The sequence below is a fragment of the Phocoena sinus genome, chromosome 19 (assembly GCF_008692025.1).
Source record: "Phocoena sinus isolate mPhoSin1 chromosome 19, mPhoSin1.pri, whole genome shotgun sequence".
Taxonomy (NCBI): domain Eukaryota; kingdom Metazoa; phylum Chordata; class Mammalia; order Artiodactyla; family Phocoenidae; genus Phocoena; species Phocoena sinus.
The window spans coordinates 29,530,773-29,602,413 of NC_045781.1; the positions used below are offsets into that span (position 1 = coordinate 29,530,773).

Consider the following 71,641-nt stretch of genomic DNA (forward strand, 5'->3'; position numbering starts at 1 on the left):
CCTTGAACACTTGAAAAGAATGCACAGAAATGCCTGTATTTTCTTAGGGTGCCCAAAATAGTTTCTTAGTAAAGCCATCAGCTCTATGTACCACCTTACAAATGTATTCTTTATGTAACTTGTATCTATATGCGATCTTGCAGTTTTAATTTTGGAGCTCTTCTAAAAGAACTTTAAGTTCTTTTACTTTAAGCCTAAAATAAAACATTTTAAAGTATTATAGTCTTACAGGTTATGCATTTAAGACATCAGAAAGGTACAAAACATCTTATTCCTTATCAAACACAAATGGAGGAAAGTAAGGTTGTTTTTCACATTCACGCACACATACTGAGCCTCATAGTCTAAAAGCTACTTCCAAGTCCTAGTTTTAAGAAGAAGAGTATCCATTTGTTTTTTCACTCAAATATACATATTTAAACTCAAATGTTACTCTTAAAGCATGCCACATTTCTGGTGAGTTCCTAAAACATAGGAAGCTGTTAAGTATACTTTGGGGCAGTCACCTACTATTTTGATGACCAGACCAGATTGCACCTCACTTCCAACAACCACACTGCAGCTCATTTCCCTCTGCTCCTGATGTCCTCCTTCTCTGTGTCACATACATGCTCCTTCCCAATTCAAGCCCACCATTTTCTGTGAGGCCTGCTCCAGCAGTTCCAGCTTTCCTAGTCTCTCTCCTAAATTCCGAAGGTTCTGGATTTCTAGTAACACATAATCACGTTGGACTCTATCTCAGTTTCTTTTTACTTCTCCCCTGTCCCCACCCCCTAATCTAAGAGCCGCGAGAACCCCGCAAAGGGATCAGGGCCTGTACTGCTCTTCTTTACTGTTAGGGTCCCAGTTCCTAGAAGTGCTAGACAGGAGATGCTTCCCTAGCTGCTTCTTGATGAGTGACTACTGGTATTCAAAGATTCTATATGTCCATACTATCTTTTGTCCAGGTCATTTTTAAGGGCAAGGACTATTTTATTATCTTATGTCATTTATATCACTGTGGTCATGACCATATGGGCTAAAGATGAACTATATTTAGAAGAATTGCATGATTGGGGTTCCTCTGGGCCTAGGGCCTCACTCAAAAAGGTTAAAGATTTAAAATATTGACTTTTGTTAGAAGGATTATTGTAACCAGTTAAAGGCATCCAATGTTTCTAAAAAAGAAATGGAGCTACATCTTCAGTAAGAGTTCCAAAGTCAATATATACTGTGGAAAATTAGAATAAAAATTATCCTTGAAAAGCCTTTCAGTAAGTCTCTCCCAAAATATAGCATAGACGGTTTCATACATGCCTCTCAGGAAGTATAACAGTATAATTTTCACCAGGGTTGGGAACAGAGCTGTTTCTTCCATTAAGCATCATGTAAAGTGTCAATAGTTGCCTTTTAGGGGCCATGTACTAGAAAAGATACTTATTGTTTTTTTATTTCCTTCTTTTCTTCCTAAGTGCATATAGTTGAATTAAATGGACATTAAATGCAATACCGCTGAACACAAATTGTAAAGATAATGAATTCATTCTACAAATAAAAACTACAGGCAACATGGGGGTGACAAAAGCTAGAGTCTACCAATTGAAAAACTATTATAATATATCCTCGAACGTCAAGTCTCTCTATCAACACGTGGAAAATATCCCCAAGTAACCTGTCAGCTTTGCAGCATCTTTTCTATAGTGTATGTCTACCTTTATTCCTTTACATAGAAATTGTTTACCCCCCCAAAAAGTAATTTTTTCTCAAAAATATTTCTCTAAAAATAAGAACAAAATCTACGTTGTGGAAAAAATGTTTTTTGATATCTAGCTACAAGTTATTTAAGATAGTCTGCATGTTTTGAAATCATAAACAAATCCTGTTAAAGCAAAAATACCACAAAAATGTAGATGTTCTCTTTGTCTCCCCTTCCATATACACAAAATCAATTCTAGTCTTAAAAAGAAATGCTCTCTGTAATTATCATATGACCCACAATCACACCCCTGGGCATTTATCCCAGGAAAATGAAAACTTACGTTCACACAAAAATCTATACATGAATGTTTACAGCAGTTTTATTCGTAATAGTGAAAAACCAGAAACAACCCTGAAGTCTCAACCAGTAAATGGTTAAACAAACTGTGGGACAACCATACCGTGGGATATTACCCAAACATAAAAAGAACAGACTTGAAATATTCAAGTTCAATCTCCAGAAAATTGTGCTGAGTGAGAAAAGTCAATTCCAAAAGGTTATATACTATATGATTCCATTTATATAACATCCTTGAAAAGAAAAAGTTGTAGAAATGGAGAACAGCCTAGTGGTTGCTATGGTTAAGGAAGGGGAGCAGGACAGAAGCAGCTATGGATACACAAGGGCAACATGAGGAATCCTTGTGCTGAAGGAACTGTTCTGTATTTTGGCTGTACTGATGCCAATGTCCAGGTTGTGATATGGCACTATACACCATACTATTTGGGGAAACTAGGTAAAGGGTACAAAGGACCTCTCCATTATTTAGTACAACTGCATGTGAAATCTATAATGATCTCAAAATACTAAGTTTAATTAAAAATAAAAAAGAAACTCTAGCCTAATAAATTTACTTTGCCATATGGAGACCTGAGCTTAAGAATTTATCATAGCACTTTCTTTGTAAAAACTACAGAAGTGGATGAAGTACGAACTGGGTCATTTACAAAACAGTTACTCACAACTGCTTCTTCGAGTGTCATCAGCATCTGTGAATCTCCCCAGTTCCCTCGCTAAGGGCCACCTCTAGTGACACATACCCCTTGACAGTGTTCACACCACAGAAGCCAGAGGCCTGCCTACCACAGAGGAATCCTTCCATTTTCCTACAGCCACCACAAAGGCCACAACAAGGAATTTCCCGATGGCAAGGCAAACGGTCATTATTCAGTCTCCCCAAATGTAAGAACTCTGTGAAAGACTGGATGTCAACCTTCTTTACATAACAAATGCTCAAACACGTAACAAATGCTCTGCCAGTTATGATTTTTATCTTGTATCTGAGTTGAGCTAATAGATTTTTTGAGAAGAAAATGTTCTATTCCAGAGGGACTAATATAGAGAATTAAAATATATATAAGGATACATTTCAAGTCTTTTTTCTCCCATAAATATAATACAGTTACATTAGAAAGTGATTTTAAACCTATTCTAATGATATCAGATTGCCAGAAGAATTGCTATGCTGGAGAATGTGATTTTTTTTTTTTTTTTTGCAACGCTCTTTTTCAGGTATAAACATTCATTCAATCCAATAAAGTCGTTTTAGAAAAAAAGTCAACATATAAAATTGATTTTATTTTTTCTATACTTTGATTAAAACAGATAGCATTTGGTAATACATTACAACGCTAAGCATGTCAAATAAAATTGGTGATCTAGAAGGGCATAACCTTCTTCTGCATGACAACTGTGGATTTTAAGTGGAAAAATACTGTAATCTATAAATAAGAACATCCAAAACATATTTAAACCACTTGAGCACTTGATTTTTTCCATGGCCTTTGCATCTAGACTGAACAGACCACAGGAAATTTCAGACTGATAGCTGAATCTAAAAGAAAAAAGAAATCCATTTAGTTGTCATGATCATTGTCACCATCAGTCCCTTATATCTTCTTATACTTCACCAACCTCACTTAACTTTGCCCTGTTGCTTTATGCTTGGGAGAAAGACAAATCACTAATCAATTATGCACACTAGTTTAAAATGCTACCTTTAGGAGGCATTTTGATACCTTAGGAATAGGGGTATTTCCTCTAACTGCTTACTTTTAAACATTTTCGATAACACCTTAGGCAGGATGCACTGAACATCTGCAAACACTTAAAAATGCTACAGTCTACATAGACTATCAAACTGCGCCCCAAAAGTGGCGGTACAATTCTGCAACTGGTTGAGGTCACATGGAAAATAGAATTATATGCTAATTTGTTCCTATATTAAGTTATCATAGAAGGTCATACCAAGCACAGTAAAATGAATTCTGGAAAAAAAATTAACTAAGTAGATTGGTATGTACCGTATCAAAGTAAACTGTTTATCTTAATAGATACAAATACAAGGAAGATTTTTAAAACAGGGGCATTTTCTCCTTTTCAAAAAAGTAAATGTTTTAACCAACCCCAGGCAATGACTTGCATGATTTAAAAACACTTTATCTAAATAGTTTTTCCTTAAAGGAGAACAAGGGCAAGATTTTTTTTTTCCAAGGGGAGAAAAGAAATGGAAAAGGGCAGAGTATCCAAAAGAGAATAATTTCCCCAGAAAAAACTTTACTTTATCTACATATTTATTGAATTTTATTCACGTAAATAGTTCTGCACATGTACTATAAAATGAACAGATAGGTTTAAACTAAATGATGGGGTCAGGAGGTACCTACCATATACATTTATTATTTTACTCCAAAATAAACTAAACAACAATATAGATGTTTTCCTTAACGTAGATTTGTATGAAGAAAATACGCTTCATTTAAAAAAACTATTGAGGAAGAAAATCTATATTCATTTTTTTCTGGAGGGCACATCCATAGATAGGCCTTAACCATAGATAAGTTCTAAGGATAAAGTATCAACTTAGAAAACTATAAACCAAATTAATGGTTGAAGAATTCGGGCTAACAGTTTCATATGTGATGATAGTGCAACCTTTATATTTCTATTTTCAAAGGTCCTTTATAGAAAAAAGGAAAAAATTGGGGGGAGGGGGTGATGGAGAACTAAAATCTTACAGCATTTGAAACCAAGGGACCAGTATTTTATAAAGCATCCAGCTTACTGCAGGACACAACTAAGAAGAGTAACAGAGATCATCTGTGTCACACCCTCAGGCAAATTCCTGGGAAAAAATAAAACGATAATTTTCTGTTCTAGAGTCTATCCTATTTTCCATTAAAAGATATGTTTATATTTTTCATTTTATTGCAACATTTCCAATGCAATGCTACAAAAGAACTAGCACTGACAAAGAGCCATCTGAATAACTCATTTTTAATTTCTAAAGGGACTTTACCTATTGCTTTCAATAAAATTTTATTACTATTAGTTATCATAAAATATGTTAGGTTCCCATGGAATACAAGTTAGACATCTTCAAATACTGACTTTTCTACTATATATTATGGGCATTGTTTACCCTATTTTCTCCTTACCAAGTTAGATACGGAGATACTTAGTCAGACATAAGATCTTTGGCTTCTTGATGAACTATAAAATAAAGCAATATACTACTTTATTATCATTCTTGTTTGAAGGACCTTACGTATTGGGATCTTAATCCATTAAAAAGTTGAGAATTACATTTGAAAAGGGTGGGCGGAAGTCTGACAAAAATGAAAACATGCAATGATGCCTAAAATATCAGGGCTTAAGTAAATTAATCTTCATTCCCACTGAAAGCAGTCTGATGTCCAGGGACTAGGAATTATTCTACCATAACACACAGCACATTAAATACTACAATAGACCCATTTGAAATGTCTTAAGATAATTATTATGTCATCTACAAATGATTGTATATAGACTTATATTTTAATATTCAATACCAGAGGTTCTAACGCAAAATATGCTGAAATGGTAAATACATTAATTTGGTTCAAGATAAGAGCAAGCAAATCAGTAGCTATTCTATGACTGAAAGTAAGACTCCAAATAAGATCTGAAAAAGAATCGATAAAAGCAAGGGCAAAATATTTGGACCCTGGTTATCACAAACAACACTATCATTCCTGATGGTTTGCATATGAAACTCCTTATCTCCACTAGCTAGTTGAAAAGAATGAAAAGCTTCTTACAACCAGCTAAAAAGAAAGTCTTTACCATGCTCCTTGAAAAAGCTCATTTTCACATTACTCAGGCTTCATTATGCTAAATCAATATTCGTTTAGTCACTGGGGTTATTGACATATTTTAAAATAAAAGTATACCCTTCAGCTACTGCACTCATTACAGGTAATTTGTCTTGTCAGAGAGCAGGGAATATTATCCTAGTCTTTCAGGGGCTGACAGCCCGTGGAAATACCTCCCCATGGTTACAACTGTAAATAATTTTAAGGTAAAATATTGAAAAATCAATGACTGTTTCCTGCAATCTGTCACAAACAAATCAATCATAATCTGTACTGCCAGAGAGTATGATATGAAGGAGATGGGAGCAGATGTAATTCTTGGCTGGAATCTCTCATTTCAAAATCACTTCACATAATGGTGTCATCATTTAAACACTTAACAGTCAGCGCAACTGCCACTGTAACATCTAGTTGGACAAAACCACAAGGAGGAGGAGGAGAAAATGCCATCACCATTACGTTAACAAACATTTAATTTAAATGGTTACTGCATTAGTAAATTTCAGCCGAAAACAGTTTTACCTGCCCCCTTTCACAGTTTTAAATTAATCAAGGCTGCTTTTCTGTGTACTAATGCTTAATAAATTAGTCCATGTCTAAAGCACGTATTCTTTTTATTTTAAAAGTCCATTATAGAGAACAGAATTTGGAATTAATAAATAAGTCATTTGGATTGTAGAATATCCATAATTCTATCTATAAACAAAGACAAAAAATAGTGTCACAGATGTCAAGATTATACTTTTAAAGTAGGTTTAAAGGTCACATTTGCCCAGATATTAAATTTTATATTTTCCTTCTATTAATAAATATTACATTTCAACTTTGTAATACTGTAGCACATTTTAGAATGACCTGCAAGACCTAGTCAATTCAAAAATACCCTTGCATTCCATACACAAGCTACATCATAGACTGATATTTTAAAAGCTAGAGTAATAACCCAAGTATATGAAGTGTAAAAGTTGGTCAAGGACATAATATTGAATTGTTCTGCAAATGTAAACTGCCTTCCAAGTAATCACTTTTATATCATTTTTTTTCTGGGCTACATGTTAATAGCTCCTCAGCTGCTTCCAACCTCTACCTAGGCAAGAATAAAAGAATCTGAGACTAGTATATTTCATCTTCCTGTTGTATTAACCAAAAACATCATATGATTTAAAGATTAAAGAGTCCCCTTCTTGAAGGTTTTTGTTTTTAAATGTATATTAGCTCTTTAATAGAAGAAATTGATTTTATCTACTACTGTTGCTTACCAATTTCCCAATTATATAATTAGACATCATAAAGCCCTTTATTATTACATTAATATCCCTCCATAGATATAGTTCAGGGAGTGTTTCTGATGACTAGAAAAAGTATATCATTTTTCTTAAAAAGGAAAAAAAATGATATAAATACCATTACACAATTCAAGCCTTTATAAACATTCTTAGACATAGCGATTGATAATTTATAAAAGGGTCTGACTCTGTTTTTAATTTAACTTGCATGGGCAATGTAGCAACATAGCATGAAAAGATGGAAGATTTTCTTATTGACACAGATTTTTCATTTTTCATTTTTGTTGTTCAAGAATCTTAGATTCATTCTGTAACACCAGCATTAGGTTTCTGAAACTGGAAAAGCATGTGGGGAAATGATCAAAGATCTCATCCAGAATAAAACAGAGTCCTCCATTCCATGTGAATCCCTGCAACAGCTGCAAAGAAAGCAACAAGCCAACCTAGTGAGAGGAAACGGAAAGTATTACCCATAGCCTAGGATTACACAAAAAATGGAAAGGGACCTAAAGCTGACAACTAGGGAAGGAACCCGTGTGTGGGAGCTCCTGGCCTCCAGTGCGCTAGAGCAGCCCAGGCTGGGCCTGGTGAGCTCTTTGGCAGAGCCCTGGAACCAGTTGTCAACCAGCAAGTCTCCCACTCAGAGCTGGGTGGTGGCTGGCAGTGAACCACCCTGCCGAGAGCACGTTCCCCCAGAGAAGGCAACAAAGCCAGAGAGGTAAATGAGGACAGCTAAGCAACGCGCTCAATGCCTGCACATCAACCACATGCTAAAATGACATCTACTAGAACGGGGTAGGCCACCATCACAGATCTAATTCTCAGAAAGAAGCTATTTTAAGGGTGCTGAGTATGCCTAGATGAGATTTCTCAGCTCTCCCAACATAGCCTATTACCCCAGGAGGAGGAACTCGAAAACTCAGCACAGGAAAATCAGATTGTTTCCATACCCCAAATTTAAAGAAATTGCTCTCTACTAGATAAAGTTCTTATATGTAATAAAGGCACAGGATTACAGAGGAAAGTATTCTTTTAAAAGAGATAATATTACCTCCCTATCTTCAGAATCTCCTTCTTCCAATAGCCGGTACAGTAGCTCCATTATGGACTGTAGATTCTTAAAGAGAAAAACAGCAAGAGTTAGCTTCATCTTTCCTACCAGTTAGTTCCTTCATTGAATTACAATTTAATTACCAATACTTCAATTGATTTTATTCCTGAATGATATAGTTCTCAAAAAGCATACTCTAGCCATTTCCACTAGAGAACATTTAGTATAACCTTCTCAATTAATCAACCATAACCTATTACTGTTGAAAGGACATGATTTCTTTATATTTTCAAGAGTGGGGAACCCCCCTCACACCACCTATTTTATATAAAAGAAGTATCGGTTTTAATACATTTGAATACCATTAATATATAAGAAATGAACATGAATCTTCATAATAAATTTTGGCTAATAACAGATATAAAACTCAACCAATTTGCATATATGTTTAGATTTTTCCTATATTCATCCTTAGGAGGGAAGAAAAATCTAATCCTCCTGTCTTATAAATTCAACAAGTTTACATGTGGTTAAAAAAACAAAACCAAAACCAAAAACTAAGCTTAAAGGCAAACAAAGAGGAATCAGATTGCTCACTGTTTAACGTTTTCTTCATATTTGTGTGTTTCCTAAGTCACTGTAATGCTTCAGCTCTTGGTCATACATGAAGCCCCATAACGCCCAATCAGTGATAGAAGAACACAAGTGTGTTATTTAAAAACAATTATATAACATTAAAAATCACTTTAATACCTTTGAAAGTATCCACAGAGAAGCACTTATTCTACTGCAGGCTGTACTAGAGTTGCCTTCTGTAGAATTAGCTTTTTTTTTTGGTCATTCAACCATCTTTTTTACTTAAGAAAATATTCTCTATCACTAAATCCAGTACTTGCTCTCCCCACTAGGCAACACAAATATTCTGCACAGTGTTTTTTTTTTCTCATAGCTTTTCTCATCTGCTTGTATTCAGCAGCCCCTATTTTGATGAGAAGTGACAAGTTTTGTGCACACCTGTATATCCTTTGTCTTTTTAAAAGAGTTTAGTACCCATGACTAGAGCTGATACTCCCTCTAAGTTTATTCTTAAAAGAAATGGGGTAATGAAAATAATCAAAAACTGTAATTTGATATAAACATTATTTCCTTTAAATAATAATCCTATTTCTATATCATATCGTAACTTTAGTCTTGATTTTTACAAAAAGCACTGAGCTCAAAAGTTTCACTATCCGATGACAACATTAAAAAATAAATGCATTTTAAGTGCATTTCCATGAATCAAAAATTTTCCTACTTACCAATGCATTGGTAAAATTTTAATAATCAAAGGCCTCAAATGACATTCTCTACATTCTGTGCTTAGACCATCCCTATTTCCAATACAAATACTTTGGTAAAACAAACGCTGACGCTATTTTGGGTTTACTCCACACACAAGCACAACTGTGCAGACACTCACTTGCAGATGAGCCTGGGGATGCGCAAGGACAAATTTCAGTCAACATTTGGAGGAACCCCATGGTTCAGAAGTGAGCTTAGCTGAAAACATCCAAATGTATTACGGAAACATCATACTTAAAACCTGCACAGAAAATGGAATCGGTTCTGTTTAAGGAAACACAGAAGTCTGGTTAAATACTTTAGGGATATTAGCTATGAATATCTAATCTAATTTTCTCCAAGGTATCACTCTATATTATCACAAATAAACAACTAAAGACTGTATCAAGGTGTGGAATATCATTAGCCTGAGAAAAGGCTAGAAAAATGGATTACATAAATGACAACTGCAGGAGAAAATTACATTCTATGCTCTTGAACAAATGTTAAGTGCATCCTTACTAATAAAGATTTAAACTTTAACTACATTTGAATATACTGGTTTTCAATTTTGAAGCATCTAAGTTAATTTGCCAAGCTAAATTGGTGCTCAGGTATACTCTAGCTATAAAATACTGCAGATTTATGCAGAAATAAGTCATGAGTATCACACTCCAGAGTAGTGCTAAACCAGAAAGCAAACCAGAGTCATTACTGAACAAGAAAAAAATAATTCCAAGATTTTACATCTTCTTAGAGTGGTATCAGCTGCTATTCTATTAAGGACAATTATTCTCTATAAAACAGCTAACATTTATACCGAAAGGATGTTAAACTACAGGAGCCAACACAATGTAGACACTGAAGGGAAATACACAAAGATATTGAGATATTACCACACGAAATAGGCTGTGCTATCTCAGAGGTAAAACACTGTTCCAAAATACGATCCTGTTTTCATAATCTGTTTTAAAGAACATGTTGAATTCACTCAGGATTACACGATCTCATTTACCTGCACATTATCAACTGAAGAACACTGACATTTTCCACAAGATTTCTATACTGTAAAAATATATTATATTATTATATATTAATATAGTAATAATTACTTGGTGTTACTTATTAAAACAGATGACAGGTAATTAGCTCATATTCCTATTTCATTGCTTTTAACACAGCATATCAAATTTGAAAATAATGTATGGATAATAGCATTGGGATGCTGATCTTAGCTGCCAGAAAAGAAATTTTTGAAGGGGAGTTGGGGGATAAGTAAAGCAATTATGTCAAAATTAATGCTCTTGTTTTAGTTTCAGCAAACAAATCTAAATAAGTCATTCTTTGATTTTAGTTTACCATGTAATGCTCGGCAGCTCATTATCCTTGGAGTCACGAATGGGCTGTGATTCTACACCTGGCCTCTCCGATCATAACGCCTATGGCCTCGTCCACTTTCATTTCCTCTTTCTACAATGAGTTTTAATATTAAAGAAAAACACTCACACATCTTACAGACACACTGATGGACAGCCAGCTTCCAGGAAATCATGAGCTACAAAGAGAGGGGGGAAATCTTAATGCAATACTTATGTTGAAGGGTATTAGGTGCTGGGTAAGCCAAGGGGTAATATAATCAACAGCATCTGTCCTGCTATTGTTTTGGCATTTGGTATTCAGAGATTTGAAGTAAAGGACAGTAATACTATTCTAGTGGTCATCCAGGTTATGATTCAGATCCTTAAACTAATAAGAGTCCAAATGCACTATCTTCACTTGCTCATCAATTCAAGTTTACAGAACCACATTTTGGAAGAACTAAAATAGTTTTCTTCTACGTCTGGAAATAAAAACAAGGCATTCCATAAAAAATGTAGTTAAGTACCTGACAATAAGAAAAAAGAAATTGTTTTAGATCATTAAAACATTCTAGGAGACTGTCTTCTAAAAAAAGTGAAGGGACATAAATTTCTTATATATTTACCTTTTCATTACAATCCTGTTTCTGCACATTAAGCACGCCTTCCTCTACATATTTTTACTGAACACTAATAAACGTCTGCTTAATAATATACTACGCTATTTATGCTTTTCTTTCTAAATCAGGAACCATTACTCCACAAAGATGGAAGCACAAAAAAAGTCGACAAAGTCATTGCCAAAAAGCCACAAGTAGTATTAATACATGCCAGAACACTTAACATTGAACTATCATTTCTCTCTAAAACTTCTGCTGCCAGAGTGCTGGAAGCTCAAAGACAGGTTTCTATGCAATTAAATTCTCCAAAATCAAAACTGTACAGAAATATGCCGCCCTTCTTATGTCACCATTTTATAGACAACATTTTCTCAAGATCTTAATTAAGATAACGATGCACACCTGTGTCAACATTCTCTGGCAAGACAGCCTTATCAATCATAATCCTTTAAGTACACTCCAAAACTGCAAAGCGATATGACAGAAGCAATCTGTTGCCTTTCCTAGCGTCAGTGTTGTGTCTCTCCCACAAGAATGATGAGATCTTTAAAATACAGCAGATCTCCTTTTATGAGTCTTTAAAGTTTTAACTGTAAACAGTTATTACACTAAATAAACAGGAATAACCTCTTTTGCACTTGATTTAAACAATGACAACTGTACAGCCAAAACTCGAAGAGCAAGCTCCACGACCATGTCTTAACAATACAATTGTGGATCTTATTTTAAAGCTCTAAATTTTAAGAGTTATTATGCCTAACAGGATCCGTGCAGACATGACAAACCAATAAACTCTTAGGAAGTTTTAAAATTAGATTTTTTTAAAAGTCCTTCATTAAGAACAATCAGGGAATACCTATCCCTAGTGTAAGTTAAAATGTTCGGAAAGATACAAATGCAACAGTAAGCCAAAAAGAAAAGGAGTCGTCTTGGTAACCTGGAACCAGAGGGAGTTAGCTCCCACCTCTGCTGGGGGAGAAAGCTTCAGTGACAAGAGACGAGTTAAACTACTGCTAAAAGCACACAGGCTCCCAAACGGCAAAGCTGATGAATAAAGGAGGAAAAGGGGCGGGGGCGGGGTGGAGAGAAGGGAACGTATCCTTATCGTCACTGCCACCAAGACTAAAAGTTAAAACCTCCGGTTTACCAGCAAAAACGTGAAAGCTTTCACATGAAAACGGAGAAAACCCGCCAGATGTTATCTGAATCCCGTCTGCACGCTAATGATCAGCTCTTCCCTTTCACATATTAACACGAGTCTATCTCAGACGCCGGGCGGCCGTGGCCAGCCGAGCATCAGAGCCATCAATGTGCAAATAAACCAGAAAATAGAGACATCCTTAAGAAATGAGTCTCAAATTTGACGTAGAGCGGAGGTGACAACCACAGCAACAGAACCATAAACTCCATAAATTCTAAATGCCTCAATATCTTGCAGGATTCTCTACAGTCCGTGCACCAAAAAGACAGTAGAAAGAAACGAAGTGGGGGGGAGGGGGGTTTTGTAAGTATAGTGTGTGTGTGCGGGGGGGTGCTTAGCTGCCCAGAGTTACATGATGATGTAATGAGAATGTCTGTGTTGACAGACTCAGAGTTTCGGTGGCACAAACCTCCACGGCTCCATTTCAGAAATCAGCATTTCAGAAATCTCGGACGAGAGCCGAGAGGGTGAAGCCGCCGCGCGTGGATGGAGGGGACACGCCCACGCCCGCCCGCCCGGGGACCGTCACACCAGGAGAAGCCCGCCCAACTTTCACGCGGCCCATGCCCACGGAGGCGCGCGGGGCACCGTCGCGTCCGTCCGGTCCACGAGGGGACGCGGACGCGGCTCGAGAGGCAGGAAGCCCGGCCGCAACGGGGCGGGTGCGCGGTGGCATGGAGGACCCGGGGCTCACCTCTCCTCCACGGCGCGGGCGCGCGAGCCGCGGACGCTCCCTCGTGGCTGGCGCGAGCCCCCGGCGGGCGGCGCGCGCGGGCCGCTACAGACCTTTAGCGCGAAGGGCTGCGGCGGCGGCGGCGGCGGCGGCGGCGGCGGAGGGCGGAGCCGGCGGCGGGCGGAGCCGGGGGGCGGGCGCTGGGGAGCTGAGGGGCAGCGAGAGGCGGGAGCGATGCGAGCAGGGCGGGGACGCTTCGGGGCACTCCCCGCGACCACCCGGGCGTTGTCCGAGCCCCAGAAGACATTGCCCCTTGGCTGCCTGAGAGGCCACCACTGGCCGGCTCCGCACGTCAGGCCGCTCAGACTCGCCTCAGTCTCGGCCGGCTTGCTGCCACCTCAGCCTGGCTGTTCCCGCCACCGCCGCCGCCGGCTTCCCGTCTCCATGACAATAGCGCGCCGTCGCCCCGCCCAGCCCCGCCCTCTCGGCGCCGTTACTCGGAGGAAAGCGGGCTCACGTCGCCGAAGGGCGGAGCCAATAGAGGCCAGCGTCCAATTAGAGGTGAAAGCAGGGAGGGATGGGGCTAGAGCGGTTGTAGGAGGACGTCCGCCTGAGGGGCGGAGCCTGGAGGGAACTGACGGAGGGGAGGAGTCAGCGCGCGTGCGTGAAGTCGCGCTGCGGAGAGTGTGCCGTTGTGGAGAGTGGGTTTGTGTGCAGGGGTTGGAGCTCAGGAAGTAAAAGTGTATCTCTCCCGTCAGAGTCATTGAGGGAAACTCTGTGTATAGGCATACTTCGGCTTCCGTGTGACCTCATTATAAAAGGCCACAAAGTCCCCGATCTACTGGGCCCCAGCGGAGTGCCCAATACTGTGCCAGCCCCTGTCCTGGTTCACCAGCGCCCCTGTCTGTCCCACAGTTCGAGTGCTTCTGTGTCTTGTGGCGGCGCGGTGTGGAGAGACAGGCAAAGGGTCTGTTTTGTATTCTAAATGTGTGGCCTTCGTGGGCAAGGGCTCGGCCGGTGACTCGGTTGTGTGTGTTTGCCTTGCCAGCGCCTCGCTGAACAAATGGTTGGGTTGGTTACTGCTCCGCAATGTTAGCAGTGGAGCGTGGGCGGATGCGAGAGTGGGTGCGAAGGGGAAGAGGACCCGCACTCTCCACCACCACCGGCCTGGCGGGGCGAGCTGCGGATAATGCAGAGCCCCGAGAAAGAGGCAGCCAGGCATTGCGGGAGGAGGTGTAGTGGAGTCCGACGACCTACTCCGGTGTAGCTGCTTCTCCGTCTGGCAGCTCTTGCCCACTACCTCTCTAGAGAAAGGCTAACCCCGTAGTACTGGGTCCCCAGTGCCTCCTCCCTCGCCGTCTGGCGGGGAGTTGGTGGAAGGGAGGCCGGGCCGGAGACGTGCAGATGTCCAAGGCCTGTCTCTCGCCCACCTGCTGCTGCTGGCGGAGAGGGACAGTCACCCCAGACTCCCTGCGCCCTGGACGCTGGCATCCATCCGGCTCTCTCGGGGGCCTTCATTCCGGGTATCCAACTCGCTCTCGGGTCCCCTAGCTTGGGGGAGAAGCCAGGGGCGGGTGGGCGGCGATCTGCCTTGGAGCTCAGCCTTCTGGCCAACGAGAAATCCGCTAACGCCGCGATTTACTGCGGCGTACAGAAAGCAGAGCTTTCGCTGGCGCGCGGTCCGCGGCCTCGTTCCCTTTGTGCGTCGAAGCGGCGGGACCGGCCATCAGGGCCCGCCTTGTGTCGGAACCGCCGCTCCACCCCGACTTAGCAGGGGAGGAAAGTTGGAAGAGATCGGCGCGCCTGGGATGTGTTTGTCATCCTGGGGCCGGCGCTCAAGAGTCTGAGAGAGAGAGAGAGAGAGGGAGAGACCTAGGAGGGGAGGGGGGGGGAAATAAGAGGAGGGGGGAGAGGAGTGCCGCGGAGGAGAGGCGGGCGCTAGGGAGGGGCGAGGGGAGCGCCAGCGAGCGGGAGAGGGAGCCGGGGAGGAAGAGGGAGAGGGCGAGGCGCGCCTGGCGGCCGGGTTGGCTGCGGCCGCCCAGAGGCTCCTGCCAGTCCTCCCACCGACTACACCCCGCGAAGGAGGAGCTTCAGGCGCGCACAAGGCGTCAGAATCCTCAATTTCCAACTTAGCATCTTGGCAGGACCTTTGCGAAGCCAAAAGCAGAGCCCCCCAGTGCAAAGAGCGAGGGGGAAAAAGAGAAAGCAGCAAGGGAGGGGGGGAAAAACCCTGCCGGGGCGAGCGAGGCGCGCAGAGGAGCGGGCTCGGCGGCCGCAGCCGGAGGCGCGCGGGAAGCCAGCGAGGAGGCGCCGCGGGCCGGAGCCCGGGAGCCGGGGCCCGAGGAGCGGCGGACCGGGGCAGCCGGAGGCCAGGTGCCCGCCCGCACGCCCTCGCAGGGCGCCGCCCGGCTCGTTGGCGGCCGCGGCGCGGAGCGCCCCATGCCCGTGCGTGGCCATGTCCTACCCGCAGGGCTACTTGTACCAGCCGTCCGCCTCGCTGGCGCTCTACTCGTGCCCGGCGTACAGCACCAGCGTCATCTCGGGGCCCCGCACGGATGAGCTCGGGCGCTCGTCGTCGGGCTCCGCGTTCTCGCCCTACGCCGGCTCCACCGCCTTCACGGCGCCCTCGCCGGGCTACAACTCGCACCTCCAGTACGGCGCCGACCCCGCGGCGGCGGCAGCCGCCGCTTTCTCTTCGTACGTGGTGAGTGAGCTGGAGCCGGGGCGGGCGAGGGCAGCTGCGGCAGCTTGGGGCGGTCGGGGGCTGCGGGGGACACGGGCCTCGGCTCCACCGCGGGCCGCCCCTGCCAAGCCTTGCGGACCCTGCAAACTTGGGCGATTGTCTCCCTCGGCTTCGCCCGGGCCTCGGGCTCAGGAGTTGCTCGGAGAGAAGAGCCGCGTCTTGCTCGGATCGCTGAGTTGGCGAAAGGGTTTTATGGGGAGAGGTCGCTGCGATTAAAGAGCAGCATTTGGTTCAAACGTGAGCTCCAGGCCGCCCTGCACATTGTACTTTATTTCTTTTCCTTTTTTTTTTTTTTGGTTTTGCCATTTGGAGAAAGTAGTTCAAAAGAAATAGACCCGAAATCTGAACAGAAGCGTGCTAAGTCTGTGTAAATGTGTTTGGCCTCGCCTTTAATTAGTCCTCCAAAATGTTGCAAATCCGTAATCCTATCTTTGCAATCCGATTTGGAGGTATTAAATTTCTGAAAAGTCGGGCGAGCTGCGGTGCATCCGGGATTTTTCGGCCGGGTGCACTTTCTGGAAAAGCGCCTTGGCTTCGGTTTGGGGTAACACTTTTGGAGGGGTGGGAGTGCCGAGGCAAGGCTTAGCTTTTCGTTTGCCTTTCTCTGTGGGGAGAAAAAGTCCTTGATTTCCTTTGCTCACCACCCTTGCTCCCAACGCGCAACCACTCGGGTGCGGAGCGCAGAGTCGCCGCCGCTGCCCAGGCCTCTCCTTGGGTAGAGGGCCCGGCCGCCGTGGCCGGATCTGCGCACGGAGGGAGGACGTTCCCGGGCCTCCCAGGGGCCAGGGAAGCCAGGACGGCTCCAAGCGCCCCCAAGGACTCAGGAGTTGGCGCCCCCGCTTCCTTATGAGGAGGAGGAGGCGTTGCCCCAGGGTCTGAGCTCTCCAGCCCTACCCCAGGGGAAGCCTGAGTGCGGGCCTCGCAGCCCGAAGACCCCTGGACGCAGGGAAAGTGTCTTTCAGTCGCCCAGGTGGCACTGGGGACCACGGCCCACTCTCACTTTCTCTCTGCCCCTTCCCTGCAGGGCTCTCCCTACGACCATACACCCGGCATGGCAGGCTCCTTGGGGTACCACCCGTACGCAGCACCCCTGGGCTCGTACCCCTACGGGGACCCCGCGTACCGGAAGAACGCCACGCGAGATGCCACCGCTACACTGAAGGCCTGGCTCAACGAGCACCGCAAGAACCCCTACCCCACCAAGGGCGAGAAGATCATGCTGGCCATCATCACCAAGATGACCCTCACCCAGGTGTCCACCTGGTTCGCCAATGCGCGCCGGCGCCTCAAGAAGGAGAACAAGATGACGTGGACGCCGCGGAACCGCAGCGAGGACGAGGAGGAGGAAGAGAACATTGATCTGGAGAAGAACGACGAGGATGAGCCCCAGAAGCCCGAGGACAAGGGCGACCCCGAGGGCCCCGATGCAGGTTGGTGGACGCGGGAAAGGGTGCGTTAAGCAAAAGGGGGACTGGAGAGGGGGCGCACAGGGCCTGGAGGTTGAGGGCAGGGGTCTTTGCCTTTGCGGGCGGGGACCTGGGCCCCGCCGCGCGGCCTCCGCGCCTCTGACCGCCTGGGTTTCGCCCGCAGGAGGAGCAGAGCAGAAGGCGGCTTCAGGCTTTGAACGGCTGCAGGGGCCGCCCACCCCTGCCGGCAAAGAGACCGAGGGTAGCCTCAGCGACTCGGATTTTAAAGAGCCGCCATCCGAGGGCCGCCTCGACGCGCTGCCCGGGCCCCCCCGCGCCGGCGGGCCCTCCCCGGCCGGGCCTGCGGCAGCTCGGCTGGCCGAAGACCCGGCCCCTCACTACTCCTCGGGCGCGCCGGCTCCGGGCCCACACCCAGCCGCGGGAGAGCTGCCCCCCGGTCCCGGAGGGCCCTCGGTCATACACTCGCCGCCACCACCACCGCCTCAGGCGGTGCTCGCCAAGCCCAAACTGTGGTCTCTGGCGGAGATCGCCACATCCTCGGACAAGATCAAGGACGGGGGCGGCGGGAGCGAGGGCTCTCCGTGCCCACCGTGCCCCGGGCCCGTAGCCGGGCAAGCCCTAGGAGGCAGCCGCGCGTCACCAGCACCGGCGCCATCGCGCTCGCCCTCGGCTCAGTGTCCCTTTCCAGGCGGGACAGTGCTGTCCCGGCCTCTCTACTACACGGCGCCCTTCTATCCTGGCTACACGAACTATGGCTCCTTCGGACACCTTCACGGCCACCCGGGGCCCGGGCCAGGCCCTACAACGGGTCCGAGCTCGCATTTCAATGGATTAAACCAGACCGTGTTGAACCGAGCGGACGCTTTGGCTAAAGACCCGAAAATGTTGCGGAGCCAGTCCCAGCTAGACCTGTGCAAAGACTCTCCCTATGAATTGAAGAAAGGTATGTCCGACATTTAACGCGGGCTGCGTCGGTCCTGGACTTTCCTAATTTATTAAAAAAAAAATGGCCTTGGCAGTTATTTTTCCATCAACATGAGAGAAAAACAAAACTACCCCTCCTACTAAAAAGTTTATAGTTCCTGGAGATGGATGACATAAAAATGTAAACATCTCCACACACAAACAAAAATGTCTTAACCAACTGAAAAGAAAAATTTTAAAAAGGATTTGTATTAAATCTTATTCTGTATATTTAATGTAGCATTTTTGTATTTAAATTGATAACTCAATATCTTTGAAGTAAATTATGAAATTAAGACACCTGTACAGGCATTTAATGTTTTTTTGTAATATAAATATATACATTTGTGTTTCCCCCAGAACTGTTTCATAGTTTAAAAATACAAGTTTAATTTAATTTTTTACACCTATTGATTTTTCTGGGTATGAGCTGAAGTATTATTACAGAAAGGGAACAGGTTATACTCTTAGATTTCAAAAGTAAAAGGAACTGCAGCCGCCTTTGTAAAATGCAAAATATTTAATTAAAAGAGATTTTAACATAATCAGAGCCACTCATTACTTTTTAGAAGCCACAGTAAACTGTCCATCGCCCTGGACAAAAGGTGCAAACTGCAACTTTTTTTCGAAGTGGGGAATGAAAGGTTCCACCGAACCTAGTGTGCCAGCGGGAAACTGTAATTAGGCTTCGAGCCCCGGGGAACCTGGCCCTGCCCGGAATGCAGATTTGGATCACTGATGCGGGCTGCTGTGGGGAGATTGGACCCTGAAGGAGGGAGGAGAGAGACCCGAGTGTGTGCCCAGAAGGGAGAAGAGATGGCAAAGGCAGCTAGAGACACGCACCACCCGAGCTCCATTGCTTAACCTAATTACTTCCAATCAGTGTCGTGTTTTATGCAAAGCAATCAGCTGGTGAACTTTGCTAATGAGTTCGATTTTATGCCGGATTTAGCCCTTATTACTCTTTCAAAGGTGCTCTGGGCTAATGCGGGCGGGAAGCGTTAGGGGATGACAAGGAGAAGGCTTTCCCAAGTCACTGTCTTCTCTACCCCTTCAAAATTGGGCATTGATCTCTTCGCTGGATTTGATTAGATTAGTAAATGTTCCATCCGCGACCGTGCGGGTGGTAGGCGGCCGGGTAGATTACCCGCGCAGCCGCGGGGCTGGGCCGCGGGACCAGCGAGGGGACGGTTCCTCCCTTTCACAGGTAGGTGTCACACTTGTCCTGAATTACAAGCCTGCACTTTGCAGAGTCGGAGATTGGAGAGAGTGGGCGGAAGTGGGGGAGGGAGTGCCATAAGCGCTTGGGGGAAGCAATGGGAGCCCCGAACGGACCAGAAGAGCCCCCCCGCCCCCCCCCCCCCAAGGGCCCCTTTTTGGACAAGCGGCATTCAAAATTTCGAGGACGTTTGCCTAGATAATGAGGCCGTTGTGGACTTGATCAGGCTTGTCACTTTAGCACTCTTGCCATCACGGATTCAAGAGTCCGAGAAGCCACAAAAATATTTTTGAGGTTTTATTTTCTCCGTTTAATCCCGCATCTTTCATCGCAAAACGAAAAGGCAGGTTACGTCTCAATCCCACATGAGGAAGAGATACCGCCCTGCACCCGAGGCCCGCCAGCACGGTCGGTGTTCGCCTCTCCATTTTGCGCGGGAGATGGGGAACCGCGGACTTGTGGAATTTCGTGGGAAATTTTCACTGGTCGGCGGACGGGAGGCTTTACAGCAAAAACAGACCCCAGCGAGGGGAATTAATTTGCTCTATTAAACCCAAGCCTGAGCGTAGAGAGAATGTGTTTGCACATAACACCGGTTTAATTAGGCTAAATCAAAACTCACATATTTGCACTTCTACTCAAGACCACTTTAACCCTGTTTTGTTAAACACAGCCCAAATTTTCACCGGAGTTTTCACTTTTGCTACTTTTTTTTTTTTAACCTGCAACAGGGCTCCTTTAGTTATTCGAATTTAAACAAGCTTGAAAGCAGCATTGTCCAGATGTTTTCTTGAACAGCAGTCGACTTCAGTGTTTAAATTAGTGAGAAAATTCACGCAGGGAAAATGGTTTCAAAGCTGGAAGTGTGAATGATTAAATATGCATGAGACGATCGTATTTTATTTTGTCCCTTTAATTATAAATGATTTTTTTAAACAATTGAATTCCAGAGATGACTTGCCCTACCCCCCGCGCCCCAGCCCCCTCCATCCACCTCCCGACAGCCCGGTTCACAATCAGCTTTTTCCCCCCTGTTGAATATGCAGCCCCAGGAGTCACCTTCTCTTCTAAAAAAGTCAGAAGAATAGGCCAGTCGCCTTCTCTTAAGAGAGAGTTTAAGGACGACATCAACTCTGCGGGATTTGGAAGCACTGGCCCTAAACCCTGCCCAACGATTTTAAAAAGAAAATTGTAGGCTTCCTTGTGTTCCCGGGAATATGCAAATGGCGCGGCGCGGGCCTCCCGGGTCTGATTGCCGAGGCTCCGGGCTGGGAGCCGAATGCCCGCGGGGGCTGCCTGGGAACGGGAACCGCGTACCGGGGAGCCCGTGGCGTTTCTCCCCAACGAGGGGCTGTGCGAGACGCTTCCCGGCTGCGCAGCGAAACCGCCAGAGTCTGGAAGGCTGGTGCCCACGTCGCTGCCCCCCGTTCGCATCCCTCCTGCCCTTGGCCTCTGCAGGGTCGAGGGTTTTCTTTGCGCACTTCGTCCTAAGTACAAGCCCCAAATTAAGTTTAGGGTTTTCTCCTTTGCACAGCTGGGTTTCGGTGGCCAGTGGTTTTTCTGTTGTCTAGAGACTTCTCAGTTTGGGGGAGGCCTGCTGGGCGGGTCGAGGTGTGTGCAGCTAGGAAATGTCTCCCGCGTTTAATCCCAGAAGTAGATGCGTGTCTGTAAGGTCCCAAGTCCCTCCTCGAGCCTCCGAGCCTCAGCCTGGCCGCATCTTGGGCCGTGTCGAAGGCGATGCTCCTTGCAAGGGGGGCTGGGGGAAACCTTTCGGCGTGTGCCAGGGGTTTGTTCGCAGACTTGGACTGGGGCGCGGAAGTTATGCGAAGCAGCGCCTAATACACCTCGGTGCTGGGGTATCGCGGGCGTTTGTCACCTGCGCTTGGCTGCACTGGTTGCAGCCCCCAAGCAGAGCCTAGCTTGGCACTAAGGGGACTAGGAGTCGCTGAACCCCTGGCAACAGAGGCCGCGGGACCACTGAGTGGGGTCCCTGCAGTCAGCCCCACGAGGCAGCGCCAAACCAGGGACCGGCTGGGTTTCTTCCCTTGCCCCCCTGTGCAGGGCCGAATCAGCTTCTGGGATTTGGGGTGAGGAACCAACAGCCCAGTCAATCCCCGAGGGTGCATACTCGGGCATTGAGGTGAGGCTGCAGAAGGGGCCCTTTCTCCTTCCCGCTCTTCGGACCGGGGTGCCAGGGCCCAAACTGCTGTTCCCCGGCCTGGGCGAGGGGGCTTCATCGAGGCCTCCTGGTTTGCAAACCCCTCAGGGCCTCTCGTTCCCTGAGATGTGCACAGCTCTTGGAGCCTGGAAGGTTGGGGGCTGGGCTGCGGTGGTCGTGCGAGCGGTTTCAGAACTGGCCGTTCCTACCAGCCCACCTGTCCCGCCTAACAAGCTGCCAGCTGGGGCGGAGGCACAGAACAGCGCCCTGCGAAGCGCCCAAAGTGAAAGGAATGTGATTGCGCTCCCAAGAGGGAGCCGGAGGCGGATGCAGTTTAGGAAGGGCGCCGCCTACTGGTCCCCGGGCGCCACGCGGCTCGCAGAGAGGAGGAGTTAGGCGACACCCAGCTATGCCCTCCACCCTCAGCGGGGCGTTAGCTCTGGACCCCAAGAGGGTCAAACGTAAATTGCTCCGCCATCCCACTCGCTTCGGCCTGGGACCCAGGACCCAGTTAACATTGGGGATTCGGAAAGCACGGCCTTCGACTGGAAGAGTATTAACCCTACAGATTCCAGTCACGGCTTGGGCACAGCCTTTAAAACCTGGCGGCAGGCAGTTGAGAAATATGCGGGCTGCTGGAGCAGCCTGCAGGGAGTGGAGGGGGCGCGGCGGTGCGCAGCCCAGGCAGTGCCGGTGCGCCCGCTCCGCTTCAGGTGCAGGTATTCCGTTTCTCCTGGCCTTTCCACTCCCGGCCTCTGGGCCCCGCACAGTTTTAATTTGTGGTTTGGCATGTCGGGGGCCTACGACGCAGCCGCGCCCCCAAAGATCGTTTCTATCTTTTGGCCTGTAGGTTGGACATCTTTAGGAAAAGGAAAAACAAAACAAAACTACCCTCGAATTCTTCAAACCATATTTCGAAAGCACCTTTAATGAGCTCGGCGTGGCAAAGGAGGAGGTGCTCACCTGGACGTCCCCCTCTACCCATCCAGAAGCGCTAACGGGAAGTCTCAGCTGGTTTCCCCCGGTGCAAGGATGTTGGGGACAGCGGGGGGCGCGCCCTCTACCTGACTTTCGCCTTCTTTGCCACTCGGCCCCCGAATAGGAGGAAAATCGGCCCGACCGGAATCTTGTCTCCTGCTCTCCCCCCAAAGTGGCCAAAGCTGTGGAACTGGTCCTACACCCACCCCACGGGTCTCCCTTTTGGACCAGGCCAGAGCTAATCTCTTTTCGTTTTCGCGCTAAATGTGACTTGGGTCCCAGGCACGAGGTGGGACGCAGGTTGTGGCCTAACACGATCGCCTCGGGGACCGGCCTGCAGCTCTGGCTGCACACCCAGCGCTGGCCAGCCCCTCCGGGCCGTTGGGGATCTCCGGCCTCCCGTCGGCCGCAGGCCCCAACCCTGGGTCCCAAGGCCGCCCTCCCGGCCGCGCTCGTTTCCGGCGCCCGGACGAGCCTGGCGCTCCCAGACGCCACTTTTCTCAGTGAAATCTGCTTTTATTTGCTCCGAGCAAACCCCGGGCTCTCAGCGCTCTCGCCTGATGGATGCAAATGTAAATGTGCACTTATTTAATTGGATCAGGCCCCAAGATAAAAGAGATAAACGGCTCCCCGTTTGCTAACTTATTTTCCGAGGCATGCAGCGCCGCGTGGAGAGGAAGCTAATGAAGGAGAGGCGCGTCGCTGGGCGCTCGAGCGCTGGTCGGTCGGCCTCGGCTTGGGCGGCGGCTCCTCGTCCACCCCCTCTGTACGCACCCTGCCCGCCGGGTAGGATCCCCTTGGGACTTTCTGTGCAAAGGGACGGGAAAGTGAGAAGGCGCGGCTTTGGCTTCGCGCTTGCAAATACCCAACCTCTTGCCACAGTGTTCTGCGGTTTTTACCCAACTCTCCCTACTGGAGTCCTACTGGCAGGGCCCATTCGATAGAAAATCCTTTCTTGCTCCCCTCCCCAGGCGTCGTCTTTCACCCCAGGCGGGGGTTTCCGAAAGAAAGACGGGAGGGACGTGGAAAAGGCCAGGGGCGTCCCCCACGTCCACCCCGACCCCCGGCCACCAGGGTCCCATGGAGTCGCCCCTTAGATGGAAGGACCACCCTTCTCTGTTCCCAGATGGCCCTCTTTTGGATTCTGGGATTTCTTTCAGGATTGGCGTGGATAACACCCCCTCCCCCAATGTATGCCCGCAATGCACACAACCCTTCAATAGTTTCAAAGGGTCGCAGAACCCGGACATCCAGACTGTAAGAGGAGAAAGGACTACCTGACTCTCAGCTCCACTGGGCAGGAGTTCAGAACTTCAGCACCGGTGCGTCGGTCTCCGCCATCCTCGACAAATTCGTTCCCCAAGTTTGGGCCTCAGTTTTTCCGGCAAAGTTTTTCTTCCGTTTAGGAGGGTGGAGGAGGTCTGGGTGGGTGAAGGCAAGAGGCCGGCTGAGACAGACTGCGGAGGATGGGTGCAAAGGAGCCTGGGAAAGGGGCCGCCCTAGGCGGAGACCCTTGCCAGGTAGACCCCAGAGGCTAGGCTGGGCAGGGCTGGGACTGGTGAGGCCCGGCTGGTCAGGGCGGGCCGGCCACGTCCCATCCCCAACTCGCTGATGGATTGGCTTGTCAGGAGAGCTCTGTGCGCGGAGCCCATCAGAAAGCACTTACCTCGCTAAACTGAAATTACTGTCTTTTCAGGGGCTAATTTGTGTAACTCCCATGGAGGGGCTTGGAGGGGGTTTGATGAGGCATAAAATGATGATTAATGAATTTATTGGCCGCTGCTCATCAAACAACGGCTGGAGAGCTCGGGCCCACACGGGGCGGCCTGGCAGCAGCGCTCAGCACAGCTGGGGTTCGGCCTCCGGGGGTTCAGCGCCTGCAACGGTTTTCTCTTGCACCCAGCCCTGGCCCTGGGGGCTCTCCTTGACCTTAGCCGCTTTCTGCTGACCAGCCTCAGATTTGGGGCGCGGGCTCCAGCCATGCCGCCATCGCCCCCTGCGGGCCAGCGGCTCAGGCGGGGGTGGAGGTGGGGGGAGGCCAGGACTCCAGTGGCTGCAGGCCCAGAGGTGGACAGCACCTCTCCAGCGTCCTAGAAGTCAGGACTTGAGTGTGACCAGGGCACCCCAGGCAGTGTGAAGATGGAGATGTAGGCTGTTGTCCAGAAGCGTTCCAGTGTACTGGTTGGGTCCTCGGGCCTTGGTGGCTCAATCCTACCTCCCTCTGCAATTTACTAAGCTGTGGGTCCTTGGGCAGATCAAATAAGCTCTCTGAACTTCAATGGCCTCCTCTGTAGAATGGGCCTGTACCACCCCTGTTTTCTTTTCTTTTTTTTTTTTTTTTGCGGTACACGGACCTCTCACTGTTGTGGCCTCTCCCGTTGCGGAGCACAGGCTCCGGACACGCAGGCTCAGCGACCATGGCTCACGGGCCCAGCCGCTCCGCGGCATGTGGGATCTTCCCAGACCGGGGCACGAACCCGTGTCCGCTGCTTCGGCAGGCGGACTCGCAACCACTGCGCCACCGGGGAAGCCTCCACCCCCTGTTTTGTGAGGATTCTAGTGGGTGGCAGATAGTCATCCTTCAATACAGTTATTAGGGTCATGCTCTCTTAGCACTTCACTTCGCTGGAGATGCTAGCCAAGGCCTGGGGGGAAGGGGAGAGGGTGGGAGACCAAGGCTTTGGGTTCTGACTTGGGGAGACTCCTGCCAGAATGGCTGTTCTTCTTTAGCACTCTTCCCCTTCCCTGCCTCCTCTGGCTGTACATCACTCTCTGGGGCTTGATTGGAGGGGGACACTGGGGAGCCTGGGAAGGCAGCTCTGATCACAGCTGAGCTTTGGGGAGCTGACTGGACCTGCCTTGGGATCCCCTATGGGGGCAGAATTGAAGTTCAAGTTAGTTCACAGGACAGTTCAGACCTCCTCTCATTTATATATAACCCACCCTTTTTCTGCAGGCTCCTGTCTTTTGGAATGTGTCCCCAACTCCTTTTAGCCACTTCCTCTAGTCTCAATGAAAACCCTGCAGCCCACAAACCTATAAACTCAGCTTGGAGTCTTTACCTCCCCTGCCTACCCTGTACCCCGCACACTGCCCCACCCAGATCTCCCAACACCTGGCTCTACCTTTGCCTCCCTGGGACATCCTGCCCTGCTGAAGCAGAGCACAGGGAAGCCCTTGGCATTGACCTCTCCAGTAAGAGGCTTGGTTGGCCTCGATGTTAGTGCAGCTCCACTTAAACTATTTTTTCCCTTCCTGAAACTTACATAATTGAGTATCTATAATATGCCAGATTCCTTGTTCTAGGTGCTGATGATACAGCAATGAACAGAGCAAAGTCCCTGCCCTCCTGGAGCTTACATTTTAGAGGGGTGGGCAGAAAGTAAACAAATAAGTGTGATAATGGCTTATCACAATCTCCAGGTGATGAATGTTAGGAAAAAAATTAAGTAGGGTAAGGACATGGACGGGAGTGTGCTCTTGGAGTGAGGGCAGTCTGGGAAGCATCCCCTAGGAGGGAGCATTTGAGCAGAGACCTGAAAGAAGTTAGGGAGTAGGCCAGGCAGGTATCCCAGGGGAGAGAGTTCTGGGAAGAAGGCATAGCAGGTGCGAAGATCCTGAGGTGGGAGCAGGTTTGAGCAACACCAAGAAGACTTTTATGGGAGGGGATTAGATCAAGGCAAAGCCAGGTTCAGGTTATATGGGGCCTCGTAGGTTCTGGTGAGATGTGTGGATTTTATGATGTGACAGAGAGAGAGGGAGAGAGAGAGGGAGAGGAAGGCAGGAAGGGTTTTGAAGGGAGAGACAGGATCAAATTTATGTTTTAAAGGCATCCCCCTATATGAGGAGCTGAGACTCTGGGAGGACAAGAGTAGAGGCAGGGACCAGTTAAGAGGGTGATGGAGAATTTAGGGGGAGGTAATGAAATGCGGTCTTGGTCCAGCATGGTAGCCGGGGAAGTGGGGGAGAAGCAATCAGATCTGGGCTGAAGGTAGTGTCAACAGGCTTTGTTGATAGATTAGATGTTGGGAATAAGAGGAGTGGAGTTCTAGATGCCTCCAAGAATTTGAGCCTGAAAACCCAGAGGCATGGGTTTGCCATTTGCTGAGATGTCCAGTGGTAAGGGAGGAGCAGGGATTTTTTTTTTTTTTTTTTTTTTTTTCTGGAGAAGGGGGAAGTAAGATACTCATTGACCTGATCCCCAAGCCCTTTGGCCCAAAGGAGTTGCTCTCGTGGACATGCTGGTCATCCAGTGTCCAGGCCAAACCCTGAAGTGAACAGATCCTGCCGCCTGAGACCAGAGATCTCAAGACCTTTCTAACCCCATCTCCCCTTTTATTTCTGCCTTTTAGTCCTTTCCCTTTTTCTTTCTTTCTTTTTTTTTTTTTTATCAGTGGAGAAACTGAGGTTCAGGAAATGAAAATGACTTGCCCAAGCTCACAGAGTGAGTTTATAGGCAGCACCGAATCGGAAACCCGGGTCTCCTAACTCCTAGGCTGTGTGCTCTCCTTCTGTCTCAGCGAAGCTAAGATCTCACGGATATCTGTGTTTTAACGGAGAACTCCTGGAAACAAAATACCTTAACAAAGAGGAATGAATTTAAAATGGTGGAGTCTCAGACACTGTGACAAGCTGTCAAGGGAGATATTTTTAGGCAGGGCCGGGAAATATCTTAGCCCTCCTCCAAAGCTGCTGGAGGACAGGCTGCCTCCTCAGGACTCTGTGTGAAGTACAGATGAGGGAAAAGCTAGGAGTATGTCATCTCTCCCAGATACTCAACAGTAAGGAAGTACTAGGACTTCTGCCCCTGCCAAGGAGTGTTTCCTTCCCTAGATAATTGCCATCTGAAAAGATTTGCTCATTTCTCCTGTTGGAAGTGACTGCCTGCCTGCCCACAATGATCTCACATAATGCAGCAAAAACGAATGTTCCTTTGCCCATCATTTTACAGAGCAGCTCCTAGCAAACAGATTTGAATTGGGGACAAGGACTCCAATCATAGGTCTTTCATGCATGTATTTTGTATTTCTTTCTTTTTTTCTTTTTTCAGTGCCTCACCTTGACTGTTTTTTGCTTTTTTTTCCCCACCTCAATCATTTTCTTGACTCCTTGTGTCATATATATGGTCGTCAGCTTGGGGATTTTTTCTGTAAAATCTATCGGTGGCTTTGTCCCCAAGGGAACCCACAGGCCCTTAGGAATAGCATCTCAATGTCTTTCACGCAGAGTGAGACATCTGTTAGCCCTAGATTCCAAATACCCTCACAGTTCCAGAACATCCCAGACACCTTCCCAGCTAACAGAGTTTGACATCAGACTTACCACACAGTTGTCATTGCTGAGACTTTTTTTTTAAGGTCCAAGCCACAAGGTTTTTTGTTTGTTTGTTGGTTGGTTGGTTGGTTGATTTCATTTGCCTTCTATTTGTAATAGGTGGCTCTTTTTCTGAATACTCATACATGCAAAGATGTTCATGGGTAGTTGAGGACTGATTTTCCTGGATCACATAAAAGGGTGGATGAGTGGTGACTTGGAGAAAAGGGTGTTTTTGGAATAAACACCTCCTCTTTGTGCTCATGGAGAATGTGGTAGAAAAATCGTTGGCCTGGTTTATTTTGGTTGGTGGAGTTTTTTTTTTCCCCTCTCTCCAGACATTTTTTTCTTTCTTACTTTCTTTTTTCTTTTTAATTTTTTTCTTTTAATCTGGTAAGTGCCTGACAGGTCCTAGAAAATGTCTGAGGAATGTCTGAGAAGGCTCTGTGGGACTCGAAATTGCAAGGAAAGGGCCCTTGCTCCGTGTTCCCCAAAACTTACTCATTTGAGCCCTGCCCTCCCAGTCCTTGTCATAGCCTATGATTATTGAAACTCCTATTTACAGAATAATTGCCTTTGAATTTTGTTACCATTTACTTATATTGAAAGGAATGTTTGTACCACTACAGTCACTGAAAAACGAGTATCACTCGCCATCAGTGGAAGGCAATTATTAAGAAGCCAGTTAATTAAGTGAAGTTCTTGGCCTCCTGGGCTTTGAAGGCAACTGGCGTCTCTCAGGGTCTCTGGTTGTTCTAGAGGTTACTGCAACCCCATCCCTTCTGCTTCGCCCATGATTATGTAGGTCACGTGAGCATCTTTTCACCCACACCTAAAGTCATCCTGTGTCTCCCCAGAGATGTGCTTCCCACACTTTAAAAAATAGTAACTGCTTATTTTACAGATATGGAAATTGAGGCCCTGAGAGGTAAAGCAGTTTGCTCCAGATCACACAGCTTGTTGGTGACAGAGCAGCCAGGGGTGGCTGCCCCCTATCGCCACCCTGCTCCCCCTACGCCTTTTTCTTAATGAATTCCTCGCGCTGTAATCCTCATCTCTGGGTGAGCTTCTGGGGAGGCAGGACCGAGATGGGAGAATTCGTACAAACCTTGTAAACTTTTGTTCCTTCCATTCCACTGGTTCTGCAAGGCCTGAATCTCTTTTTTCCTATCTGTGGGTCACTCTTTGGGGGTAAGAGGCCAAGACCCACAACCCAGTATGCTCTTTGACGCCACAAAGGGCTCTGGTCCTTCTCCATTTCTTCTGCAGGGGAAGAAGAGAGGGTTGGAGCCTCCAGCTCTGAGCAAGATTTGGAGAAGGGGTGGGTGGGCTTGAGGAGGTGGATGCATCTCCCTTTGAGCGGTTCCTGCCCTATCAGTGCCCCTTTTTCCAGATACTTACAAGTGGGAGGTTCCCATCCCTCTCCCCGCCTTTCTGAAGCTGGCCACAGAGACACACGGGAACTTTGTTTAGTGCTAACAAGTAGGGTGTTGTTAGGTTCCCGGCTGTAATATCACTCAAAGTTAACACCCCTGTACACACACACACACACACACACACACACACACACACCCCTTGCTCCTTTCTCCTCTCTTTTCTTTTCTCCCTGAGTGGGGACCTTTGGCATAGCTTGTTTATGGGTAGGCCCTCCCTCACCTGCCCCGGAAGGCCTGCCATGCCCCTCAGTGGTGTTGCAGCACACCTGGCCTACATCCAGCCCGCACTCTCACCTCCTCTCCAGGCCACCTATCCACTACCTGAAGTCTATCTCCAGCCGGAAGGACCACAAGCAACTCAAATTCAAAATGGCCCAAACTAGGTTCATTCCTAGGTATTTTATTCTTTTCGACATGATGGTAAATGGGATTGTTTCCTTAATTTCTATGTGGTATCTATATATACAGTGGAATACTACTCAACCATTAAAATAATGAAATTTTGCCATTTGTGACAACATGAATGGACTTGGGGGGTATTATGCTAAGTGAAATAAGTCAGACAGAGAAACACAAATACCGTCTGATACCACTTATATGTGGAATCTAAAAAAATACAACAAAGTAGTGAATATAACAAAAAAGATGCAGACTCACAGATATAGAGAACAAACTGGTGGTTACCAGTGGGGAGCAGATAGGGGGAAGGGCAAAATAGGGGTAGGGGATTAAGAGGTACAAACTATTAGGTATAAAATAAGCTACAAGGGACTTCCCTGGTGGTACAGTGGTTGAGAGTCCGCCTGCTGATGCAGGGGACGCGGGTTCATGCCCCGGTCCGGGAAGATCCCACATGCCGCGGAGCGGCTGGGCCCGTGAGCCATGGCCGCTGAGCCTGTGCGTCCGGAGCCTGTGCTCCGCAACGGGAGAGGCCACAGCAGTGAGAGGCCCGCGTACGGCAAAAAAAAAAAAAAAAAAAAAAAGCTACAAGGATATATTGTACAACACAGGGTATATAGCCAATATTTTATAATAACTATAAGTAGAGAATAATCTTTAAAAATTGTGAATCACTATATTGTACACCTGTAACTTATATAATATTGTATATCAACTATACTTCAAAAAAACTAAAAATAATAAAAAGAAATATATATATATATATATATAAAAGAATAAAGCCAGATAAAATGACAGATGAAAAAAAATATCCCAAACTATAGTCACCTCCTTCCCATTCCTAGCCTCACCCCAACCCCAGATTGGCTTCTCTTGCCTTCCTTCATCCAGTGACCCAGTGGAAGGACTTCAGAAACATGCCAACGGTTTCCTTTCCCCAATGCTTCATATGCATCCACTCCCCAAGTCCCATAGATCCTTCTGAGGGATCTTGTTCAACCGTCTCCCCAGCCTACTGCACTAGTCTGAACTTCATCGTCTGTCATACTGACCATCACATACCTCCTGAAGGTCTCCCTGCCCCAGCCATCTTTGTAGCACCAAAGTAGAGCCCAAAGCCTGGAGCGTCCTGGATATTCAACACATGTTGATGGAAATGAAAACAAAGAAATGGATTCCAAGCCAGTGTACTTGGATTTTCCCCATAGAAATGAATTTTGAAACAGCTCTGGGGTCAGACAGATGTGAATTCAAATCCTGACTGCCCTCTACTATCTTGGGTATATTAATGAACCAGATTAGATGACTAAGAAATCTAAACAGAGAGGCCCAGGACCTGTGGTGATGGAGAAGGTGGACTCTATTGGGTGCCAGACTTCTTGGATTCTGTTCCTATCTGTGCCCTCTGCCAGCTGTGCAACCCTGGGAAAGTTCCTTAACCTCTCTGAAATTCAGTATCCATAAAACAGGGATAATACAGTACCTACCTCACAGGGTGAGGATTAAATGAGATAATGGATGCAAAGTGCACCAAAGCACATGGTGGACTCTCAAGAAATGTGAGTGCTTACCATTATTACTCAATAAATATGGTTTCATATGATTGCAAATGATTTCATCTGAGAATTTCTAAAATTGTGTAGCGTGTTTTCTCCATTTCTTAACTACTTCATATCTTTTTGCTGATCAGCAATGCTTAAGATGTCTAGAGTGAAAAAAAAATCTTATTTTAAGTGATTACTCCTTGGAACGTTATTTCATTACTTAAACTTTCTGCTGACTCATCTGTTCCATGGTAACTGAGTCTTTCTTTACCAATAAATTTAATTACATCAATCACTCATTCTCAAAACTGCTGAATAATGAAAACTCTTAGAGGTGACACGATGGACTTCTGTCACAGAAGCAGGGGCTTTTGGAGGGAGATATAATAGGCTTTTCTTTCCTTTTCTTTATTTTTTTTTTAATAGCAATCAGTACTTCAAATAGGGAAATATGGTTAGCTTTCATGATTTACTATCTGTCCATCTATCTCTCTAATAATTTATAATTAGGAATGACAATTCACAACTTCCTGAATTGAATTGAATGGAATTTGCTTCATCTTCTGACATTTCTCAGTCATAAGGCCCATGTCGCCACCTTGGTGATAAAATAAGTGATGTCTGAGAACTCTAACACCAATTCCTTTGCTAAAAGCTGCACAACGATCGCATAGTACAGTTAACAGTTAACGTATTACCTAAACAATGATTTTGTTATTGATAATAATAGCTACCTTATTGAACTCTTAGTGTATACCAGTTACTCTACTGAAGATCGTATGTACGTAAGCTCAGTAATGCCTCATCAAACCTATGGAGTACGTACTATCACTATCTCCGTTTTACAGGTGAAGAAACTGAGGTGCTGAAAGGTTTACTTGCCTGAGTAAGCGTCAAAGTGACATACGAACCTAGGAATGTCTGACTCTCATTTTCTGTGCCTAGATGGAGCCAGGAGGGAGTTGCTGGCTGTTCTTTGCAGTTTTAGGCAGCAGTTGTTTCTCTGGCTATTCACAGCTCAATTCTACTGCGAGTAGAATAAGGTACCTGCTATTTGCTGACCTTGAAATGTTATCCGATGCTACAGAGAAGCAGTGATCCTCAATGGGATGAGGGCCAGGGGCGGGGGGAGGGCGAGGGGCTGGCGTGCATCTCACAAAACCCTGTCCCAAAGTACATGCTCTTCCTCTCTCCCATCCCCTCCAGGCCCTTGGCCCCTCCCTCTTGGACTGTGACATCAGCGTCCTAACTGGTTTCTCTGTCTCCAGGCTCTCCCCCATCTTTCCATCTACATACTCTTACCTTACTAGCCAGGAGACAGTAGCCAAAGGAGCTACAGAAGGTTGTAGAGCGGGAGAGTGACAAAATCAAAACTATACTCCAACAGATTCCTCTCTAAGTCATCTGAAGCTCTTCATCAGTCTGACCCCATTTTCCCAGGTGACCCCGTCTCCCTAGACCCTTCCTGGGTATCTTGTGCTCTGGCCACACTGGCTCAACAGTCACCTTCCAAGCCCTCTTCCCCAGTCTGGGTCCCCTGCCTCAGAATCATCATCCCAGTCACCTGTCTAAATCCACTTGCCCTTCAGAGATTGAGTTCAAGTGCTTCTAGCAGCTTCTAGGGCTTTCACAATGGCTCCAGCTCACACTGCTTCCTCTCCACATGGGGCTGCTGCTGAGGGAGAGACAGCAGAGCGCATGGGCTCTAGGGTCAGGGAAAGCTGGGTTTGCATCCCATCTCTGTCACATGCCAGCTGTGTGACCTTGGGCAAGTGGCTTAACCTCTCAGAGCCTCAGTTCCACCAGAGTGAAGTAATGATGATGCTATCTGTGTCCCGGTTTTTGGTTAGAGGGTGAGCCTGTCTGTGGAGTGCTTTAGAAGTCATTCGTTCCAGGACCACCTGCAAAGCCAGTATGTTCTTTGTTCACATATTAGCATCCATGTACAGGACTGGAAATAAGGTGATTCCAAAAAGTACATGCTTCTGTGAGCTTCGACCTGGCTTTTCATCTTTGCATGTACATTTCCAGAAACACACAGATCTGGTTCTGTACTCTCCTAGGCTACTTGTCTGGAGCCCCATACTGTTTATCTGACTATGACTTTGTAATATATCTTACAATACGACAGAGCAGTCCTTACTTTTTGCTTTTCTTGTTCAGAACTCTTTGACTTGGCTATTTGGGGGCATTTATTCTTCCACACAAGTTTTAGGATGAATTTAACAAGTGTCAAAATCATTAATTTTGGTACTCCTTCCCTCAGTACTGTACCAGGCACAGAGTCTGAGCTTCAGGGTAACAGGTGTGAGAGCACCCAGGTGATTCTCTGAGGATACAGGTGGAGAAATGAATCAAGTGCATACCAGATGCTATAGAATCTATCTTGGGCACCCTAAGGCATAGTCTGGGGTGCCCAAAATAGACCGCAGTCAGTCTAAGATGAATCTGAGGGCCCAGATGCCTTACCTTGGGTGCAGGGGAGGGGCAAAGATGGTGGCTCTGAGGCAGGATGAGGGAGGGGCTCACTACCTGCTCCTGGCAAGGGGCACTCACTTGTGCCCAGTGTTCTTTGCAGGGTGAGGAACTGGCTGTGTGAGGACTTGTACCCACACCCAATGAGGGAGGTTTCCTCACTTCCATCAGGTTTCCCTTAATACCCCTGGCCCGGTCCTGAGTCCTCACATTTTCCTACTACGTGTTAAGTGTCAGGGATTCAGACTGAATTGTGACAAGGAGTGCAGCCTTGGGAGCCAGGCTGCCTGGGTTCCTGCCCTCCACACTCACCTCCCACCTACCCCAGCTTAGCCAATGGCACCACCATCTAGAAACCTGGGACTCAGTCTTGGCTTTTTCCATTTTCTCCAGATCGTCACCTCTGGTTACGAAATCTGGATTCAGACTTGGTGGATTCAATGTCCTTGATTTTTTTCCCCTGAATCTACACTTCGTTACCATCACCAACTTTGTAATGCAGGCCACTGTCGTCTCTCACCTCCTCAATGGCCTTCCAGCTCTAGTCCTGTTTCCTGAAGTTGATTTTCCCCACTGAAGATAGACTGCATATGTGATGATATAATTCTTCTGCCTGAAATAGCTATCGGCTCTCTATTGCCCTCATACAAGACTTGAACTCCTAAGTATAATGTTCCTTTAAACATTAGGTTCTAAACCTGCAAATGGCAAACCTGTTTGCCATTCATATACACTATTTTGCCTCTGGGCCTTTGCACATGCTGTTGTTCCCTCTGTCATGCCCCAGTTCTCACTGTCTGCCCCCCACCTTTCTACAGTCAACTCCTACATGGTTAAAGATCTGTGGGTAAAGTTCCCTCCTCCTTCAGTGCTAAAGGTGTCAAGTAAGAAACAAGCAACATTTACTAGTTGTGTGACCTTGGGTAATTAATTCATCTCTGAAGTTCGGTTTCTCTTTCTGTAAAACTGGGCACAATCGTAATAATAAAAGTAAGTCCATTCTAGCTGGACAGCTTAACAGTCAGTGTGTGATTCACTGCCTCATAGGATTGCTGTGAGGATTAAAGGAGATCATTGCAGGCACATTTCATAGACCAGTGGAGGAATAAACAGAGGCACAAGGCCCAGTCCTAGCCTTAAGGAACTTTCAATGAGATCAGACTCATACCACCACAGCTGACAGCTCCTTGAGAGCCATTTCCTTCCTTCTCTTTTCCTAAAGGAACCCCACCTTTGTGTGGGGTGGCAATGTGCCCAGCCCTAGGGGATGGACCGTTTATCTCTAGGCCAGTTGTGATCATTCCATTCTCCTTGCCAGATGCTCACTTTCCCAGCCTCCCTTACAGGTAGGAGGCCATGTGACTAATTCTGGCCAATGAGACGTGAAGAGAAATCTACTAATCTTTCTGAACCTCAATCTCTACTTTTGTAAAACGAGCAGGTGGGATCAAACAGCAGGGTTGCTTAATCCCCCTGTTTTTTGTAAAAGCAGAGGATCCCCCTTTTTTAATTCCAAAAAAATCTTTCGTGGAATGTTAATGTATAACAAAGCACAATTGCTCTAATTGAAAGGGAGATTGGAGAGTGCAGGAACTGCGTCCTACTCTTCCCATCCACAAAACAATACTTGGAAAGCCACTGGGTCAGAGCATCTCTACATCCTATAGTGGATATGTGTTATTTTATTTGTGTATATTTTTGGATACTTATTCTAGTCCAGCATTCTGAATTTCCCTTGGGAACCATCTCTCCCCTCCCCTGTGTCTAAAAGCTTTTTAAAATTTTTATTTTATTTATTTTTGGCAGTGTTGGGTCTTCGTTGCTGTGCGCGGGCTTGCTCTAGTTGCGTCGAGCGGGGGCTACTCTTCGTTGCGGTGCGCGGGCTTCTCATTGCGGTGGCTCCTCTTGTCGCGGAGCACGGGCTCTAGGTGCGTGGGCTTCAGTAGTTGTGGCTCACAGGCTCTAGAGCGCAGGCTCAGTAGTTGTGGCGCACGGGCTGAGTTGCTCTGCGGCATGTGGGATCTTCGCAGACCAGGGCTCAAACCCGTGTTCCCTGCATTGGCAGGAGGACTCCCAACTACTGTGCCACCAGGGAAGCCCGGTCTAAATGCTTTTGATGAAGTTAATTCAATTTTGATTCTAGGGCTAGACGTATGATTTAGGGCTGCCTGACATTCCATCCTTTTGGGTTCAGTGACTGGTTCAGAAATATACACATGACTCAATGTGGTCCAGAGAGATTGAGGCCTCAGATTTTTATTAAAATTGAAGAGAGGTACAGGCTCTCTTTTCCCATTGAACTTGAACTCTGGGACTATGAAGACCTGAGAACAAAGCCTACATGGAAGGGAACAGAGCTGAGAGATGGAAAGAGACCAGATCTTAGAGAATTTGATCCCTTGGATTAAGTTTTGCCTGAAGACAGACAGACCTACCACTGAATTTTTAGTTTTGTGAGTCAATAAATGTCCTTCGTTTAAAGTAGTTTGAGTTTCACTTTCTATATTTGCAACCCAAATGGTTCCAACTAGTGCAGATTCTTTCCAGATCTAGAATCTTGGATCCTCTGAGAGGTAGATATTAAGGCTAGTCACAAACTTTCCAGTTTTTCTCATTCTGGGCATGTGGGAGAATTGTACTTCTCCACTGATCCTGAGCGAGGCAGGGCATATGCCTTCCTTTGTCAATGAAATGGGAGTAGAAGTGATAGGTGTCACTTCCGGGTGGGCTCTTTACAAGTAGTGCACGATTCACCACTCTCTCTCTTTCCTTCCCATAATGGTGTTCCAGATGGTGGGGGCTCTATCAGCCTGGGTCCCAGACTGAGGACAATATGGAACAGAGACCCCTGCTGACCCTCGATGGATATGCACTGAGAGCAAGAAATAAACCTTTGTTGTTTTAAGCCGTTGAGATTTGGGGTCATTTGTTATAACAGCATAACTTAGCCTATCCTAAATAATATACGTAGAATCCTCTTCGAACTCGTCCTCCTTCTCTTTCTTCCCCTCCTTTTCCCTCCCTCTCCCGTTGCTGCTCTGCCCAGCAGTCTTTCTTACATAACTCTATTTCTTATCTTACCTTCTGTCAACAGACTACTAAAAGGCATCGATGATCGGTCATCTCCTGCCTTCCCAGTGATATTCAAGTGGACATTGGCAGGAGATCACCAGCCTGCCCCACAACGCTGTACCCCTGGCATCATCACCAGTGTCCATCAATTACAGCTGTCAGTCAGTCGACCTCCCCGGCACTGGCCTCGGCAGGAGGTAACTTCCTAAGCAAGTTACTGGACTCACAGGGCTCTGAGTTCTGGAATGGAACCTTCTCCAAGAATGCCCATTTTCTCAGGAAAATTAACAAGATCCTGAAGTTTGTGCTATGGTAGTCGTAACAATACTCTGCCAAGATTGAAAAAAAAATTGACAAAAATTACACACATTGGCCTTCATTGTTAATATGGAATTTCTAGAGTTTATCAGTTAATAAAGCTAATGTACAAGATTCTGCAGCTGGGGTTGGAAGTTTGGCAATGACTAAGTTCTTTTTTTTTTTTTTTTTTTGCGGTACGCGGGCCTCTCACTGTTGTGGCCTCTCCCGTTGCGGAGCACAGGCTCCGGACGCGCAGGCTCAGCGGCCATGGCTCATGGGCCCAGCCGCTCCGCAGCATGTGGGATCTTCCCGGACTGGGGCACGAACCCGCGTCCCCTGCATCGGCAGGCGGACTCGCAAGCACTGTGCCACCAGGAAAGCCCTAAGTTCTTTGAAATCAGAAAAGAAGTAAAACGTTCCTGAAGCTTGAGTGTGATCACCGTTATGAGCAGGTATGACACTTGTATAGCTCAGGATCCTCAAATTTCCCTGCTGACATGGCAAGAAAAGCCATATAAATGGGCAAAAGGCTATATGGGAGTGGTTTCGACTGTGGGGACTTCACAATGCTACCTTTTCTACATTCGGCACTGGCTGATTGTCACCATCCAGGAATGCAGACCCAGTGTTGCTAGTCCTTTGCTTTTTTTTTTTCTTTTTCAGGGAAAGTTGAAATCCATATAAATCGTCAACTGCATCACATTTTCCCTAAAATACTCTAACATCCAAGCTTGGTGGGCAGCCACGGGTAGGACGTTTGATAGAATATAACTCGGTCATCCTTATTATCTCTTCCCATTCTGCACTATCTCCATTTTCCAGATTAGGAAACTGAGACTCAGAAAGGGAAAGTGACCTACCCAAAAGGACATGGCCAGACTTTGAAACTCAAACCATAGCTTCTAACTGCTTCTCTTCCTCTGGTGTCACAGTTGTCTCCTCACAGCTCAAGTATATGGCACAGAAATTAATTGTCCACCAAAGAGTCATGCTCCCACCTCTGTAATACAGGGTGTTAGTGGGAAGCAGCCACGAGCCAGAACTACATTTCCCAGCTTCCCTTCTAGGTGAGGTCATGTGACTCATTCTGATATGTACCATTTTCAGACACCAGCAGTTAAGAAATGGGTGTGCCTTCCCTACCCTCTCTTCTGTCTTCCACAGCTCCTTGTAGATGAACACAGCAAACTTGGAAACAATTGTTGAAGATGAAAGGACCACAAGACAATGAATCTGGGTACCCGAATCATCATTTGCAGGAAAGCCACCTCCAATTAGGAGCATCCATTTTGAACTTGACATTAGGGATAAATATACTTCCATTGTATTTGAGCCATCATACGTTTTTGGTTTTTTTTGTTACAGCAATCAGCGTTACCTTAACCATACATATATATTAAATAGATTTTCAAAAATCTTTCCTTTTTTCCCCTTTCTATAGTAGCGGAGGGGTTTGCAACGGACAGGGCCATCCACTTGAATTCAACCCACTTGAATGCAAAGGGCCGTGGGTGAGAAAATGACTCCAGTTTAGTTTCGTTTCTGGGTATAGAGGTGGAGGGGCCCTGAGTGTCACTGAATCTTTCCTCCCCACCCCCCACCCCAATACCACCTTGGCTTTGAAGAGGGACTTGTTCATATTTCAACTGGAGGTGAGTATATTATCAATTGAGCCCTCCTGGAGGAAGACAGAAGACAAAACAAGCATTTGGCCTGTCTGAGCCACACACCCTTAACCAAGATAGGAGTGAACATGTTTGGGAACATCAAAGGCAGTGTGATATCTTAAGCATAAGGAGATTAACATTTACAAAAGTTTGCCCCTCGGCCGGTTCCCAAGAATCCAGCAGACAGAGCCAGAAGGGACAATTAACATCACCCATCTGCACTGGGGTCTTCTGACGTCTCATATTAATTTCTTTTGAGCTTTCAGCTAGGTTCAGGATGGAGGAGGCAAAGCAGGTCTCCTATTTCAACAAGAAACCTCCATACACAAGGGAGATGTTAAAAAGCACTGGGAAATGATAGTAAAGGTGCCAAGTCCTGGGGGAGAATTCTGCCCTCACAAGTACCAGGCCACTTACACTCAGAGACAGACAGATAGAAAGTCTTTACTGATCTTCTTACAGTCAGAAACAGCCAGTGCCCTCCTAAGCCAGCCAGTCAGTGAAAAGCAGGGCTGAGACTGTTTGCATGAATGGAGGAGGGGTGAGGCACTGGTTTTGTCCCTTTGAAGCAAGAGGCCAAGAATATCTCAACACACTCCAAGTACCAGCAACAGTAGGCAATGGATGGAGACCAAAATCCCTTACAGCTGTTGGAAACCATACCCTATTCAGAGATAATTGGCAATTAGTTAAACAACTCCTGTTTAAAATACTCCTCCTCTCCACCCTCAAAGACAGCTGTGTTTAAAAAGGGGTGGAGAGAGACTTCTCAAGAAATGTGGAAACCTAATCTTCAAGTCAATAAAACAAAACAGGGCCTCTGGGAGGAAATGAGTTAGAGAAGTTAAAAATATGTCTAGGTAATGGAACATCTTTTGAAAATCCATTGCTCTGTTTTTCTCTTGCAGTAGGAACTGGTGGTCAAGAACACAAACTTTGGGGTCTGAAAGGCCTAGGTCTGAGGACCTGCTCTGCCATTTACCAGCCGTGTGAACTTGGCAAGTTTCTTAAACTCACTAAGCCTCAGTTTTCTCATCTGTAAAATGGGAATGATAATAATTGTACTGTGAAGGTTAAATGAGATGGTGCTTGGGCCTGGCACATAGTTAAGTGCTCAGAAGTGTTAGCCCTTAGGCATACATGCTTATTCAAACCCAAATTCCCCAGCCTGGCATTCAAGCTCCTCTGTAATTTGTCTCCAACCTAGTCTTCCAAACTCTTGCCCATTTCCCATCTTCTCTTAACTGGCAACCAAAAGGAACCAGACCCCTAGGCCTTAATTTCCTAATCTATGAAGTGAGATAGAGAAACTAGATTCTCTCTAAGGTCACTGCCAATCTTTTCTTCCCATCTTGCATGTCAGTCTTACAAGGTCAGGCTCAAATGCCACCATGAAGCCTTCCCTGGGAAGGAATTAATTTCTTCTTGCAAAGCTCAAGCCAGAGTTACAAGCTAGCGGCTCTTTTGTTTGACCTGCACTATATTTTTAAAAATCAGAAAACGTCACCGAAAATTTTGGATTTCCACCTTCTCTAAAAAGAGTCGGAAGACCTGGTAATCCTGGCTCCACGTTCCTGGACAAAAAAAAAAAAAAAAAGCGGGAAAAAAAATAAAATCGTGAAAATAAAAAAATCGTCTGGAGATGGGTCACTGCTGCCTCCTGCAGGTGGGGCAGTCATTTCACAATTTCTCCACTTACTCCAGGGTGGACTTTGCCTGCCTGAGACCTGAAGGCAACTGAGATCCTCCCCCTCCCCCTCCCCTCCCCTCCCCTCCCCTCCCCTCCCCTCCCTCCCCCTCCCCCTCCCTCCCCTCCCCCTCCCTCCCCCTCCCCCTCCCTCCCCTCCCCCTCCCTCCCCTCCCCTCCCCCTCCCTCCCCTCCCCCTCCCCTCCCTCCCCTCCCCCTCCCCTCCCTCCCCTCCCCCTCCCCTCCCCCTCCCCTCCCCCTCCCCCTCCCCTCCCCCTCATCTCCCCCTCCCCTCCCCTCCCCCTCCCCTCTCCCTCCCCCCTCCCCCTCCCTCCCCTCCCCCTCCCTCCCCTCCCCCCTCCCCTCCCCTCCCCCTCCTCCCCTCCCCTCCCCCTCCTCCTCTCCCCTCCCCCTCCTCCCCCTCCCCTCCCTCCCCCTCCCCCTCCTCCCCCCTCCTCAACCCCCCCCCACCTCTCCCTCCTCTCCATCCTCCCCAACCTTCCCCTCCTCTTCCACTCTCTGTGTTTTTCTTCTAGGGGCTATTTCTTTTTTTTTCTTTCTTTCTTTTTTTTTTTTTTGGCGGTACGCGGGCCTCTCCCTGTTGTGGCCTCTCCCGCTGCAGAGCACAGGCTCTGGACGCACAGGCTCAGCGGCCATGGCTCACGGGCCCAGCCGCTCCACGGCATGTGGGATCTTCCCAGACCGGGGCACAAACCCGTGTCCCCTGCATCGGCAGGAGGACTGTCAACCACTGCGCCACCAGGGAAGCCCTCTAGGGGCTATTTCTTGCTTTCTACCTTCTGTGGGAATTACGGATGTTTATAGGCATCTTCGTCTCCTCTGCTACAGACTGTGAGATGCTTGGGGTGGGGGTGGGGTGGGACTCTCTTTTATTCACCTGGTAAGCCCAAAGGCCCTGGCCCAGTGTCTAGCTTCAGAGATGGAATGAACAGCCCCCCTCCCATCCATATGAATGTCACCCCCTGGAATTGTGCAAACCAGCCCTGTGACTGAGTGAGCTAGTGAGCGAGGGAAAGGACAAGTGAATGATGAAGGCATGCACTTATATAGCACCTACTATATACCAGGCACTGTACCAAGTACTTTACAGATAGATGAATACACATGGATGAATACCTAATGAATGGGTCTCTCTGCTCAATTCCCAGCTCAGAGCTGCAGACCCCTTCTCTCTGCGAGATAGGAACAGATATTCCAGCTCTGAACCTGGTAGATTTGGGGGCTCCATCCAACTGCTAGGTCTTGGCCTTAACAAGATCCACTCACATCAGTGGAATAGGGACACATATATTGTGATCATTACCAACCAGAAAACATCTTTCATTGTCCAAAGAGCCGTGCTGGGCCTCAGTGAAACCCCGAGACCAGTAGGCAGAGGTCACTATAGCTGCAGAGTTAGACTGTCTTCTTAGTTTCCCTTCCAGTGTCACCCAGAGAATCTGTTAGAGTTTTATTCCCTGGGGTAAGAATAAAACACTCTTTGCACCAAAATCTGCACCAATCTGTTTCATGTGTATGATGTTTTAGGGCTTCAAAATATTTCCCCATTCATTATCTACTCGGTTTTTGAAAAATGACCTCATTTCTCTCCCTCCTTCCCATCTCCATTAGGAGGTACATAAAACATGCATTACCTTATAGTACCCATTTTACAGATGAGGAAACTGAGCTGAAAATTGAGGAAAGGATTTGCTCTAGGTCATACCGGAAGGCAGAAGTTATTGCTTGGACTTCTGGCTCAAATCTTTTTCTAGTTTTCATCGCAAACATTTACACAGGTGGAGAAAACATACCAATCCACTAGCCACCATTGTCATTAATAGAGAGGAAGGCATGGTGGTTGTGTAGATTGAGAGTGGGAGAGAAAGGGTGCGGGGAAGAGAGGCCTGGCTAGAGCGTGGCTGGGCTACAGGCTCGATTCCCTCTCTCCCAGTTACAGCCCCTCTTCCCAAGCCTGTCTCTACCCTGAGATAAGAGTGCAAAGATCACATGGACAGATTCTAAGAGAATCAAAGAAGAACAAAGCAGGGCAGAGTGACTAGGAGCATAGCCTCTGATGTGGGGAGGCCTGGGTTCAAACGTCCCTCACTTCTAACTGGGTGATCTTGAGTAACTGACTTAACCTCTCTGGCCTCAGTTAGCTCATCTGTAAATAGGGATTGGGATTGTGCCGAGGCTGTTGGGAAGACGAACTGTAGTAAATGCTCAATAATTGGTAGCTGTTCCATGTATTAGCTCCTTTGATCTCCAGGCTGTACCTCTGAGGGAAGGGAACAGGCTCGTCTCTAGTCACACGGTAAATGAGGGACCTTCCAGCCCACTGTTCTTCTAACACATCACTCAGCATTCTGGGTGGGTGGTCTGGAGGCTCCCGAGTGAGGAAAGCCCACTCTCCAGCTAATGGACGCTGTACCCTGTTTTCACTACCCTCTGCTTGCCCCAGTCTTAGCAAAATTCCCTGTTGGTCTAAAAGCCAGGGTAAAAGGCGCAGCAGGAGATGATATTTTATGCCGACTTCAATCTCTCCCTTCTCCCCCAGAAAGATGTTCCTTTTTCCTAGGCTGGGAGGCTGGGTTCTGATCCACCGCCACCCCACTGAGAAGGTCCCAGGACCACCGGAAGCAGCTCAGCCGTCCCGAGCCCCAGCACCCCTCCCCCTATCCTCCGTCCATCACCAGCAGCTGCTGACCCCCTCTCCCCGCATTCCAGCCCCTCTTCCTAAGCCTGCAGCCCCGACCCGTGTCCTCACTAAAGTTGAACTGCACCCCTGCCTCAAAGGGCTGAAAAGAGACAACCATCGCCGAGTCATCGAAGAATGCAAGAGGAATGAGAGCCGGGAGAGAGAGAGAGAGGCAGATACATAATTTATGGTATGGCGGAGTATGAGTGACAGGCAGCAGCGGGAGGCCTCAGCACCTTATCGATCCTTTCAAAAAACCTGAGAAAGGGCCCCGTGCTGAGGGCCAGGGGAGGCATGGAAGGTGCAGGCGGGGGCAAGGCCATTAAGGACGCACCGCGACCAGGCCCGCCGTCCCGGGGGTGGACTGAGGGGCTCCGGCAGGTGGGGCGCGCACACACACACACACACACACGTGCGCGCATGCCTCCGATCGATGACACCATGTCAAAACATAAAATGCATGCTTTGGCTCTTAAGCCAAATGTGCGTATGTGCGTGAGATTTTTTAAAAGCATTGATTCATGATGGATCAACGGAAATCGAGGCCTATCTTTTTTTTTTCCCTGTGCAAAAAGGGGGTAATAACACTTTGCAGAGAGGCCCCCCGTCAGGGGTGGCAAGAGTAACTGCTCTATGAGGAGTGCCTTCTCCTCCTTTGTTGGTCACCAGAGAGCTCTGGGAGGAAGGTCAAGGTGTTTGCCTCAGCTTGCCCTCCCGCAGTTGAGGTACCCACCCTAACGAGGGGGTGAGGGCCTTCTCGTCTGCACTGCCAGGCAGGGAGCTGCATTCCGTTTGCCCAGCACTCACCCTCTCATCATCCCAGGATGACCCTGCTCTTTCTCCAATTCCTAAGCAAATCCGGTCAGCTCTACCTGCAAACTACATCTCCGTTCCTTCTGTCACGTCCATCTCTCAGCTGGACTATTGTCTCTCTGTCCATTTCCCACCCAGCAGCCAGACAGCTCCAATCTCACCCAGAGTAACATCGGGTCCTGCACCATCTGACCACACATCTCCTCCAAGCTCACTTCCTACCACCCTCCCTTCTGCTCCAGACCCCACTCCGAGATGCCTTCCAAATACGCAGCGCCCCCTGCCGCTCCATCCCCCACTGCCACCCCATGACACTTGTCCATTTTTTTTCTTATGGTTTATATATTAGCATTTGTGGCTTTGTTTTTTTTGCTGTTGTTACTGTCTATAATTTCTATACAGAATGCGAGTTACATGAGAGCAGGGATCTTGTCTGTCTTGTTCACTGCTGGATTCTCAGAGCTTAGGACAGGATTTGGCACAGAGTAGGTGCTCGGTCGATATTTGTTGAAGTAACGGAGAGAGGGAGTGAGAGAGGAAGGAAGGGAGGGAGGGAGGGAGGGGGGGAGGGAGGAAGGAAGGAGCCACACCCAAGGAGGAGACAGCAATGCATTATGAAGCTACCGTCAGCACCGTCGCTATAAAACACAAAGACAAAAAGGAATCCCACCACCAGTTATGACCTGCACAGTCTTTCACAGGGACTGGTCATCCATCGCTAAGAGTTCTAACCAGAAGCTCTGAATTGAGGAGTAAGAGTCATCGAGGAAAACGTGTTATCAAAAGCCGCTCTTTTGCCGGGGACAAACTGGTCTTTCTGCCTGAGTCAGATGAAACTCGAGCAGCATCATAAATAAGCTTGGTCCACCTACCCAGCTCCTTTGGGGCGGGGCATCATCATCTCTTTCCCTGGAGTCCAAGAGGGGAGCAGAGCCTTCTGCCCTAAAACCGTGGAGCCAAGGGCTGTGGATTTTCCTGGCATCTCAGGGGAGTCCGGGGCTCTCTGTCATCCTGGGCACTGGCATCTGGGCTCCTACTTGGGGATGGAGGCTGGAGAGCTACCTTTATTTCTCTGATGTCATTCCTGGAGCCACATGCCATTTTTTACTGTCGTGAGCACTTCCTCGGCCAGGACAGTCAAACAAGAAGATGAAATGAATCTTTACCACTCCTCAGAGAGAGAGAAAGACTGAGAAGTTAATTCCACCGGCAGGCTGCTAACCTGGTCCCCCTTCCCTTCCTCCACCGCCCCGGCCCCATCTTGGAATGAAAAGGGGCCAGAATCATTTTATTTGGCCGGTGCTCACGAAGACAATAATTTAATTATTTCCCCAAATCACTTTCCAAGAGGCCAGTCTCATTCTATTTGTTATGTATGGATAACTTAATCACAACTTTGAGCGGAGAGGGAAACTGGGATGGAATGAGGGATATGGGGGGAGGGGAGATTAAAAAGAGCTTGCTCGAAATGATTCTCTCTCCTTTTACTTTTTTTTCCAATTGCTTCAATATGTCTCTCGTCTCTCTTCCCCTTCTCTCTCCATCTCACTCCCTCCTCCTCCCCTCTCCCGGCCTCTGTAAGTCTGCTTCTCTTTCTGTTTTTTATTTTTTTTATTTTGGCTGTGTTGGGTCTTCGTTGCTGAGCGTGGGCTTTCTCTAGTGTGGCAGTGCGTGGGCTTCTCATTGTGGTGGCTTCTCTTGTTGCGGAGCATGGGCTCTAGGTACGTGGGCTTCAACAGTTGTGGCACACGGGCTCAGTAGTTGTGGCCCATGGGCCCTAGAGCACAGGCTCAGTAGTTGTGGCGCACGGGCTTAGTTGCTCCACGGCATGTGGGATCTTCCTGGACCAGGGCTCGAACCCTGCATTGGCAGGCGGATTTTTAACCACTGCGCCACCAGGGAAGCCCCTCTTTCTGTTTTAATAGGCCCCTCTCATCTTCCCACTCACCCCCCACCGCCTTGGCCCCCAAGCTGGCTCACAGACAAACTTGACCCCTAATCATTTCTGACAGTAAGATCACTCCTGGGCAGAGCAGAGCAAGGTGATCACCTTCCCCATCACATCTTTTATTGGCACATCCTGTGGGTTTCCATTAGTGAACCCAGCCCCCGGGGGAGCCTCAAACTTGAACATCTTATTCTTGGGTCTTCACTGTCCCAGCTGAGGGTGCCTCCCAACCCCTGATCCGGGCTACATCAGCTATCATCTGGCACTGTTCAGAGTCAGCGAGGCTAGTGTTTCCCCAGATACCTTTCCCCATACCTAGATGCAAATTTTGAGTGCTGTTTAGTGCTCCTCAGGCCTAAAGAGGGCATTTGTCTAGGAGATAAGTTAGAAAAGCAGAAGGACTCTGGAGCCAGACTGCATTACTTACCAGCTGTGTGATCCTGGGCAAACTGCCTAAGCTCTGTGGGCCTCAGTTGCCTGATCTGTACAATGGGGGTAAGCTATACCTCTTTCATAGGGTTCATGTAAGGATTACCTTTGTTAATTCCTGGAAAGCACTTAGAACAGTGGCTGACACATTGTAAGTACACATTCAATGTTAGCTATCATTAGTATCTATCATCTCCTGCCTCCATCCTGGGGAGGCACTGTCTGGCCTGGACTCAAATAGAACTAGCCTGTCAGCTTGCCACTCACAAGGCTTAAACATTGGGTAAATCACGTTTCCTCCCTGAATCTGTTTTACTATCGTCACAATGCAAGTGCTGATAGTACCCCATTACAGGAGTGTTTGGAAGCTGGAATGAGTTAATGCATGTTAAGAGCAAAAATTCTAAAGCCAGGCAGGGTTATGAGTTCAAATCCCATCTCTACCACTTATCAGCTGTGTGACCTTGCACAGGTTACTTAACCTCTCTGTGCCCCAGATACTTCATCTGCCTGTAATACTCCCGCATCCCCAACCTCCTAGGGTTTTTGGGAGAATGAGAGCGAGTTAGTTCATGTAAAGTACTTAGCACATTGTCTGGCACAGAGCAATACCTAGGCAAGTGTTAGTTTTTACTGATTACTCCCAGAAAAATGTTTCTCACCTGCCTTCTGTTTCTGAAGGACTGAGAGGAAATAGAGGAGCAGATAGAAGGTCAGAGTGGTGGGAGCACATGAAGGCGAAAGTATTAGATGAGGGGTTGGTGACAGATCAGAGGCCAGATTTTCCAGAGTTTTGTGGAAACATGGAAACAATTTGAGGTTTGGTTCTGAGTGCCATGGGAAGCCATTTCTAGCCAGCAAGGAGCATCCTTGCCTGTCATCTAGCTGTGATCACTGCTGGGGTGTTATTTCCCCACAGAGTCCAACAAAAGCTGACGTAACCAGGCCAGGTCCCAGAAGTGACAGTGGCAGGAATGAGGCAGGCCCTGGGTGTCCTGCCTTTGAATCCTGGCTGGAGTTGGACTTGCTATGCCAGTCTAGAGCTGAGGAGAGGATATGCAGGGTCCACAGGGCTCTAGACATCCAGTGTGGCCTGGTGAGTTTCTGGTACCTCCCCTTTTTTTAACAGGACTTGCACTTCAAGATTGGGGGTGAGGAGAAGGCTTATGACATCAGGCAATTCACTCTGGTGGTTCGGGTCAGCTAGGCAAGGTTTAAATCCTGCTCTGCTACGTACTAGCTGATGACCTTGCAAAGTACTTACCTCTCTGAGCCCCAGTTTTCCCATCTGTAGAAGGGACACTGTCACAGTGCCCTCCTACGGCCATTGAAAGCATCAAATGATAATGTATAGAAGAGCTGAGCACATAGAACTCAATACATTTTAGCTATTTTTCCTATTATGAATCTTTTCTTATCAGCACCATGCATCAGCAATTCTAGACAATGTTAGCAATAAGACACCCCTCCCCATTTTGACTTGTAAGTGGGTGGCCTTGTAATTTATCGCCCATACTGGGGCATTAGGACAACAGATGTCAACTGAGACCCGTAAGATCCTATGGGATCTGGCCCCCAGCTACCTCCCTAACCTAATTCCTTGACCCTTTCTACGTCATTTAAACTGAATAGCCAACTCTTAGCTTCACAAATGTTCCAGGCTTCTTCCCACTTGGGGCTCCACCCAAAACCTGAAGGCTGGGACTTGTTTGGGGCAGGGAGAGGGGCACTGCAGCCAGAGAGAGGGTCTGGCACGAAGGCTACATGGCACTTCCCTTGGTTCTCATCCAGGATCTTCAGGCCACAGGACCTTTTTAGAGGCCCTTGCTACAACTAAGCCTGGAGTGGGATGAGGTCTTTCTTACATCATTCCTTCCCTTCACATCTTTTATTACAATAACGATTGTTTTGATATTCGTGTGATTACTATTTATGACCCTCTCCCCAGCAGGCTCTAAGTTCTATGATGTCAGAGGCCATGTCTGATTTGCTCACGCTTGTACCCTCACCACCTAACACTGTGCCCAGCACATAGTAGGAACCCACAAAATATTGATCAGCTGCATGGATGGATGCCTGATGGAGCTGAGATCCAAAACTAGCCCACGTTCTTTCCACCATCTTCATTCTAAGATTTTCAGCCTGGCTGGAAAAGCTGATCATATCCAGGTTAGAGATGCTTCTTATCAAAGTCAAGGCCAAGGTCAGTGGGAAAGGATCAGGTAAAAGCAAAGGATCCAGATGTGCAAATTCGCTTCAATGAGGCAGATGTGACCCAGTGATTCCATGCCAGGCGTAACCGTTGCATCTGATTCCTCATTTCCATTAAAGGAATTGTAGCAGGTGCAAAAACCGGAGATTATCCCAAGAATTAAGATATGAAAAGCATGTTAGATCACTAAACTCCAATTAGGGAAATTAAATTGTGCACATTCCCCTCCTGACGCAATACCGGGAGTTTGCATTAGCTCTGGGCTCAGGTTCTAATAAAATTAGAGAATAACACTTTAATTGAATTGTGCTTAAAAGGATCATGCTGACAAATGTGATTGTATCTGGCTGGGATGCACACCTTCTCCAGCAATCATTAAATCCAATGAAACGCCAGTCTCGGGATCTTGACAGTTTTCTGAAACAATCTGTGAACCGTGCTGTATCTTAGAGTATCTAATCAATTTAGAGCCGCCTCATTAGGACTTGGCTGCTAACGGATACTTAAAAATCAAAGCAAATTACTGCACTCCGTGGATAACTACCTAATCATATCGATGCAACATGGCTGGATTGTGTTGCAACAATTCATTTCCTCTTTAAGAAGCCACTGTCACCCATAATTTACGGATTGAGATTTATAACCCTGACACGGACAGCTCCAATGTCAAGGATTTTCCTGAGCTCAGCATCAAGGGGTACATGTCACCCAAGCTAGTGAGGGTGAGTCCAAGCCAGGCCCTGGACTCCTTTTACTTACATTCTACCCCTACCTACCCCCAAGCTCATTCCTGAATAATGAGCCCAAGAACCCTTTTTCACAAAAGAGGAATTGGAAGCTCAGACAAAGAGCGTTATTTCCTAAGATCACACAGCAAATTAGTGGCAGACCCAGGATGTGGCTCTTCTTGACATGACATCCAACTTTCTAATATCATTTTTTTTTTTTTTTTTTTTGCGGTATGCGGGCCCCTCACTGCTGTAGCCTCTCGCGTTGTGGAGCACAGGCTCCGGACGCGCAGGCTCAGCGGCCATGGCTCACGGGCCCAGCCGCTCCGCGGCATGTGGGATCCTCCGGGACCGGGGCACGAACCCGCGTCCCCTGCATCGGCAGGCGGACTCTCAACCACTGCGCCACCAGGGAAGCCCCTAATATCATTTTAATAGGAGTTTAGAACAGTGATTATTCTTTCATTGATGGTTTCCTCGAGTCCTATTTTAATATTCTTACTACTAATAAACATCACCATCATTATTATCATAATGCAAACAGCCTACACTTACACAGAACTTATCACACATTGAATCCCTTTCATTCTCTCAACAACCTTAGGAGTTTGTTCTATGATTATTGTGGTAGGCATTAATGCTGTTCACCAAGTATTTCTGGCGCTCTCTCTCCAGAACACGTGGACTGCACTTCTGATAACTGGATGGATCAGGGGACTGTTTCTGGACAATGAGTGTGAACAGGAGAGACCTGTGTTATTTACAGGACAGACCACAATTGCTGGTTCAAGATCTCAGTCATTCCTTTTCCCTCCTGTTATCAACCAGCAACATTTGGGTTGGTAGCTGCTCTGAACACAATGAGCAGAAACTCCTGGATGACTCACGGTGGACTTGTAGTGTGAGTGAGAAACACACCTGTGTTGTTGACAGCCACCGAGCTTCGGGGCTGTTTGTTACTGCAAGATAACCTAGCTTGTCCTGATTGGTGGGATTATCATCCCCATTTTACAGATGAGAAAACTAAGGCACAAAGAGATTTGGTGGCTAATACTTGGTCCGGTTCAGGCTCCATCAGTAAATTTCTCTAAAGCCCAGAAGTCTCCTTGGCTCCTTTTCTTTCTACTTCCCAGTTTCTCTCCTCATTCTGTGGTGACTCCCTAATACCCGTTTCTGAGCCTCCAGGACTGACAGTGAGTGGTGGGCACCAAATCTCATTTCAGAGACTCGGGTCTGACCTATCCAGGCCACTTAGCCACTGTCACTTAGCTCAGGCCTGGGCAGATTTACTTTGTTTTTTTTTTGTTTTTTTGTTTTTTTTAATTGAAGTGTAGTTGATTTACAATGTTGTATTAGGTTTAGGTTTATATGTACAGCAAAGTGATTCAGTTATACATACATTTATATTCTTTTCTCAGATTCTTTTCCCTTATAAGTTATTACAAGATATTGAATATAGTTCCCTGTGCTACATAGTAGGTCCTTGTTGGTTATCTAAATTTTATATATAGTGGTGTGTACATGTTAATCCCAAACTCCTAATTTATCCCCCCCATCCCTTTTGGTAACCATAAGTTTGTTTTTTATGTCTGAGTCTATTTCTGTTTTGTAAATAAGTTTGTTTGTATCATTTTTTAAGATTCCATATATAAGTGATATCATATGATATTTGTCTTTGTCTGACTTACTTCACTTAGTATGATAATCTCTAGGTCCATCCATGTTGCTGCAAATGGCATTATTTCATTCTTTCTTATGGCTGAGTAATATTCCATTGTATGTATGTGCCACATCTTCTTTAACCATTCATCTGTTGATGGACACTTAGGTTGCTTCCATGTCTTGGCTATTGTAAATAGTGCTGCTGTGAACACTGGGGTGCATGTATCTTTTCAAATTATAGTTTCCTTCAGATATATGCCCAGGAGCGGGATTGCTGGATCAAAGGGTAGCTCTATTTTTAGTTTTTTAAGGAACCTCCATACTGTCCTCCACAGTGGCTGCATTAACCTACATTCCCACCAACAGTGTAGAAGTGTTCCCTTTTCTCCACACCCTCTCCAGGATTTATCTACTTCTGAGTATGCTCTGTTTTAGGCATCTGAACCATTGCCTTTCTCTGAAGTCCTTTTGGTGTCCTGAAGAGAAAAACATTGTCTAGCAGGTACTTTATGAGAGCCATGCTTTGCCAGAGGATTGGCTCTTTGATGGAGAAATTCTGTGCACAGTAAAGGTCTGGGCAGGGATCATTAGACAGAGACCTTTCTTCACTGTCCCTCCCCCAACCACACCTCCAAGCCTTGGTCCACAGCTGTGGATGTGAGTTCTGGGAGAGGACGTTTCTGTGTTTTGGTTCTCTGGAGCACGCCCCACCATTGGCCTTGCAGGAGAAGTTTGAAGGGTGGGGCTGGAGGGAGGGAGCCTGAACCCCCAGCCCTAGAAGAGGGAGGAGGAAAAAGCTTGCAAAAATTGTATACAGCTTCAGGAAATGTCTACCCTCTGCCAGTCATATCTGAGTCAGTTAAGACAGTAATTACAGACCTTCCCCAACACAGAGAGAGGGCAGGGTGGCAGGGGCTGCTATTATCCTGTTCTCTCAGGCACAAAAGCTTGTTTACAGGAGGGCTGTGGACTGCGGGGCGATTGTCTGGTGGCTCCGGGGGCAATGGCTGCTGCTCCACACCCCCTGCTTGCTCTTGGGCCAGGAATCCTGTTGGCCAGTTCTGGGGTGGCCCTTGCCAGGATGCTCAGAGGGGCAGTTACTGGGTGCAGACGTTTCACTGGGTTCCATTATCAGCTCCCATTCATGCCTCCTGCCCTCCCCACCTGCCACAGGCCCAGAGAAGGTCAGCCCTGCCCCAGCTGGGCTACTTCATTGGAAGACACTTGGGGACTGAAGGCCCGGAATCTGTGTCCCCGTCTGGACTCTGTTACTCATCCACTGTGGGACCCTGCAGGTTCGTTCCCCGTCACATCCTCCATCTTTCCATTTTAGAAAGAGACCCACTAGGTTAATGCTTATATTTAAGTTATATACCCAGTCCTTTCAAGGAGGGGGTCATGGCGCTAGTGGATGCTGAGGTTCTACACACACTATTTTTATTTTAATATTTTAATATCACTCTGATTTTTATAGGTATGTTGCAAACAGCAGAAAACTATGGTGGCTAATACGAGCAAAAAATATATTAATGAAAGACTGTAGAGTGGCTAATAGACTCTCCTTTAAGACCAGGGAACAAGGATGGAGATGCCATAACTTCAAATCGAATGGCAGAACTGGTCCTACAGAGCTTGGGGTGGGGCCCCTGCTGGCATAGATGTCAAGAGCCCTCTGCAGACACCACCCGTGCTGCACCCCAGGTGTGGCCACTACCACAGCCACCAACCTCCTCTGAAAGGGTTCCACGTGGTCCCCTTTTTCCCATCACAAGCTCCTGCTCAAACTCTGGTGAGAGCACATCTGTTTGGTGGACCCAGGTCATGTGATTGTTCCCTAGCTGCAAGTGAGCCTGGGAAAGCAAGTTGCTGGCATTTTCAGCTTCTCCATTTTTATGGTGGACTTGATTCATAAGATGGGGATTTGACTATCATCAGAAGAGTGTTCAAATGCTGAGTGACAAAACAATCATCAAGTGTCCTCTGTAAATTACAAATATAAAACTAGCTTAGAGCCCTTGTACAGCTATACAATGCAAACACATTGACAAATTAAATATGAACTTCGCTAAAAAGTAGTAACATCCACATTTTAAAATATTAACATTCAAATTTTAAAATATAAATATTTAAGATGAAGAATAACATTGTCTTACCAAAACCAAATCATCACCTGAAATAAGAATATGGTGCTGACTGCTACACCGATGCTCTTTTGCGTTCCGGAAGCATTCCGTAATACATTTGCCAATTGGTTCTCATTTGACACTAATGTATCTTCTCATGTTAAGTTTATCTCTGTTCCTTTTCTCCTTAGCCCTCAATGATTATAGTTGTACTTCTTGACACCAATGTGAGTGTAACCACAAAAGTAGACCTGGCATTGGAAAGTGTGTCACTTAGTTATAAGGTGGTCATCCCAGTGGCCAGAATATTCTGAAAATAGTAATGGATGTGAAAACTCTTTACAGTCTTGAGTTTTCCACAATCTAAGGGATTCTCACACATGCTCCCCTTCCAACTTTGGCATGGTAGATATGAGTCCTGCAGGACGAAATTTCCAGTTTCCCTCCCCTTCCAGACACAGAGGAATTGCACTTTCTTCTCCCCTTAAATTCAGGTGTGGCTTTGTGACTTGCCCAGATCAGTGAATGTGTTGCTTCTGGGTAGAAGCATTTCAGAGGTAATTCACAATTCTCCACTTTCCCTTCACCCTGTCACGATGACCAGTGATATTCCAGGCAGTGGTACCTTTACCAACCTAGGTGAATGAAAAGGACATAGACCAGAACTCTATGCCAGTGGGATAGACATGTAGATGAGTGAGCAAATGCATCTTTCTTGTGTTAAAGCACTGAAATTTTAAAGTTGTTTGTTACGCAGCATGACCTAGCCTGTCCTGACTGATACACTTAATTAGATAGGGGTTACAACTTTTGTGATCTCCTTTTAACACAACAAAGAACTCTGGCACAGAAAGTTTGAGAAACTTGCTCAAAGTCAAACAGCTAAAAAATTTCAGCTGTAGGACTCAAATCCCAATCCAGGTCATTCCAAATCCCATGCTTCTCCCAGCAACTCATACAAGGGAGAAGACAGAGTCTCTACAGAGACTGCTTACAACCAGCAAGCAAGGCTGATAGAAAACATGGCATGTCTTGGTGGCTGGAGTACAAGCTTTCAGAGCCACCTATGTAAAAGATCATTCTGAGTGCCAAGTACATTTCCACTTCAAAGTGTCCCAAGTTTAATAGTGAGGCATTCTGAATGTTTAAATTTAAAAAGTCATAGTTCTCAAATTCTTCCCAGCAGCCAGGGCGGTTGACAAGATGATAGATGTGTTTGGAGCTGCTGAGCTTCCATGCCAAGAAGCAGTCTCTGGCTGTAAACCTGTTCACAGGAGTGATGACTGTCCTGGAGTCTGTGGGTGGCCATGCAGTTTGGAGGAGAGAGACTACTTTCTGCCTTGAGGGTTCCATTCACCTTCACTTGAGAAACAAACATCTCATCTGGAGGCCTGTAAGACAGGTAACTCAGGAAAACACCAAGGGGTATTGGAAGTTCAGGGTCACTCCCACAGGACATTAAGGGGATGCACCTGGAAGTAGGCAGGGGTTGCATATTTTAACCAATATTTTCTCCCAAAGAAGCAGCATTCATTGGGAGTTCAGAGCTCAATTCTTGGGCTGAGTATGCTCAGTACACGCTTCCTGTCACTTGGCACCAGAAGCAACTGGTCCCAGGGCCCCGGGCACCAGGCTCATTTTAGTTCTTATCTGGAAATAAGACACCTACATGTTTATATCTGCCAGAGCCATTAGCTCTTCCCTTTTCTCACTTATGCATCCTCTTACTCATTCTTCAACACTTATATTCACTCTGTTCTAGGTGCTAAGTGTGTAGTAATGAATAATAATGTTGAAAATGATGGTAATGATGGTGATGATGATGACCATGATGAAGGTAACCATGCTAGTGACGGTGCTGATGACAATCCAGCATCTCAATGGGGTCTGATCGGTGCAAAGCCTACATCTCCCTGGCTCTAGATATTATGCTTCTACACAAGCACCCTGTGCTCACATTTGGGAGAAATGATGTCCTACCACTTGTTAATTGCAAGGCTGTGCCAGCCCGTGGGAATATACAACCGCATACATGTGCCATCACCCACCATCATGTATCAGGCCCATTCATGTCGTAACTCAGAAGAGGCCGGGGTGGGGGGCAGGGACCTGAACAATGTCAGGGTGGAGATCAGGAAATTTGGTCTTGCTCTCCCACACCTCAAGGTCTTGTCTGCCTGCTGTCGGGGCATGAGTCTCACTTGGTTGCTGACAACAAGTGGTGACTACACATTTTCATCCAGGAGGGGTGGATTCCTCCCCAGCATCATCTCTGCAAGCGCCCCCAAAAGAAGAGAAGCAGAGATGGTGGCCACTTCCTCTGGCCACCACTACCTCATCAGTCTCTGCCAAACCAAGGGCTTGAGACTACAGTGCGAACACCTGGAGTTTCTTTTTTTTTTTTTTTTTTCTTTTCTTGGCTCCTTTGTCATAAATTAGTTGACCATACATGCATGGGTTTATTTGGGGCTCTCTATTCTGTTCCATTGATCTATGTGTTTGTTTTTAAGCCAATACCATATGGTTTTGATTAATATAGCTTTGTAATATAGTTGGAAATCAGGATGTGTGATGCCTCTGCCTCTGTTCTTCTTTCTCCAGATTGCTTTGGCTATTTGGGGTTTTCCGTGGTTCCATATACATGTTAGGATTGTTTGTTCTATTTCTGTGAAAAATGCTGTTGGAATCTTAATAAGGATTGTACTGAATCTGTAGATGGCTTTGAGTGGTATGGATATTTTAACAATATTAATTCTTCCAATCCACGAGCATGGATTCATTTATTTGTGTCTTCTTTAATTTCTTTCATCAATGTCTTATAGTGTTCAGTATACAAGTCTTTTAGCTTCTTGGTTGGATTTATTCCTATGTATTTTATTCTTTTTGATGCAATTGTAAGCAGGATCATTTTCTTAATTTCTTTTTCTGCTAGTTATTAATGTATAGAAATACAACTGATTTTTGTATATTGATTCTGTACCCTGCAACTTTATTAAATTCACTTATTAGTCATTAACAGTAGAGTTTCTTAATGAAGGGTCAGCTACTTCTCAGAAAGGACAAGGTGGCAGAAATAAAGGTTGGGAATGGTAACTCTCAGGGTCATTCCCTTGTTCTGTGAAGATTCTTGCAAACTCAGACTTCACTGGGATGCTCCCCTACTTCTTCTCCCACCCCACACCGTGGATGATCTTCCTCCCCCTGACTACTTTCTCTCTTTAAAAAACATTTCCTAACATTCCACATCTCTCCATATGGGGGCATTTTCTTGTCTGTCCTCAAGACACTCTGCTTCCTACAACACAAAGGGAAAGAGGCTCCATGCTTTCTGTGTCCCTAACAGAACCCTTTTGAGGACTCTCTCAGCTCAGCCATTGCAAACCCCAAAAGGGAGCTAGGGATGGGGTCAAGTTCCATGAGTGAGGGTGGATTCCACTTCAGTCTCTGCATCCAAGAGACATGTACCAATGTTCTTTCTAGATCACCTGCGAGAATGATACAAACCATCACAGCGGGCGTTCATCTCCTTTGGAGTTGGTTCAGTTTGCTCCTAAGTGGAGGAGGGACCATTTCTCCCATTAGCGTGGCTTTGCTGCTGCCCACTGGGAACTATTGCCATTCATACCCCCCACCCTTATTGTGCTAAGAAGCATTTCATTTCTCTCTTTCTGCTCCTGCTTGGCCCTGGCTTCTCTTATAGAGAATATCATATCGACTGTAAAGAGGTCTGTCTGTGTAGTCCAGGAGAAAAGATGCTTTTGATTTTAAGTGTCTGCCTGAAAGGGGCCATGGGCTCTTGCCATATACATTTTCTTATTTGATTCTCCCGCCTCACTTGTGATGGTTATATCATAATCCCGATTTTGTGCATTTGAGGAATCCAGGGTTCAGAGAAATGAAGTCACTTTTCCAAGATCGCACAGCAAGTAAGTAAGATTTCAAATCCAGACAGGCAAAGAAACCACAGAATCTCAGTGGTTTAATGAAGAAAGAGGCCTATTTCTCACTTGTGTCCGGTATCCTGACTGGGAGGTTCTCCTGCAGTCCAGAGACTCAGGCACCTTCCTTCTCGTGGCTCTGTCCTTTGCAGTAATTGACTCTCAATGTCACGCCAGGGACCTTTTTAGTCCAGCCAGCTGGAAGGAGAAAGAGAGGAGCAGGTCCACAGAGGGGGGTTTGTGGGAGAGTTCTGAGCACCACTTACCCTCAGGCCAGACCCATTCTCTCCCATGGTGAGCAGCCTCCAAAGAGCTCTCTAGGCAGCTGCTACTGATTAATTGAAGTTGATACCTAACATGAAACTCTTCTGCCACCATGATTCCAGTGGCTCAAGCAACACATGTTTTTTTGCTCTCTATTTTGGAGGGAGGTGGGGAGGGCACCAGGACCGTGTCAGGAAAATTTGTGAAATGCTTTGAAATGAGCAGAAAAAAAATTGTTGTGTCTTCTGTATAGTCCACCCTTCTGGATTATTTCCGCATTTCTTAGTCTTTAAGGTATTTTACATCTCTGAAGTTGTAGAGAACTAATAATAATTCAAACGCTTCTCGTCCGTAGGAATGCAAATGAATTTTGTTTGGTTGGAATGCAATTGATTAATGCCATGTGGATGGATTATTTTTGCATCTATTTGTAAATTCATTTCCTGCTTTCTCGATTGCCTATATATGTGGGTTCTTTTGAGTTCTCCTTTGAACAGTTGTAACATCTTGCTTGTTGCCTCATTAATTAATGAGTTAAATAAAATCTTTGATACATGTTCCCTTTTTTGTATGTAAATCATGATTTATATATATATACATATATATGTGTGTGTGAATATATATATATATATATATATATCTTTTAACAACTAAAAATCCCCAGGGAGAGAAAGAAACCCTTTGATACATTATACCCCCCTGCTTTCTCAGTATCCTCACACTCATTCTGAAAGAGAGGCAGGGCAAGGATTGTTAATTCCGTTTTGCAGCTAAGGAAACTAAGACTCAGAGAGGAGACTAACAGATGTCAGAGATCACACAGCTGGAAATGGTGAGGCTGAGGGTTCAGATCCAGGTGTGTTTGATCCTAAAACCTGTGTTCTTAACCACTTTGCCCTGTTTCTCAAGTGGGATAGGAACAGGGTAGATATTAACACCTTTCTCATTTGGTAAATGATGAAACTGAGGCTCAGCGAAGTCGAATGACTTAGAGGTAAATCTGGGTCCAGAACCCTATCCTGGACCTCTGCTTCCTGGGTCATCTTTATATAATTCAAGTGAGTGTACTTTTCTAGCTAGGATATGCCTTGCACATCTGTTCTTTTTGTTTTGTTTTGTTTTAAAGTCAGGGAAGATTACTAGGTGGTTTTGGTTCCTAAAATGCTCTCTGAACCTTTATTCATAGAAGCCTAAGTAAGACAGGAACCTGGGCCAAAACGGGCAGCATCAGCCTTGTAGGGTTCAGGCCTGGCCCCTGGAAAGGGCCGGCAGCTGCAGAGCTGGCACGGGACACTCCTCTGGGGCCGCGGGAAGGTCACGGTCGGTAGAGGTTCCTGCTCAGAGGGCTGTGCCCAGGACTTGCTAAGGCAGAGCAGGGTCAGGACGGGGAGACGTCCAGAAGTGTGGAAGACTCACAGGCTTTGGGACGACACGGGCTTGGGTTCAAACCCTGCTTCTGCCACTTATCAAATGTGTGACTTTGAGCATTAAATGTGTGACATCTCTGGGCTTCGGTTTCTTCATGTATAGGATGGAGATCATCACCCTCACTTCACAGGAGGACCCCAGTCCAGCTGCCTTCTACTCAACCAAGCCCCGTGCCTGTGGACTGCTTGTGCCCAGAGCAGGTGCTGTTTCTCAACTTGCAGCCATTACGTGGACCTGCAGCCTCCTGGGAAGTCACTAAGGGCTACGTGAGAGTGGGGGAGAGTCCTTAGAACCATCTCCCCTTTACTCATACTTCTTTCCTCTCTCAATCATAAACCTCCTTCCCTTCTGCAAGATGGCTGCAACTCGTCTCAGCTGGCTAGTCAAGTTCATTGGCGTCTGCTCACAAGAGGTAAGCAGATCCATGGAGAGGGAAAGATAGCAGAGAGGCCAGGCCCAGCACCCAGGCCCTCCTACTCCCGGAGCCCGAGCTGGGGCCCCTCCCTGATAAAGCTAGTCAGGTTGTGCCCTAACCATCTTATTTATTTCCACGTCCCCAAGGAAATCCACCCTAGAGATGCCCGAGGTCTGCCCCTCTGTTCAAGCATTCAAGCTGGCTTTGCCAGGTGGTTGCGTCACCCCTGGGTCCTTGTTTTCGACTCCGCAGACCCAGGTCCTGCGGGGACCCTCTGTAAACTTCACCTCTAGTCAATGGTCCCCCGTTCAGGAAAATTGGCTCCTTTGACACCGTTTTAGACAAACCATAATGTGTGTGGAGCTGAAAGAGGTTCTATTTACAAGTCTGCAGGAAATAGCCCTGGGCAGAGGATGGTAATTGTAGGGTGAAGGTTCACCAGGGGCTGCAGAGGGGAGCGAGGCCCGCCCTGGGGAGAGGGTGCTGTGATGGGCGAGGGAGTGTAGGGACTGCCTCTGCCCCCAGGACCCGTGGCAGAAGGTGGACCAAGGGCACGGAGGTCTTTCCTTCTGTCTCCTCCGAGCGTGCCGTGCCTCAGCGCCCTTGTGCTTCACAGCCTCTCCCTGAGTGCTCTTCCCCCAGGTATCCGAATGGTTCATACACTCATGTTCTTCAAGTCCTGCTTCAAACATGACCTTTCCTGACCGCCATTCCCAGCCCCCTACACATCACACACACACACACACACACACGCACACTCACATACATGCATACATACACATAACACACGTACACACACGCACAGAGAAACCCTCACACATACATACATATACATACAAATGTATACACATGCATACATACACACACATACATACACATACATACACATACATAGACACATAGAAACACTCACACATACGCGCGCACACACATACATGCATACATACACACAAACGTATACACATGCCTACATACATATACACACATGCACACACATATATACATGCATACACACATACATAGACACATAGAAACACTCACACACACACACACACACATATGCACACACACACACTCCCTATTTCTTTAATCTGCTTTTTCTTCTTCATGGCCCCATCACCTCCGAGCACATTGCTTCATTCCTTGGTGCACTGGCTGTCCATTCCTTCTACAAAGCAAGTTCCACAAGGATGTAGGGCTTGGACTTGCTTCCCACTGGATTCCTATTGTCTAGAAGAATGCCTAAATGTAGGTGGTGCTTACTCAAAAAATCTTGAAGGAATAACTGAAGAAAGGAACATATGAGTGAATGAATGAATGATTAGATCCCAACATCAAGGGCCTCTTAAGTTCCTTCCCCCAGTGGATCCTATCTCCCCAGGTAGAGGTGGGCTCACTCGTGCACTAGACCTTGACCTTCAAGCTGAAGAACCCACAGTTCAGCTGGGGCTCCCATCTGGTAGAAGTCATGGCAAGTCACCCAAATATCTGTTTACAAGGTGGTCAGAGCCAAGATCTGAGGCCTGGGAAGTTGGGTGTTGTGTCCAAGGTCACCCAAGATCAAGGTGTGACCAAACCAGGATTCAGAAGAGTTTTCTCCCTCCTGGTCCCCTGGGCCCACCAGTTCAGCAGATGAGAAAGCAGAGAGCAGAGTGAGAACGCAGCTGACTGGGTCCTCGCTTCAGCCGTCCTGGAGGAGGTGGCCCTGGCCTGTGGGATTGGATGTGTGGAGAAGGGGCACTGGTGGTTGGGGGGTGACGGCTGGGGTCTTCCTGTAACAAGGGAAGGACTGGCAGGGCCTGGGGAGATGATGCCATCATGCAGATTTCTCCCAAACCGTCTCCTCAGCAGGACGCCACTCTGACCGGCTGGCCTTTGCTCCAATTACAGCTGTTTCTCAACTTTTCAGACATCTGTCCTCCACCTACCAGCTGCATGACCTCTGCAGGTCACTTAACCGCCTCCCCCCCAGCCCCCCTACTAATGCAAACCACAACTAACATGATCCAAAACCAAAGGGCTCCTGAGTGGGTTTGAGCCCTCAGCAGCCCATCCCGCAGGAGAGACCAAGGACCAGGCCCTCCTCACCCAGGAAGGGAGGCCAGGCCCGTGAGAGGGTAGAGGCCGGTCACCTCAGTCTGGCCTCCGTATTTTTAGCATCTTCCCTCCTTCCCACAAGCCACTAGCCCACTCCTTGCCCAAATAACAGTCATCAAAATAGCCCTGGCACTGGACTGAGGGGCACTGGGAGGGTCTCCTCCCTCCTGCCGGTCAGTCAGGCTGAGCAGAGGCCCTGGGGCTGGGCGAGGCCCAAGCGGAGGCTGTTAATTGTACCTTTGGTCCGAATTAAAAAAATAGCTCTGCTCAGGGCTGATGGCAGCACTGGGCCTGAGGAGCCAGGTACTGCCTCGTGCCAGCCCCTGGGCTCGCTCAGGGTGGACGCCTCGGGGTCTGCAGCAGGATGGCACCAGGAAGGCAGCAGCAAGGTGGGCAAGGTGACCAGAGCGAACATCTTGCCCAGTTCTTCCTGTCCCACAAGTCATCCAGATGAAGAGACCGAGGGTCAGAGAGGACTGTGTGCTCGGCCGTCACCTCCTCACAGAGATCTTCACCCCTCCCTGCTGAAGCAGGGCCCAGGCACTAGCCCCTTACCTGCTTTAGTTTCCTTTACAGCACCACTCACTCCCCGGCATGATATGGTGCATCTGTTTGCGTCTGCATCTCTTGCCTCTTCCACTAGAATACCAGCTCCCCAAGGCAGGGTACTGGGCTCTGCTGGTTCCCCATAGTGTCTTCAGCACCTAGACTAATGCCTGGCGTTCAGTAACTTCAACATTAGCAAATAATTTGATGAAGAGAAAACAAGAGCTCTGGCCAGTTCCCGACTTCTGCCACGCAGTGACAAGCCCTAAGAAGAGGGAGAAGCAAGGAGCAAGGCCCCATCAGCACCAAATTCCCCCAACCAGCCCCCAGACACCAGTAAGACAATCCTCCCCGTGTACCCAGCTATCTACTGATCTCAGAGCTCACTCTCTGTCCTCACAACAGCCCTGCAGCCCTGGGTGGCAGAGAAGGTCCTGGTTAATAACAATGAACTAAGCTCTTTTTTTTTTTTTCTTTTGCGGGCCACCCTGCGTGGCTTGTGGGTGGGACCTTAGTTCCCCGACCAGGGATTGAACTGGGCCCTCAGCAGTGAGAGCTCGAAGTCCTAACCATTAGACCTCCAGGGAATTCCCTAAGCTCCTTCTAACTGCTCTATTTATGTTACTAACACAGGCAGTTCTGGTAGTAACCCTAAGTCAAGTCAGACCCATTATTATCGCCACGTTATAGATGATGAAACTGAAATCCCAAGAAATAAAGCAACTTGACCCAAACTGCATGACCCCTAAGTATCAGTGTTGAGATCTGAACCCAGGCAGCCTGACTCCAGAGGCCCCGTCTTAATTTCTGCATGTACAGCCTGTTGTCTAACGAGACTCCTGGTGTTCAGAGAGGTCATGACCTTTCCTTGGCCAGACCGGACACCCATTGCTCTGCCTCTGCTAGTAATATCATCAGCGGTGCCTGCACTTCCCTTTAACGTTTTTTAAAGGGCTTCATACGTGTCACTTCATTGGCGCTTCAAAGCATACCCAAGAGATTGCATTGTTCATTTCCCCCCACTTTTCAGAAGTGCCAGCAGAGCCCCTGAGAGGGTAAGTGACTTGCAGAAGGTCACCTTGGGTAGAATCGCCTGGCTTCCTCTGCTTTCACAGTGCTCTGCCCTCTCAGCCCAGACTCGGGCTCAGACTAATGCGTTTGCAGCTACTTGGCCCCTTGGCCCAGAGACAGAGCTGGCAGGAGCCCTCATCACCGCTGGGTGGCCGGTAAACACACTCTTGACTCTTTTAAGAGCTTTGTCACCGTGCCACGCACCGAGCTGCCTTTATGGCAGCCCATCAGGATCAACAAATTCACGTATAAATGGTTGGACACTGGGGAGTTCAAGAGCACAGACTGCGGACATGTGACACTGTGAGCAGGGCGTGACCCCCAGCAGCCCACCCTTCCCAGAAAGACCTCTCTGGGGGTCAAGGGACCTGGATTCCAGGGTATTCTCCATTGATTTCTTTGTGCCTTTGATACCTGGTCTTGCCAGTGGTTTCGGTTCTTTTGCAGTGGTCTGACTAGGATCACAAGTGATGGGACACAGGGTTTTAAGGTTGTGTCTGCAGGGGGACCACCCCCCGCCGCAACCCCTCTCCCAGCTCAAATCTCCAAGTTTACAAGGTCATCTTTCAATGTCCAACCTGCCGCTCTCCAAGGGTCCCTGAGTTTTCGCTCTAGTGACCTATGCAGGCCAGCCTGCCCCAGCCCTCTCCAAAGTCTGGATTTTTCTCTACCCTTTCTTTCTTCTTCTTCTTTTTTTTTTTTTTTTTTTGAACATTCAGTCATTCATTCCCTGCTCAAATTTACCCTGTCAAAGTCCTTCCTTCTTTCCTTTATTTCGTATTACTATCTCATCTCTCTCTAAGCCCTTACTCGATTTTTCTTCCTTATAGTGAGTAACTACTTGGCATTAATTAATTGATGTCTTCACGCTCTGTCTTTCCTGCTAGAATGTCAGCTCTGGGAGGGCAGGGACTTTGCCTGATGTTCACCGCGGGATTCTCAGAGTTTAGCACAGTGCCTGGTACAGAGGAGGAGCTCAGGAAATAGTCACTGAATGTTAAATTCATTTGCCCAACCCATGCCGAGTAAGGCAATCCCATCAGAAAAGTCTCCTTAAAATTCCTCTCTCAGAGTGGATCTGCCCAGAGACCTGGCTCGTCTGCTGATGACTGTAACATGTGGACACCCCTGCAGCTCTGGGGTGACAGGGAGGCCTTAGCAAGAGATGCTATTTTTACTTGGGGGCTCAGACACTCTTCCACCTGCTCGGGGAGCCCACAAAGTCTCCTCAGGGCTTTTACCCCACTCCCACTCAACTAAACAGAACAGACCCCCTTTTGAGATGAGCATTTTACCCCAAAGGTGTGCCCAAGATTTTGTTTGAAAAAAGAGTCCCGAGTAGAAAACAAACTTTTGGAAAAAATTTCTGCCTTTTTATCTTAACTAAAGTAATAGAGTAGCGTGTAATATACTAGCACAGGGACCAGCAAACTTCTCCTGTGAGGGGTCTGATAGGAAATCTTTTCAGCTTTGCAGGCCATAGAGTCGAGGGCAACTACTCACCTCATGTACCTTGAGAGAGGCCATAGACAACCTGTAAATGGATGAGAGGCTGTGTTCTAGTAAAACTTCTTTTTCATAGACACTTAAATTTCATGGAATATTCACATGCTTTGTCGTTTTCTTCTTTTAATTTTTCTCAACTATTAGAAAATGTAAAAACTCTTCTTAGCTCTCAGGCTGTTAAAAAACAAAACAAAATAAAACAGACATTGAGTAGGACTGGCCCGTGGGCCCTAGTTTGCTGACCCTTGTAGATTACGATGAGAAAAGTTGGGGCCAAGTCCTGCTAGACCATTACCGTGAGCAGCTAGCTACGATAGCCTCCTGGGGCTCATTTTCCCTATCTGGAAGAGGCGGGCTTGGGCCAGACAGTTTCCAGAGCCCTATCCCACTTTGACACCTAACGGTGGAAATTTCGGGAATTTTGCTGGGTGAGTGGGAGACACTTTTGCCAAGAGTGAGGGAGGGAGCTCTTTGGGGAACACTCGAACCCCAACGTCTGGGAAGAGGAGAGGGTGTCTCTTTGGCTATGCCTGACTCCACTGTCTGCACTGGACGCTGAGTGGGTCTTGGGGCCTCAGGGGTCCGATGACCCATGGACAAAGGAGTTTGGGCTGAAACATGAGAAGCGATCATCCCTACGCCTTCCTGGCTCCCATCTGGGGCCCCTCACCATTCATGCCCGCCCCCGCCTCCTTACCCCATGCCTTGCTTAACAAAGACAGAGACAGTAGCTGTCACTGTAACGTTGAAAATTGCTTGTTTCAGGACATCCCAGTAAACAAGCCCATCTTTGTTTTAATCCCAGCCTAGCTTACTGTAGTTAATTATAGGAATTTGTGGCTATTTATGTGAACCGAGGACAGGCAAAAACATTCATTTGTCGGCCGTATAAGTGCTGGGTGGGAGTGGGCTCCAAGAACCGAGGGAGGACCCAGGTAGCATTTGTCCTGGGGGCTGTGCAAGGTGGGGAGGGCCCAGCTGTGTAATTAGCCCCTCGGGCCCTGAAGAGAGAGAAGGCCGCCATAGAAAGTGACACCTAAGGAGTGTTCTCAACCCACGTGGGGTCGCGGGGGAGGCCCCGTGTTTAAGGCAATTGCCTGAGATGTGGGTCTTGCACCTGCCAGGTGAGCTGGGCTATTTCTGGGCCTGTCCCTGGGGGCCGTGGCGAGAAGGAAGCCGGGCCAAGGTTTCCCAGGGGTCTGCGGGGCCGGGAGCGGGGCCGGAGGCCAGCGGGCCGAGGTGCCGCCTTCTGCCCTGGGCTCCAGCCCCGGAGGAGCCGCAGTTAGTGAGGAATGTTAACAAAGAGGAGACAGCGCTGGCTGGACAGAGGCCCTACGCCAATTGCCGGTGCAAACACAGCTACCCACCCACCCCACCCAAATGAGAAAACAAGCCAGGCCTTTGTACACACTGGCTGATTATCACCCGCCCTTACCAGCGTCGGGGCCGCCGGGCTGGGAGCGGGCGGCGGGCGTGGAGGGAGGCACAGCTGCAAACTCTGGGCGTCCGGGGGTACGGGACCCGCTGCTCAGGCCAATTCTCTAGGTCACGGCCTGCCAGGGGAACCCAGCGGGGTCCAGGTGCCCTGCTCCAGAATCCCCGTGGCCTGGACTTCCGCTCTGGGCCCCGGTTGTTGGGAGCCCCGGGAGGTTCAGCCCGCATGCGCCAGCCGGCCCACACTAAGTGGGTTTGGGCCCGCTCCCTAAGTGAACTCTCGTCCCCTCGACTGAGCCCTCACGTGTTCCTCTCTCTGTGTGTCCTCTCTCTGGCCCCCAGTCTTCCACTCACTGCTCTCCTCTTCGCTCACCTCCTGCGGATCCGGATCCTGCCTCCCCAGGAAGCCTGCTAGTTGTGGCGAGCGGGGGCTACTCTTCCTTGCGGTGCGCGGGTTTCTCATTGCGGTGGCTTCTCTTGTTGCGGAGCACGGGCTCTAGGTGCGTGGGCTTCAGAAGTTGTGGCTCACAGGCTCTAGGGTGCAGGTGTGGTAGTTGTGGTGCATGGCCTTAGTTGCTCCGCGGCATGTGGGATCTTCCTGGACCAGGGCTTGAACCCGTGTCCCCTGCACTGGCAGGCAGATTCTAAACCACTGCGCCACCAGGGAAGCCCCGTGATGCACTGTCTTACACCCATCTCTAAGTGACAGAGCGTGTACGTACGTGAGTGCTTCCCTGCCAGCTCAGTTATGAACTTAATAGCAATAATCCCAGGGGTCGTAATTACTTCCAGCATTTACTGAGTGCTTACGATGCGCCAGGCTCAGCATGGAGTGTTTTCCAGTCATTTATCATTTACATCTTAGGATCATCTTAAGAAGTAGGCACTATTATGAGTCCTGTTTTACACTTGAGGAAACTGAGGTACAGTTAAACTGAGGGGTTAAGTAACTTGTCGGAGGCCACAGAGCAACCAGGGGTAGAGCTGGAGCCCTTGGTGAGCTGGAGCTGGTGTGGAATGGCTCGGGAGAGCTGATTGTGTGCGTCTTTCCCCAACTCTGCTTTAGTCACGTTGGTGCCTTGAAATCGGCCATGCGAGTAATATTCACACTGTGGGAATCAGCAAATAAGGCCACAGATAAGGGTTACTGCCCTTCTCCCGGAAGTCGGTTGTCAAACATTTCCCGGCAAACCATGGGACAGGACTCACTCGGTCCAGCTACCAAGACTGTGCCCCCTGCACCACTGTATCCCCCTCGCTGACTCCTATACCACAGGGCAGTTCTGGGTGCGTAAGGGGTAAGCTTGTTCGTCTTGCCCTCAGAGGAGCAGGGACTTGATTTCTGGGCTATTGGATGGGAGTTTGGCTTTACCTTGGATGAGGACCAGACATCACCCTCCTCCTCGGCCGCAGCTGCCCTTCGGTGTACGAGGTCCCTGTGACTCCTCTGTGAGCCCGGAGCCCTGGGCCACCAATGGCTCCATGAGGATGGTCACTGCCGGGCTCGACCCTGGCAAAGGCCCCTCACCTCTGCCCAGCTGGCAGGCACAGCCAAGAACTGCAGACAGCAGGTCAATTAGAGACTAGCTTCATCTTTGTTTCCGAAAAGACAAGACAAGACAAGCTGTGGATAATGTTAGAAAGGGTCAAAGTTAGCCGTTTTCTGAGAGCCCCAGCAGGGCCTGGCTGGGCGGCTGTCTCATGACGTTATTTTGGTTTCCCTGGCTGGTGTGGCTTGGAGCAATTTGCTGGGTGTCCATTGGCCAGAGACACCAAGAGTCTCCTGCATTGGGAGCGGCCACTTTACACCAGGATAATGATGGTTTCTGAGCAAGAGAGATCAATAGGGGATAAAAATAGGCTTCCATCCCATCTGGATGCCCGCTCTGGGTCCCTCAATGACTCAGAGGCACCCCATAAGGAACCAGGGTGGAAACTACTGGACAAGACGGGTCGGGCGACACACTGCAGGGAGAGGCTGCCACCCCCAGCCCCTCAGGGTTCCATAGCCCCCAGACCCAAATGGGGAGAGCACTGAGGAGAATTCAGTGTGGGAAGGCTACATGCTCACTCAGTTTCCTCAGAGCAGTGTCCCCTCAGCAGTCCATAGAGCAAAGAGGAGTGAGGGCCAGACCAGAGCGAGCCAGACAGCACTTCCTGGCACTGGTTTTGCAACTACCAAAAGCAAGAAAAAGACTCTTCTGCCCTTAGAGAAGTCATGGTCCAGGTAAGGAGACACCCGGGGAGCAGAAAAATATCTTATATAGAGAGAGCATTGCAGGGGCCTGTGGAGGCACAGAGCAGGGCCCCTAACTCAGCAAAACAAACAAACACACATACAGACATATAAATTACTATTATGATTTAGGTACCAGCCCCTTTAGCTGCATCCTCTCACTTCTCAGAGCAACCCATGAGGTAACTATTATAACTCTCCCATTTTACAGACTACACTGAGGCTCAGAGGTCCGCAGTAACATGCCCAGAGCGTCCAGCTAATGAGCCGTGGAGCCGGCACCCAATCACTGGCCTCTCTGTCTGCCGGAGCTACAGTATCCACCTTCTTGCCTTAGACCAGGGCTTGGCAAACTTTCTTATAAAGGGCCGGATGGTAAATATTTTAAGCTGTGCAGGCCAGACAGTCTCTGTTGCAACTACTCGACTCTACCTTTGTAGCATGAAAGCAACCTTAGACGATATGTGAATGAATAAGCATGGTTCTGTTCCAATAAAACTTTATTTACAAAAGCCAGTGGCAGGCTGGATTTGGCCCCTTGGTTGTAATTTACTCATTTCTGCTCTAGTGCCCTAACATATATTTTCTTATGAAACCATCTTGTGGGAATTTGAATTCTGGAGCCCGGAAGGCTCTGGTAACTTTCAGCATTTCTAGCTTGGTTGGATCTAGACTTTTGACTGGGCCTTGCTCTGGAGCAGCACAATCTAATAGAAATATAAACATAAGGTGTAGACACAACTTTATATTCTGTATTTTTACATTAAAATATTAATATTTTTTTCTATTTTTACATTAGAGAGGAAAAAAGCAGGGAAAATTAATTTTAATAATATGTTTTATTTAATCTAATGTATCACAATTATGATTTCAACAGATAATGGATACAATAAATCACTAATAAGATTTTAAATTCTTTTTTCATACTGTCTTCAAATTCTGGTGTGTATTTTACACTTACAGCAGATCTCAGTTCACACTTCCTTATTTCAAGTTCTCAACAGCCTCATAGGGCTAGTGACTATCTTATTGGATGGTACAGCTCTAAAGTACAGCTATGGTATTTTTACTGGTATAAGATGAAATCCCTGGTATAAGTTGAAAATACAAGAACAGCAGAAATGAGAGAGAAAATCCTGGGTGGGTCAGTGCATTAGTCAAGTTTCTCCGGAGAAACAGAACCAATAGAAACCAATAGAATTTATTATTATTATTACTATTATCATATGAAACTGGCTCACGTGATTATGGGGTCTAACAAGTTCCAAGATCTGCAGTCAGCAAGCTAAAAACCCAGGAGAGCCTATGGTATAGCTCCAGTCTGAAAGCTGACAGGCTACAGACCCAGGAAGAACAATGTTTCAGTTCAAGTTCAGATGCAGGAAAAAAAATCACTGTTCTAGCTGGAATGCAGTCAGGCAGGGGTAGTTGTCCCTGACTCTCAGCAGTGTCAGCCTTTTTGTTCTATTCAGGCCTTCTACAGATAGGGTGAGGCCCACCCACATCGAGGAGGGCAATCTGCTTGATCCCACCGATTCAAATGTTAATCTCATCCAGAAACACCCTCATGGACATACCCAGAATACTGTAATACTTGACCAAATATCTGGACCCTCCATGGTCCAGTCCAGTTGACATGTAAAATTAACCACTACAGTCAGGGAAGGCTTCCTGGAGGAAGAGTCATCTGAATTGAAACCTGGATGCAGAGAGGTTCACCAGACAGAGAGATGGGCATTGAGGTTCCGTGCAGGGGGAACAGCATGTGCAAAGACCCGGAAGTGCCAGAGCATGGGGGTGTTCAGACATTGCAGGCAGTTCAGATGGTTGGTTTCTGGACTGTAGGGTTGAGATGGACAGGACATGGGCCTGGGGGCAGTAAGCCATGGATGGGTCTGGGATGGATGCTGCAGGCTCTGCAAGTCTTGGGAAGAAGCTTGAACTCGACTCTGAAAGCAAAGGGAAGTCATGATGGATTGTAGCCCCTTGATAATCAGATACCCCAAGATGTCTCCAAATACAGGCACAGTCGAAGAAAAAATTGTGCAACTCCAGCTTCAAAACCAGCCCTCTAACCCTTGTCACTCAGAGTGTGGTCCTCAGGCCAGCAGCACCTGGGAGTTTGTTGGAGTTGCAGAGACTTGGGCCCCACCCCTGACCTATTGAATCGGAATCTGCATTGTAACAAGATGCCCGGTGCACACACATGAGTCTGTGCATGTGACCTCAGTGATTTTGGTTTTGGCAGGAGGGGACTTTGCTGAACTCGCTGCTCTTTACCACCTTCTAAATCCTGCTTCCTGCCAGCAGCACCTTGGTTCCCAACACTGTCCCTGCTTCCTCGACCCTTCCTTCCCCCCGGAGGGCTGAGAAAAGTCTTCCTGCTGCTGGCGCAAAGGAGGCAAAAGTAAGGAAATACCCTCGACCCCATTTCCCGTTCCTTTGGTATTTTAAATATTCCCTGTTTGGATCTCCTAGAGCTGTTTTAGATCTTTGCTTTTCTCTCCCAGGGCAAAAATGATAATGGCTCATGCTTCCGGGGCTGGCGTGTTTAGCTGTAAGCGGGGAGACGGGAGGCCGCTGGCTGGACTTCAAAAGCACCCACCGTGGGCGCAGCCTGCTGGGAAAAGGGGCACAGGCGAGGGAGGAGGCATGATACATTGGGGGAACAGACTTTCATCACGGAGGGAAGCATTTGACTGGTTTCCGTCCTTGGCAAATTCCTAGGCTGCCTGACCTGCATTTGTCATCCTGTTCGTTTTATTCCCGTCGGAGATGGGCCATTAAGATGACTTCTCCCCAGGACTTCCCTGGTGGCACAGTGGTTAAGAACTCACCTGACAATGCAGGAGACACAGGTTCGAGCCCTGGGCGGGGAAGATCCCACATGCCGCGGGGCAACTAATCCCGTGCGCCCCAACTACTGAGCCTGAGCTCTAGAGACCGTGAGCCACAACTGCTGAAGTCCATGTGGCACAGCTACTGAAGCCTGCGCGCCTAGAGCCCATGCTCCGCAACAAGAGAAGCCACAGCAATGAGAAGCCCGCGCACCACAACGAATAGTAGCCCCTGCTCGCCGCAACTAGAGAAAAACCCGTGCACCGCAACGAAGACCCAGTGCAGCCAAAAATAAATAAATGTATTTATTAAAAAAAAAAAAAAAGATGACTTCTTTCCAGATTGCTTCTGGACAGGGGAGAGAGCCCGCTTTTGTTGCAAAATGCAAGGAACATGGTCGTGTTACTGCCTCAGGACAAAAGAGTGGTTCTGAGCACAGTCGAAGAGCTTTCCAGCACAGCTCTGCACCCACCAAAGTTGATGGTTCA

At 47.5% G+C, this 71,641-nt stretch overlaps 1 protein-coding gene and 1 long non-coding RNA gene across 2 annotated transcripts; one reads left to right on the forward strand and one right to left on the reverse strand.

Moving 5' to 3' along the window:
• Positions 1 to 3,341: 3,341 nt before the first annotated feature.
• Positions 3,342 to 9,917, reverse strand: LOC116743458. Its single transcript, XR_004346777.1, has 4 exons — positions 9,671 to 9,917; positions 8,209 to 8,274; positions 5,176 to 5,230; positions 3,342 to 3,572 (listed from the first exon to the last, which is right to left on the reverse strand). It is a non-coding gene; the product is annotated as an uncharacterized LOC116743458 (long non-coding RNA).
• A 5,534-nt stretch (positions 9,918 to 15,451) lies between these two features.
• Positions 15,452 to 19,061, forward strand: IRX5 (iroquois homeobox 5). Its single transcript, XM_032613566.1, has 3 exons — positions 15,452 to 16,087; positions 17,151 to 17,556; positions 17,717 to 19,061. The coding sequence occupies exons 1-3, from the start codon at positions 15,839 to 15,841 to the stop codon at positions 18,511 to 18,513; spliced, it is 1,452 nt and encodes a 483-aa protein (XP_032469457.1). The 5' UTR covers positions 15,452 to 15,838; the 3' UTR covers positions 18,514 to 19,061.
• Positions 19,062 to 71,641: the final 52,580 nt, after the last annotated feature.

Coding starts and splice junctions, on each gene's coding strand:
- IRX5 (XM_032613566.1), top strand. CDS start 15,839: ATGTCCTACCCGCAGGGCTACTTGTACCAGCCGTCCGCCTCGCTGGCG. Junction 16,088..17,150: donor CCGCTTTCTCTTCGTACGTG/GTGAGTGAGCTG, acceptor CCTTCCCTGCAG/GGCTCTCCCTACGACCATAC. Junction 17,557..17,716: donor CCCCGAGGGCCCCGATGCAG/GTTGGTGGACGC, acceptor TTTCGCCCGCAG/GAGGAGCAGAGCAGAAGGCG.